Raw genomic sequence first — 71,101 nt, forward strand, 5'->3', positions numbered from 1 at the left:
TTATATGTGAAATCTAAAATATGGCACACAGAGTTCCCATCGTGGCTCAGCGGAAATGAATCTGACTAGTATCCATGAGGATGCAGGTTTGTTCCCTGGCCTTGCTCAGTGGGCTAAGGATCCTGCGTTGCCATGAGTTGTGGTGTAGGTTGAAGATGCAGCTCAGATTTGGCATGGCTGTGGCTGTGGCGTAGGCCAGTGGCTACAGCACTGATTAGACCCCTAACACGGGAACCTCCATATGCCGTGGGTGCAAATCTAAGAAGACAAAATAAATAAATAATAAATAAATAAAATATGGCACAGATAAACCTATCTACAGAATAGAAACAGACACACAGATATGGAGGGCAGACTTGGGGTTGCCAAGGGGTAGGGGGAGGGAGTGAAATGGACTGGGAGTTTGGGGTTAATAGATACAACCTATTCCATTTAGAATGGATAAGCAGTGAGGTCCTACTGTGCAGCACAGGGAAGTATATCCAGTCTCTTGGGATAGACCATGATGGGAGGTAATATAAGAAAGGGAATGTGTGTGTATATATATATATGTATGACCGGGTCACTTTGCAGTGCAGCAGAGATTGGCATGATATTGTAACTCAACTACACTTAAATTAAAAAAAGAAAGAAAGAAACAGGAGTTCCTGTCATGGCTCAGTGGAAATGAATCTGAGATCTGAGTAGGAACCATGAGGATGCAGATTTGATCCCTGGCCTTGCCCAATGGGTTAAGGATCCGGCATTGCCGTGAGCTGTTGTATAGGTCGGAGATGCGGCTTGGATCTGGCATTGTTGTGGCTGTGGTGTAGGCCGGCAGCTACAGCTCTGATTAAACCCCCAGCCTGGGAACCTCCATATGCCTCGGGTCTGGCCCTAAAAAGACAAAACAAACAAACAAACAAACAAACAAAAAGAAAAAAACCCAAAACCAAACAACAAGCTCTGCCCTTGGGGAGACTACAGTCTAGGGACAAAAAGACAAACAATTATGATAAAATCATGTAGGAGCCATTCCTTCCAAAAATAGTTTTTGAGTTCCTACCACCTGTCAGGCATTGCTCTGGGCACAGGGGAAGTGATGGTGAATAAAAACCAAGGAAAACCCCTGCCCTGTGGCACTTCTATCCTAGTGGAGCTGACATTCTGGCACCATGATCATGGGGGCAGGCAGTGGGGGACATGTGGCCTTGGGATCAGGGCAGCCTTACCAGAGGAAAATGATGCTTTACCTAATAACTAATAGCTAAGGGGGAGCTAGCCTGGTGACAGGTCAGAGAGGGGCCAGTGTTCCTCCAGGTGGGGGAGGGAGGGTGAGAGACCTACCTGGGGACCAAGAGAAAGTCCTCTGTTGGCAGCATCAAGAGAGGCTGTGGCTTGGAGTTCCTACTGCGGCTCAGTGGAAACGAATCTGACTAGCATCCATGAACCCTGGCCTCACTCAGCGGGTTAAGGATCTGGCGTTGCCGTGAGCTGTGGTGTAGGTCGCAGATGCAGCTAGGATCTGGCGTTGCTGTGCCTGTGGTGTAGGATGGCAGCTGTAGCTTCGATTGGACCCCTAGCCTGGGAACCTCCATATGCTGTGGGTGTGGCCCTAAAAAGACAAAAAAAAAAAGTCTGTGGCCAGAGCTGAGTCCTGCTGAGCAGGCAGTGGCCAGCCATGGAGAGCCCTGTAGGTCATGGGAAGAACTTGTCCCTCCTGGTGCCATTGCGATGACTGCCACATGGAGTGGCTGGGAAAGGGACAGGAGGGCAGGCAGGAGGCCAGAGAGAGAGCCATGGGGTCCAGGCAAGGCCTGTGTTGGGCTGGCCCTGTTGGAGCCGAAGATGAGGGGAAGAAGGGGTGAATTCAGGAGAGTAACGAGGGGGTGTTGGGACTCAGTGGGGTGTGGCTGGGGGGGGGGGCGAGGCAGCCTCAGTCCCTTCATCTGAAAAATGGGGCGAATGTCCTCCTCTACAGGCTGTTCTGGGGATCCATGGAGATGAGGAAAGCTCTTAGCAGTCTTACTGTCCCCTCGCCACCAGCTCCCACTCATTTGTTTTTTTTCTTCTCCCTTCCAAACTTATGAGTTTATTTATAATTGTTCGGTACTTCAGCAAGGGAAATCTACTGTCTGATCTTTGAAGCCTTTGCTCCCTTCCCCACCACATACACACACAGGCACATGAACATACAAAGACACACACACACACACACACACACACACAGAGTCCTGGTACTGGCTGCTGCGTTCTACTGGGACTAAACTTCCCACCTAGCCTGTCCCCTGCCTCCTGCCAACCCCAGATGGCGGCTCCAGGTGTGCCCACAGCTGGCATGGCTTCACATTGGCCCACAGTCGCCGCTGGGTCTGCTGTGCCTGGCCATTATTTTGGGTGTCGCTGCCAGGACGGCTGTTCTGTGGCTGCCTTTGGACTACGTGCTCCTGGGAACAAGACCGCATCCTGGGTGCCTGCCACAGGCCTGCCTGCGGGAGTTGCCTCTGGCTGGTGGTCTGGGCAGTGGGAGACTCCAGAGCAAATCCAGAAACAACTAGCATTTCCTCCAACCCCTTTGGGCGGTACGGCTTCCCCCCACTCCCCCGTGGCCCTGTGGGGCCCAGACAGTATTATTTGGTGATAAGATTTGTGTTTGTTTTTTCCAAGCCCCAAGGGCATGTGTCACCCGGACCCCTAGCCTGTATTCTATGCTCATTGGTAGCCTGGAGTCACCCCTCGGGCAGGGCTGTGGTGGGGAGAGGAGCAGTCTGGTCAGAGCAGTCTTCTTTGTGTGTCTTTTTAGGGCATATAGAAGTTCCCAGGCTAGGGGTGGAACTGGAGTTGCAGCTGCTGGCCTCCGCCACAGCCATGGCAATACCGCATCCCAGCCGCATCTGTAACCTACACTGCAGCTCACAGCAACTCTGGATCCTTAACCCACTGAGCGAGGCCAGGGATAGTCACGAGAGGACCTATGCCGTGGGCCTCAGCCCTCCACTCCCCACTCCCACGTGGACAGGACTAATCCTGGCTCCTGACTCAGGAGAAGATTCAAAAGGTGTGGTTTGGACCTGGGGTTGAATCTCCACGCAGCTCTTGCAAAGGCAGAACCTTCAATCTCCAAGCTGCCCAGGTGGGCCTGGCCAGGGCTCTGTCATTCTGGAGGGCACGGAAGACATACTGCTTACCCAGGCACGGCTTCCCTGTGTGTGCCACCTGCCCCATGCTTGGTTCGGCCACTGCCACTGTGGCCATCTTGGAACTTCCTCATTTTCGGACTAGGGGTGGGGCATTTTCATTTTGCACTGGGCCCTGCCAGTTATATAACTGGTCCTATTTTACTTTTGGTTGTCTTCATCTTCCTTTTAGTATTATTATTATTTTTTTTTTTTGGCCGCGCCCATGGCATGCGGAAGTTCCTGAACCAGGGACCAAACCTGACCTGAACCATGGCAGCAGTGACGATGCCAGATCCTTAACCCCTGGGCTACCAGGGAACTCCCTCTTTTCCTATCTTTTGAATTTTAAAGGAAGTCACTTTTCAAAATTAAAAAACTCAATACCACACAGGATCAAAACAAACACAGACATTTATTATTTGTTCTGCACATTTAGAAGGGCCCTTATGTCCACTGTGGTGCACAAGCTGCAGTACACACCCCACATGGCCAATCCATAGTCCGACTGACTCCCAGGTGAGTCTGGTGACATGTAGTGCCACCCCCAAGAAGGACAGAGACAGGTGTGCTCCTGGCCACCTGCTCCCATGCCTGGTCCATGCTGCTGCCCATGATGAGTTCTTACTTCACAGCTGGCTGGGGGGGAAGGCGTTCCCCAAACTCTCTTACTGACCCCCACCTCCCCATCCCCTACCTCCCGGGGTATCTTCAGAGTCAGACAACACTTGGAAGTCATAGGCCAACATCCCCAGCTCTGCTTGGAGCTCAGGGAAGGATACTCCCAAGCAGACAGGAGACTTTTTTTTTCCCAGGCCACCTTTGTGGCATATGGAAGGTCCCTGGCTGGAGGTCAGATCAGAGCTGCAGCTGCCGACCTACACCACAGCCACAGCAACATCAGATCCAAGCCGCATCTTCAAACTATGCCGCAGCATGTGGCAACACCGGATCCTTAACCACTGAGAGAGACTAGGGATTGAACCTGCACCCTCACGAACACTATGTCGTGTTCTTAACCTGCTGAGCCACAACAGGCACTCCCTAGAGAGGAGACTTCTGTGGTGGGCATGGATGTGACCGCTGGAGGTCCTGGTGGGTCAGCATATGCCTACTCCCTCTAGGCAGGACCCTGTCAGTGCTGTCTGCCAAGGAAGAAAAAGTAGATTATGGCTGTAGAGTCTGCAGGAACACAAATCCATGAGATTTCCAGGTCTCTCTTCTAAATTTGCCAGGGATGCAGATTTCTTGCCTGAATCATTGATGCTGCAGTTTTTACTAATCTCTCAGGAGGCTTAAGAAATTAGGATTTTCCTTGGAGTTCCCGTCGTGGCGCAGTGGAAACAAATCCGACTAGGAACCATGAAGTGGCCGGTGTGATCCCTGGCCTTGTGCAGTGGGTTAAGGATCCGGTGTTGCCATGAGCTGTGGTGTAGGTCGCCGACGCGGCTCGGATCCTGCGTTGCTGTGGCTGTGGCTGTGGCTGTGGCTGTGGCCGGCAACCGTAGCTCCGATGAGACCCCTAGCCTGGGAACCTACATATGCTGTGGGTGTGGCCCAATAAAGAAAAAAAAAGAAAGAAAGAAATTGGGATTTTCCCTGCTCCACAAATCTCCAAGGGCTGAAAATGTCCAGAGCCCAAGAACCAACTTTGAGCACCAGCACAGAAAACAGCCACTCTTCAAGTGTCCACCGAGCGTTGGTTGGCTGCTCGCTGGAACGGAAGGAGCCCTGCTGCCCTCTGGTGGCCAATCGGTAGAGACGCAAGGCGTCAACCAAGGGCGCGAGGCCCTTTTGCTAGTCTCCGGGACAGCCCCCTGGAATCCAGATAAATTAATGTCTTTTTACTGTGCCTGGAACACAGCAATCTTTTCCTGACCCTGGGGTCTTGGCCTTTTCTGCTAACTCTCCTCACGTGTTCTCTGTCCAGTTCAGGGGTCAGCCCCTTGCTCATTCTCTAGCCTTTGGACTAACGCCAACTCCCCAGGGAAGCCCTCCTGGACGCTTTGGTCTGAAACAACACCCAACCCCACCCTCTGTCACTCTCTATCACCTTATTTCACGTTGTTCAAGCACTTACCTGCTATATGAAAATAAATGTCTGTTTAAATTCAGTGTTTATTTCCTCTCTCCTTCACCAGAATGTCAGGTCCAGGAGAGCAAGGTCCCTGTTACATTTGCCACTGGACCTCAGTGCATCATACATAGTAGATACGCAAAAATACTTGTTGAAAGAATAGTAAATGTATCTCAACAAGAGCAACTGAGACTTAAGCAGAGCTTCCGGTCCTGAAAACCACACCGAGGCAGGCAGAACATGCGCCATCCCCATTTGACAGATGAATAAACTGAGGCTCTGAGAGAGTTACAGGAGTTGCCTGAGCACTGCAGGGAGAAACGCACCAGTCTCTGGAGGGTATTCCTGGGCTCCCTCTGTCCTGCACTCTGAAGTGGGGGGAGACGGGGTTGGGGGGTGGGGGGCCAGGCCTGAACAGCTGCGCCAGAGGTTGAAGTAGACCCTCACTCCCTGGCCTCGGCTACAAGAGAGGCTGAGCTACATCTTTGTCCAAAGCTGTGCTGTGGCTCTGATGGGAGTTGGTGGTGGATGGGGCGAGAACGGCCAGTCCATAGAGGAATATGACAGACAGCATCCTGTCTGCAGAGATGGGCATCCTAGAGGCAGGGGTGTGTTTGGGGAGGGTGGGTGGCAAGAAGGCTGGCGGCAGCAAGAGAATTGTGACTCCCCAGGACGTGGCGGTGACATTCTAAGTTTCTTCTGGACTCAAGGGCCCGGTCCTGTCCTCACTACGCTCAGCCTGAGGCAGGGCTGCCCTCCGGTTCTGGATCCAGGGCAGGTGCAAGGGGGTTCAGGGCCCTGGCCACAGAGCCTAGACTGCTGGGCTGAGCATGGGCAGGGGATGAGGCTGGTGGGGGCCTGGGACAACCAGGCCCTAGGCGTGCTCTGCCTCTGGGCATGCAGAGCCGGAGTCTGCAAGGTCAACAGCATCTGCTCTTGGACTGGTCTTCTGGTGAGAGCTTGATGGAGTCTGTGAAGTAACTCTCTAAGATGCTTCGATACTGTGGAAGGAAAAGAGGAGTCAGGAGTTCTTATTGTGGCGCAGTGGAAACGAATCCGGCTAGGAACCATGAGGTTGCAGGTTTGATCCCTGGCCTCACTCAGCGGGTTAAGGATCTGGCGTTGTCGTGAGCTGCGGTATAGGTCCCAGACTCGGCTTGAATCCTGCGTTGCTGCAGCTGTGGTGTAGTCTGATTCGACCCCTAGCCTGGGAACCTCCATATGCTGTGGGTTCAGCCCTAAAAAGACCAAAAAAAAAAAAAAAAAAAAAGAAAAAGAAAAAAACCCCACCAAAAAACTCACAGGAGCAAACTCTGAAATTAAGGCAGTGGGTTGTAAGAACGGCAAGCTGCAGCCCTCTCTCTGGGCAGCCGCTAGAGAGGTGGCTGCTGTCCCTTTTCGTCATGGACAACCCACAGGGCTGGGCCAGGTAGACCAGTGACAGCGGGCCTGTCCACATTTGTTCCTTTCTTTAATTCAGAATCACTGCAGTGATGACCTTCTCCCTGTTTCTGAGAAGGCCACCTCGATTTCACGTGGCACAATAAAGAAACAAGCTGAGCCCCTCTCCGTGGGACTCTCTCCTGGACCCTCTTTGGTTTCCAAACTCCACATCAGAACAGCATTAAAGCCCTGCTACTGCTTCCAGGCAGACTTTCCTGATCTTCCTCTCGTCCCTCCTCCTCCCCTGCCCCCACAGCTCGGGCTGTGTGCCCTTCCTCCAGGGCCACATCGCCAGTCCTTCCTCACCATACAATACCGGTACTGCAGCCACACATTTGTCCCACTTAGGAGAGCGAGGGGTCCCCAAACCCTGCACAGTGCCCAGCACCTGCTTCTTCTTTTTTTTTTTTAATTTTTTTTAGGGCCACACCTGTGACATATGGAGGTTCCCAGGCTAGGGGTCTAATCGGAGCTTAGCCTACGCCACAGCCATAGCAACACCAGATCTGAGCCACGCCTGCGACCTACACCACAGCTCACAGCAACTCCGGGTCCTTAACCCACTGAATGAGGCCAGGGATCAAACCCGAAGCCTCATGGTTCCTAGTCGGATTTGTTTCCGCTGTGCCACAACGGGAACTCCAACACCTGCTTCTTGAATGACCACACCAAGGGGTCTCCATTGATCCCCCCATTTTTTGTGTTGTCTTTTTAGGGCCGCAGCTATGCCAGATCCATGTCTGCAACCTATACCACAGCTCATGGCAATGATGGATCCTTAACCCATTGAGCGAGGCCAGGGATCAAACCTTTGTTCTCACGGACATGAGTTGGGTTCATTGCCACTGAGCTACAACTGGGAACTCCTGATCCACCTTTTTGACTGGAGGATGTCAGCAATGCCTGCAGGCTGGATTATTTCACCTGGACCAATATCTGCCAACATAAGGCTTCTCTTCCACCAGTGAGGCTTGAACTGAGGTCATGGCTTCTAAGACCCTTACTACGTGAGAATCTTTAGGCATGCGGTGCAGGACTGCATTTTTTAGAAACTCCGCAGATGATCATCAGCCAGATTGAGGGACCTCCAACAATATACTCTAAGGACGCATAAAGCCTCTGGTATCTTGTGGTTCCAGAACTGAAGTATTGCTGAGTCCATTCAGCAACTAATTAACTAAGACAAGGAGCAATTCTGGCCCACCCACATCCCACCCTGAGCCCAAGAGGTTCTTTCCTAGACACTCCTTTTTTGTTTTTTGGTTTTTTTTTTTTAGCCACAGCCGCACCCGTGGCATGTGGCATGTGGAAGTTCCGGGGCTAGGGATGGAACTGCACCACGGCAGCGACCCAAGCTGCTGCAGTGACAAGGTCGGATCCTTAATCTGCTGTGTCACAGGAGAACACCTGGAGTTCCTGAGTCCCCCTGGCCCTGGCAGGTACCACTCACCCTCGACAGAGCCCGACCGGCCAGCATCTCAAAGGCCTGTACCACATTGATGTCATTCTTGGCACTGACTTCAAAATAGGGAATGTCCTTCTCTTTACACCAGCCTTGGGCTACCTCCTGCGGCACCTGAATGCAAGGGGAAGAAATGGTCACGGTTCCTGTATCACCTTCACCACCATCACCACATCCCCAGCTTCCCCACCACCACATCCCCAGCTTCCCCACCACCACTCCCATTTATTGACAGCCTTCCCTGGGTCTGTAGGTTTACATGTGAGATATATATATATATATATATATTTGTCTTTTTGCCATTTCTTGGGCCGCTCCCGCGGCATATGGAGGTTCCCAGGCTAGGGGTCTGATCGGAGCTGTAGCCACCGGCCTACACCAGAGCCACAGCAGCGCGGGATCCGAACCGCATCTGCGACCTACACCACAGCTCATGGCCACGCCGGATCCTTAACCCACTGAGTGAGGCCAGGGATTGAACCCGCAACCTCATGGTTCCTAGTTGGATTTGTTAACCACTGAGCCATGATGGGAACTCCCATACATGTGATATTTTTTTACCACCAGTCCTTGAGGTTCTATTGCTGGCCCATTTTACAGATGAGGAGACTGAGGACTGCAGTGTAAGGGGCTGAGCAGGATTGGAACACAGGCTTGGCAGGATTAGAGCCCTCTGCACTATGCTGCCTTCTGAAGGCCTGGACTAGGAGCTTCCTCCTGCCCTGGCTTCTTCCTCAATCCCTTCAAAGGGAGGTGGACGGACAGACGCTGACCAGGGAGCCAGGACTTCCTTCCCCTGAGCTGGCTGACCAGGCCCATGCTCCTGGGCAGGAACTCAGGTCCTGCTAACCCTTCTTCTCTGGAACAGAATCCCAGAAACAGTTGAGAAGTTCCTACCATGGGCTAGGTATTATTACACATCTTCTCATAATAACTCATTTAATTCTCGAATAATCTTGTGAGATGGGTATTTTTATTTTATTTATTTATTATATATATATATATATATATTTTTTTTTTTTTTGCCACTGGAAGTGGCTTGTGGTCATTCCCAGACCGAGGTTGCAACCTGTGCCAAATCAGGGAGAGTGCCGAATTCTAACCACTAGACCACCAGGGAACTCCCAAGATGGGTCTTTTTAGCTTCACTTTATAGGTAAGAACATCGAGGCTCAGAGAGGTTCAGCAGCTTTCCTTGGATCACATAGCTAAGAGAGGCAACACTTGGATGCAGCCCCAGCTCAGTTCTCCCTTGGCATCTGCGCTGCCCTCTGCAGGTCACCGCACAGGAACTGTGCTTCTATTCTGTCTTTCCCACTGGACTGTAGGCTTCTGGAGCTCAGGGTCAGGACCTTTTTAGCTCTTAGCCTGGCACCACGAGCCACTCAGTACAGGCTGGATGAATACATGTCACCCAAATGCACATGCTATCACGGTTTGAGGATGTTGAATTGGAGAATACTCTAGCAGCCCTGGGCTACTTGTGATAATGAGTTCAACTGAATGTAGTCTAATCAATTATTTGGGGGGGAGGAAAGGACCATGTATTGAACATTTGCTGTGCCTGGTGCTTTATATTTCCCCTTATTTAAGGGAGTCAAGGATTTTCTCATGGGGAAAGGACCATTCTGCCCCTTTCCCTGAACACAGGGCAGCCAGGGGGAAGGACTATCCCTCATCAAATCATCTCCTGCAGGTCATGTCTATCTTACTGGCTTGTAAGAACCTTCACAGTCCCAGGTCCCTCTGGCCCTCGCTGTCCTGGCCTCAGGAGTGGTCGCTAGTGGCTCTCGTTCATTCACAAAGCCTCTGCTGTCCACCAGCATTGCTCTGGAATTGTGAGGCTTGCTTCCTAGGACAGGAGGGTAGAAACTGTGGTCAGCTAAGCAGCCTGCCCTTTGGGGAGCCTGGAGGACACCTCCAGCCCCCATGATCAGTGTCCCAGGAGCTGCTGCTCCTGAATAGAGCTGCAGGGGTGGGGGGTGGGGTTGTTCAGAGACCCCAGACCCTGGTCTTGACCTCTGATCTCTAAGGTCCTCCTGCCTTTTGGGGCAAGGGGTCCCTGAACTGGCCAGGATTGCACTCTTCTGTAAAGAGCATAGATGCCCCCAACCTGGTGAGAAGCCAAGCAGCCTCACAACTCAGGGAAAGTCCTGAAGTATTTGGATGAAGAATCGAGGATGGCCAGCTTGCTGATTATTATTGTCCTCATTGGTGACATGCAAATAAAGAATTCCCGGAAATGATGTGCTAATACCCTGATGGCGTCTAGGAATGCAAAGGGCTTTGTATCTTTCAAAGTCCTTTAAAAGACTTTAGAGTAAGGAGGGGACTTAAACTTCTTATCGCTCTTTCCTTCTTTATATCCCTCCTCCCCTTCCCTCAGGAGATGAGAATTTTCCTGGGTACATCACTTGGTGCTCTGGATTTGCAGTAAATATGGAAGTGAGTCGAAATAAAGAGAAGTGCCTCTATTTCTCCAGGAGGCAGGGGGATTCTTTATATTTTATGACATGAGAAGCAGAAGCTCAGTGCCCAAGGTCACCCAGAGACAGAGCTAGGAAGATAAGCCCACAGATGTACCCGGCTGGTCTCGGCTGTCCCGTCTCTCCCACTGACAGTGACTAGGTCTGCCTGGTGCCTGGTTATGACAGACAGTTTCTCTCATGTCCCCTTGTTCTTTCTCTGTTTTTATTTTATCTTATTTTTTAATTTTTTGGCTGTCCTGCGGCATATGGAGTTCCTGGGCCAGGGATCAGATCTGAGCCACAGCTGCAACTTAAGCCAAAGTGGCAGCAACGCCAGATCCTTAACCCAACTGTGCCAGGGATTGAACCTTCATCCCAGCACTCCCTAAACGCCACAAATCCCATTGCGCCACAGAGGGAACTCCTTTCTGGTATTTTTTTTTTTTTTTTTTTTTTTGGTCTTTTTCTAGGGCCACACACACAGTATATGGAGGAGGTTCCCAGGCTAGGGGTCTAGTCGGAGCTGCAGCTGCAGGCCTACACCAGAGTCACAGCAATGCCAAATCCAAGCCAAGTCTGTGACCTACATCACAGCTCACAACAATGCCGGATCCTTAACCCACTGAGCAAGGCCAGGGATCGAACCTGCAACCTCACAGTTCCTAGCTGGATTCGTTAACCACTGAGCCATGATGGGAACTCCTCCTTTCTATTTTTTATGGAATGATTAAATACACACTGCAGAATATCAGCTGAGATTGTGTTGCAAATTAACAATCTTTTTATATCCCCTCATCTCTCCCACTCAACCTCAGAAGGCTGCCCTGGGAAGAAAGTGACTCACACAGCGGATCTCCCTTTGCCCTTTCGATTCAGTTACAGCTGCGTGATGTTTAAAATCATCTTGTCTTGGAGTTCCTGTTGTGGCTCAGGGGTAACGAACCCAACTAGTATCGTGAGGACGCGGATTTGATCCCTTGCCTCGCTCAGTGGTTCCCTAGCCTGGGAACTTCCATATGCGGAAGATGGGGCCCTAAAAAAAAAAAAAAGAAACCATCTTGTCTTTCATTTATAAAATAAAGGTTATTTATAACTTAGGCGCCGACTGTGGAAGTAAACTCAGGATTCGTGTGATACTTCGGGACATGGGAAATGTGAAAATTTTGAAAGTGTTATTTCCATTAATTTTGCTTTTGGCTGATGATATACTATTAACATTTTGTTTTTCCTGTTACAGTTTTGCTTATTCATCAGAGGTCAAATGTTTGACAAAATTAGCCCATTTTGCATAGTTTTCTTTATGATGCTTTTCCATCTCAGTGCACTTAAAACAACCACTCATGTGTGTTAAAATTCACCTGTCGGATACATCTTAAACCACTATCAAAGAATATCTTCAGAAAATGTAATCCCAATGTTACAAATCAGCAGTAAGTCAGAAACTGCCCACCTGAGAATAAGGCAGAATTCACATCCTAGTGAATAAATTCCTCATAGCATAGAGGCTAGCAGAGCTGTCCTTCCTAACAAACTAATAAATTTTTTTTCACTTTTACCTTCTGTAGGAGGAGTAGGGGTCTTTAAAAAATATCTAAGTCAATAATTTCTTTAAAATTATCCTGGTGATTTATTTATTTATTTATTTATTATGGTAAATATACATAAACATAAAATTTACCATTTGAACTATATTTAAGCATACGCTGTAGTGACATTAATACATTCACGTGATTATGTAAACCACTGCCACTACTCATCTCCACAACTCTTTCACCATCCCGAAGCTAACATTTTTGTTTTTTTTTTTTCTCATTACTAGGGCCGCTCCTGCGGCATATGGAGGTTCCCAGGTTAGGGGTCGAATTGGAGCTGTAGCCGCCGGCCTATGCCACAGCCATAGCAACGCGTCTGTGACCTATACCACAGCTCAAGGCAACGCTGGATCCTTAACCCACTGAGCAAGGCCAGGGATCGAACCCACCACCTCATGGTTCCTAGTCGGATTCGTTAACCACTGCGCCTCGATAGGAACTCCGCTAACATATTTTTAATTATATTTGTTAATCAAAGTATAGTTGATTTACAATGCTGTGCCCATTTCTGCTGTACAGGAAAGTGACTCAGTCATACATATATATATTCTTTTTAAAATATTATCATGCTATTAGTCATATTATTATTATATTTACATTAATATTGTCCTCACGGCCTATACAGTAAGACCTCATGGTCTATCTACTCTAAATGAAATAGTGTGCATCTATTAACTGCAAACTCCCAGTCCATCCCACTCCCTCCCCTCTCCCCCTTGGCAACCACAAGTCTGTTCTCTATGTCCATGATCTGTTTCTTGTTCTATAGATAAGTTTATTTGTACCATATTTTAGAGTCCACATATAAGTGATACCATATGGTATTTGTCTCTGTCTCTCTCTGTCTCTCTCTTTTTTTTTTTTGGTCTAATTTAGGGCCACTCTCGCGGCATATGGAAGTTCCCAGGCTAGGGGTCGAATCGGAGCTACAGTTGCCAGCCTACACCGGAGCCACAGCAACGCCAGATCCTTAACCCACTGAGCGAGGCCAGGGATCAAATCCGAAACCTCATGGTTCCTAGTTGGGTTGGTTAACCACTGAGCCATGATGGGAACTCCGATATTTGTCTCTTTCTGATTTACCTCACTTACTATGATAATCTCTAGTTGCATCCAAACCTAACAAATATGTTTGAAATATTCATTTTCTTTTTGTTAACGAGGAAAAGCTTCCATATCTTTCCAGCCCACATCTTGGACATATTAAGAAGGAGGATAACAATCACTTCCATTTATTAAAGTTGTCATGTGCTTTATTTATAGGCATCATTCCCTATACCCCTCAAAAAAATCTACATGAAATCGGAGTTCCCGTCATGGTGCAGTGGAAACAAATCCGACTAGGAGCCATGAGGTTTCGGGTTCGATCCCTGGGCTCGCTCAGTGGGTTAAGGATCCGGTGTTGCCGTGAGCTGTGGTGTGGGTTGCAGACGCGGCTCAGATTCCGAGTTGCTGTGGCTGTGGTGCAGGCCGGCGGCTACAGCTCCGATTAGACCCCTAGCCTGGGAACCTCCACATGTGGCCCTCAAAAGGAAAACAAAACCCAGATGAAATCAATGTCTGGTCTCCATTTCACAGATGAAGAAGCTGGAACTGCCCAAAAGACAGTCGTGAATTTGAGCCCAAACCCAATTAGGGGTCTAATTGGAGCCCAGAGAAGGTGACCCTTCAGGCGGCTCTCTTATCCACTCGGCCCCGAGCAAAGGAGAACTGACTCCAGCCTGGCTCTCAGCCGGCCTGCTCCATCCCCACACCTGGCCTCCTCTGCTTCCTCTGCTTCCTGTGCATTGAGGGGGCGGCCCTTACCCAGCCTCACCTTTGGCCCTTCGATCCTGGGTCTCCTGACTGAAGTCCCTCTGCTCTCTCCACCCCCAGTTTGGCCTCCCCACTTCCCGGTGCTCCTTTCATGACTGCCAGCCCTTCCTCATCTCTGTTCCTCCTCTCTGCCTCCCTCCAGACCCTTTTCCCGGAGCCTACCTGTGAACAAACGCCCCTGTCGGCCTCCTCCAGGGCCCCCTATTTTTTTTTTTTTTTTTTTTTTTTGGTCTTTTTGCCATTTCTAGGGCCGCTTCCACGGCATATGGAGGTTCCCAGGTCAGGGGTCGAATCGGAGCTGTAGCCACCGGCCTGCCAGAGCCACAGCAACACGGGATCGGAACCGCGTCTGCAACCTAAACCACAGCTCAGGGCATCGCCAGATCCTTAACCCGCTGAGCAAGGCCAGGGATCGAACCCGCAACTTCATGGTTCCTAGTCGGATTCGTTAACCACTGAGCCACAACGGGAACTCCTAGGGCCCCCTCTTTCCTCCCTGTTTTGGCTGAACCCTGGCTTTTCCCAGAGTTCCCCCTGTCTCCCTCTCCAGTGGGGGCTATTTCCACACCCTGTTCACCACAGACCCCAGAGAGGGGTTGTTCCTGCCTGGGGCTTCACTACTTCTTTCACTTTTATCCTTCCTCTCTCTGCAGAACAAAGCTCATCCATCCCCCAGTGAGGCGGCTTGGATTGGATGCCCTCTACCCCTCCAGTCATCACCTACACCTCTCATCCAGCCAGGTACCTGCTGACTCATGCAACACTTGCCGTCTAGTGAGACTTTCTCTCCATGCAGCCCCCTCCTCTCAGAGTCTCACACTTCCTTCCCCTCCAACAGTGCTCATCTTCTCTCTATGCTGCCTCTCCCTCCCAGGCCAGACTCAGGGCCTCCATAAAATATTATGTCTGATCTCCCAGTCTGTGGTTCCATCTCTTTCTCCCTCATCCCTCTGTCCTGCTCCTCAACCTCTGACATGGCAGCCCCTGGCCCTTCCGTCTCTCCCTCCATGGGTCTCAGTGCCCTCCCAGCTCTATCCTTCAGCTGCTCTTGTCTTCCATCAGGTCCCTGGGTTTGATTGCATGTACTGCTGCTGAAGAAAAACACGACGAAGACTCCACCTCCAACTCCTGGTCCCCTCCTTGGGCTGAGCCCTTTGGTTCTGGTCTTTGCCCTGGACTAGCTCCCTTGCCCAGTTCTCTCCAGAGTAACTGGCGCAGCGTCGCCATGACTCATGAGCCACCTCCTTGGCTCCCTCCCCTCCCTCTCAATAGAAGATGGTGCTTCTTATTTCACTGAGGAAAAGTCAGACCCTCAGTCTTGAAGTCCTTCAATTTCCCACCCCCTGACCTGGAGACCTAGGCAGCAGGAGGCCAAAATGGAAGTTTTGGCAGCGACACTAGAATTTGATCGATGCCACATATTAAGCTGGCTGGGAGTCGGACTACCCCTGGGACCCTGCATATTTCCAAAAGTTCATGACCAAGAATCTACTAGATGACTCTAAAACCCCTGGAAAGGATTGAAAAAGAGGGTCTGAAAGGATTTGGGGAGAGAGTAGTGTGGGGGGCACACCTCCCACAAGAGAGGGCTTATGTAAGACCTCCCCTCTGGGTAGAAGACGGCTTCTAGGAGGCCTCTTGGAATGAACCCTGGAGTTTGGTGGCAACAGTGGATTGGTGTTTGACTGCATCTGAGGGACTTAAGGCAAAAGGCAACAGGGCAGGACTTCCCATCGTGGCTCAGTGGTTCATGAACCTAGCTAGCAAGCATGAGGACGCCGGTTCAATCCCTGGCCTTGCTCAGTGGGTTAAGGATCTGGCGTTGCCATGAGCTGTGATGTAGGTGGCAGATGTGGCTCAGATCCCACATTGCTGTGGCTCTGGCACAGGCCAGAGGCTACAGCTCAGATTTTACCCCTAGCCTGGGAACTCCATATGCCGTGGGTGTGGCCTCCCCCACCAAAAAAAAAAAAAAAAAGAAAGAAAAAAAGAAAAAGAAAAAAACGCAACAGGGCAGAGGGGGGACAGCCTGCACTGAGAATGAATGAGCCTTGCCCCTCCTTTGGAGCCAGAATCCATGGGTGTGCCTTGTACAGGAGAGGTGGGCTCCGCAGAGCGCCAGCCAGCCTGGAGCAGTTGTAAATCCCATCAGGAAGAGTGCCTGCGGGAGGAGGTGACTCAGTGGGAGGAGGATGGAACTTCAACTTCTAAATAAGGAGCTGAAGAGAAGGAGGAAGAAAATGCAAAATGCTTGTCATGGGAGGAACCGTTAAGTGTCCCCAGTGAAGGCTTCTTAGGACCGAAAGGAGTAACCCATGAAGAGACAGCATGAAGTGCCTGCTGGGCTCAGAGATCACAGACTATTTAAGTCAAATATGGATTTTCCTGCTCTTCTGACCTCTTCTCTCTCTTTTTGCTTCGTTCCTGACAGGGTCTGAAACCAGAATGATCCTGAGAAGGGGAGGAAGTGTGGACACATAAAGTTGGCAATGAGAGGGAAAAGGAAAAAAAAAATTTCCCCCACATAGACCACAGTATTCTCACCTGTTCTCACCTGCAGGTGGTCTCAGTGGGAAAAAGAAGGGGAAATCTTTTTTTTTTTTTTTTTTTGTCTTTTGCCTCTTTCTTGAGCCGCTCCTGTGGCACATGGAGGTTCCCAGGCTAGGGGTCGAATTGGAGCTGTAGCTGCTGGCCTACGAAGCCGCTGCATCTGGCCGCGTCTGTTACCTACACCACAGCTCATGGCAACACCGGATCCTTAACGCACTGAGCGAGGCCAGGGATCGAACCCGCAGCCTAATGGCTCCTAGTCGAATTCGTTAACCACTGCACCACGACCCACGACGGGAACTCCCAAGGGGAAACCCCTGGGCTCTGAATGAACTCAGGACTTTGATTCTTACTTGAGATCAGATATGTGTAATTAGAGGACTGACCCTGGATTTGTAACCTAAAGTGCTTATTAGATTTCTATTTCCAGCGTAGACTTTTCCTTTGAAGTTTCATTCTTTTTTTTTTTTTTTTTTAGGACCGCGTCCTTCTTCTTTTTTTTTTTTTTTGTCTTTTGTCTTTTTGTTGTTGTTGTTCTTGTTGCTATTTCTTGGGCCGCTCCAGAGGCATATGGAGGTTCCCAGGCTAGGGGTTAAATCGGAGCTGTAGCCACCGGCCTACGCCAGAGCCACAGCAACGCGGGATCCGAGGCGCATCTGCAACCTACACCACAGCTCACGGCAACGCCGGATCGTTAACCCACTGAGCAAGGGCAGGGACCGAACCCGCAACCTCATGGTTCCTAGTCGGATTCGTGAACCACTGCGCCACGACGGGAACTCCCAAGGGGAAACCCCTGGGCTCTGAATAAACTCAGGACTTTGATTCTTACTTGAGATCAGATATGTGTAATTAGAGGACTGACCCTGGATTTGTAACCTAAAGTGCTTATTAGATTTCTATTTCCAGCGTAGACTTTTCCTTTGAAGTTTCATTCTTATGTGGTCTAAAGCCTGCTGGTCATCCCCAATTAATTTTCTCCAGGCTTCTGAAATTCAACCTGTCAAACCAAAACTCTCGCTGATCAGGAAGTTCTTCTTTATGGAGGTGATAGCTTTGCTGAAAGCACCATCATCCATCCATCCATTGATCTAGCCATCCATCCTTCCAACTGCTACCCCAGTTCTCCTATCACTTTCCTCTATTTGAATGCTTATGAAAATGTGGTTCAAATGTGATGGCTTACTTCCCTATTTGTTTTCTCCATTTGAAACACTAAGACAACTTAGTGTTCAAACAGTTCTTTTTGGTGTCATTTTGGCTTCATTTGGCACAAGAGCATCTTTTACAAATTAAGTTAATTTCTGGAGTTTCTGTGTGGCGCAATGGTTAACGAATCTGACTAGGAACCATGAGGTTGCGGGTTCGGTCCCTGGTCTTGCTCAGTGGGTTAAGGATCTGGCGTGGCTGTGAGCTGTGGGGCGGGTCACAGATGCGGCTCGGATCCCGAGTTGCTATGGCTCTGCTGTAGGCCGGCGGCTACAGCTCCAATTTGACCCCTATCCTGGGAACCTCCATATGCTGCGGGAGCAGCTCAAGAAAAGGCAAAAAGACAAAAAAAAAAAAAAAAAAATTTAAGTTAATTTCTAGTCTTTTCTCACTAGTAAGTAAGGATGAACAGAGCTCTACTCAATGCCACTGCAATGAGAAACACCTACATAAATGTCATCACTGGAACCATGGAATCATATCATTGGTCAGGTGGTTAGCCAGCTGATGCTGAATATGCTTAGGCTAATAAAAAAATACATATTACTACCGTCCTAGAAAATGTGTAGATTCAAGAATTCATAATTGCAGATCCCCTATCTAACCCTGGGTAGAAATACTATTCTACAGGTTAATTCAAATCCCACCTTGCCTTCTTCTTCTTTTCTTGGCTGCAACATGCAATAGCTTGATGTAAGAACTCAGTTCCCAGACCAGGGATTGAACCCAGGCCACAGCACTGAAAGTGCTGAGTCCTAACCACTAGGCCGCTAGGGAACTCCCACCTGCCTTCCCCCCCCCCTTTTTTTTTTTTTTTTTTTTTGTCTTTTTGCTTTTTCTTGGGCCGCTCCCGCGGCATATGGAGTTTCCCAGGCTAGGGGTCTAATCGGAGCTGTAGCCGCCAGCCTACGCCAGAGCCACAGCAACACGGGATCCGAGGCGCGTCTGCAACCTACACCACAGCTCACGGCAACGCCGGATCGTTAACCCACTGAGCAAGGCCAGGGATCAAACCCACAACCTCATGGTTCCTAGTCGGATTCGTGAACCACTGCGCCACGACGGGAACTCCTCCCCCCCTTTTTTTTTTCCTTTATTCTTTTTGTCTTTTTAGAGCCTCACCCAAGGCATATGGAAGTTCCCAGGCTAGGGGTCAAATTGGATCTACAGCTGCCAGCCTATACCACAGTCACAGCAACACTGGATCCAAACCACATCTGTGACCTACACCACATCTCATGCTAACACCAGATCCCCAACCCACTGAGGGAGGCCAGGGATCAAACCTGCATCCTCACGGATACTAGTTAGATTTGATTCTGCTTCGCCATGACTGGAACTCCCCTACCTGCCTATTCCCGATGCCTTCATTCTTCAATTCCCTGTTTCTAAACAAAATTGCCTTCAATTCTCAGCTCACATCATGCAATTTCTTATCTTTGTTCATGGTGGTTTTTTTCAGCCAGGAACCTTCTTCCTCTAGGAAACTCTTTCGATATCCTGGGCTTGAATAGATGTCCCTCCATTATAGTCCTCAAATATCCAAAGTGTATTTCTCTGATTGCTTATGATTTACTGTATTATATCATAATTGTCTTTTAAATTATCCGCATCCTTTACCAGACTGAAATTCTAAAGGTAAAGACGGTGCATTCAGCTCTGTACACGTGGGACCTAACCCAGTGCTTGGCATATTGCCAGTGAATGAATGAATGAGTGAATGGTACCTGACGGTCTGCCAGATCGATCTTGTTCCCCAGCACCACCATGGGGTAGGACTGCTCCATCGGAATGGTTTTGGCCAGAACATCACCCCGCCAGGTTTCCAGGGCTTCAAAAGACTCCAGGTCAGTGACATCAAAAGCCAGGATGCAGCCATCAGAGCCTTTGTAGAATGTGGACACCATGGAGCGGAAGCGCTCCTGTCCGCCCGTGTCCCAGATCTGGAAAGGAAGAGCAGCGGCCCCATGGGGCTGTGATGAGTGGCTGGACAGATGCCTAACTGGGTCACATCGTGTCAAACCTTCCTTTCCTGGGAAGGGGGCAGGTAGCCCTGGCACAAGGGCACGGGGTCCTGTCACACACAGGCGTCTTGACCCTGTCGCTCATTGTACACTGCAGCATCTTGGTATCTGCACTAACATTTAGTGTCCCAAGGGTGCGTTCACATTTGAGCCCTCATTTTCCCCCTGGATCATCAGGACAGGCATTGTTATTCCATCTGACAGATATGGACCTTTGGAGTGACTTCCCCCAAGGCCACTTGACAAGTTTTCCAGGGAACCTGAACTTGGAGTGGGATGTCCCAGTCATGGATTAGTGCTCTTGCTTCTAGATCAGGAATCCACAAATTTTTCTATAAAGGGCCAAATAGTAAATATTGTAGGTTTGTTTGTTTGCTTTGCTTTGCTTTTTAGGGCCGCACCAGCAGCACATGGAGGTTCCCAGGCTAGGGGTTGAATGGGAGCTACAGCCGCTGGCTTACACCACAGCCACAGCAACGCGGGATCCGAGCCACGTCTGTGACCTACACCACAGCTCACGGCAACGCTGGATCCTTAACCCACTGAGTGAGGCCAGGGATCGAACCTGCATCCACGGGTTCGTTAACCACTGAGCCTCGAAGGGAACTCCAATATCGTAGGTTGGGCAGACGGTACTATCCGTTGCCACTACTCAATCCTGCTGTTTTTGTGTGAAAGCAGCCATAAGACTGTAAGTAAACAAAGGAGCATGGCTATGTTCCAATAAAACTTTATTTACAGAAACAGACAGTGGGTCAGATTGGACCCATGAGTTGAGGTTTGCCGATCTATGCTCTAGGCTATTCTAGCTCCTGGGACACATTGCTGTGTGAGTGGCTAGCCAGGATATGTGGGATGATTTTCAGGTATATGTTGAAGGGGGAGTGGAAGGGCTGCTCACCTGTAGCTTCAAAGTCGTGTCATCCAATATGATGATCTTAGAGAGGATGCTGGCCCCCAGTGTGGTCTGATAGTCTTCATAAAATGTCTTATGTACATACTGGTGGAGGAGGGAGGTCTTGCCTACACTGAGGGAAAAAAAAACCAGACACATGTGAACACATATGGCAAACACACACACACACACATCCATACCATTCTCAACATCTTCCTCCCATCTCTCCCTGGGATTTTGAAATTATAACATTTGCAGTTAGAGTAGCAAGGGACGAAGGAATGGCCTCTAGAAGTGGGGACCTGAGTGAGCAGAGAAGTTTGCGGAGGGCTGAGGCTTCACAGCAAAAGGGTCAGGTCCTCACTGTATGTGACAGGCGCTGGGAGGGCAGATAGAGGCCAGGTGGTCGCCTAATTCACACAGCTAATCACTGAGCAGTTACTGCAGAGCTGGGACCAGAAACCGGTAGCCAACTTCCAGGCTCTTGCTCCCATCTGATAGCTCCCTTCCTTGGGGTGGGTGCCTTCCCTGGTGTCACTCTGAATCAGAAAGGGACCCACGGGAGGGCTGCTTCCCAACCCCCAGACCCGGAGCCGATCTTGGCTTACCCCAGGGCTCCAATGATGATGAGCTTGAGGTCCACCTTCTTCCGAGGATTCATGGAGGGGCTTCGGAGCCTGTAGGAAAACAGAAGTCATCCACGTGATGGCCAGAGTTCCCTCTAGCCAGGGCCACTGAGGCTGGCCTCTGCTTTCTCCTCCTTGCGTGCAGATCCCTGCCCTGGGCCTGGGCTCAGGTGGGGTGGTTCTTCAAAAGAAGCAGATGACTCAGCAACCCTTACACACCTATTCCCTCGGGTCCCCTGGGGGTCTCCTCAAGGCCGGAAAAATGGTGGCCCCACAGGACACAGTGCTTCTCACCTTTTAACCCGCCCTGCTCTGGAGGCAGCCTGGAGCACCAAGAAGGCCAGATTGGACTGAACAGAGGCCTTGCAGTTAGTCAAAGCCTGGAGCCAGGGATGGAGGGCAGTGCGGGAAGAGGGGATGGGGGTGGGACAAGGGGTCCATTGTTAGGGCTGCTGAGAGGCTTTGGATGGAAGAGTGCCCCTCCCCCAGCCCGAGGTGTTGCTGCATTGACAGAATCAAAAGCCTCTTCTCTGATGCAGCTGCTGGGGGTGTAATGGGTGCATGTTTCTGGAAAGCTGCTTGGCAGCAAGTATTGAGAGCCTTAAAAATGTCCCTGCCTTCCACTTCTAGGAATTTGCCCTAAAAAAAAAAAATCTGAAATGTGGCAAAGACTTGTTCAAGAATGTTCTTCCCCAGGATTGTTTATAAACATCCAATAATACACAAGCGGCTAAATAATCGTGGCGCACAATGAACCATTAAGCAGTCATTAGAATGGAGTTTGTGAGCGAATTACAATAATGCGGGCACACGCTAAGGCCATAGGACTCAAATGAACAACAGAAGACACTAAACCATACATACCATACCCCCCTCCAAGTATTGAAATGAATTCCTCCTTACATGGAAAATGGTCTAGAAAAAAAATACTAAAAATATCGGTTAATTCTGGGTGGTAGGAAACTATATGATTTTAGTTTTGTTCTATGTGCTTTTTAGTATGTTCCAATTTTTTTTTTGCAACAAAACATGTCAAACATGTATTGTTCCTACAAGAGAAAAATAGTTATATGTGTTATATATATATATATATATATATTTATTATTATTATTATTATTTGCTTTTAGGGCCACACTCATGGCATATGGAGGGAGGTTCCCAGGCTAGGGGTCTCATCGGAGCTGCAGCTGCCGGCCTACACCACAGCCACAGCAACGCCAGATCTGAGCCACTTCTGTGACCTACACCACAGCTCACAGCAATGCCGGATCCTTAACCCACTGAGCAAGGCCAGGGATCGAATCCGAAACATCATGGTTCCTTGTCAGATTCGTTTCCACTGCACCACAATGGGAACGCCCTAGCATTATTATTTTAACAACATAACCGTCTCAGAGAATTGTGCTTAACTGGTTCTTTGCATCCACCCTCACATGTACACATATACTCACTATTCTCAACTCTTAGGTCTTCTAAGCTTGGATGCACTAGACATACTGAGTTAACCTTGATTGATTGATTGATATTTTGCTTTTTAGGGCCACATCCACAGCATGTGGAAGTTCCCAGGCTAGTTCTGAGCCGCATCTGTGACCTACACCACAGCTCACGGCAAGGCCGGCTCCTTAACCCACATCCTCATCGATACTAGTTGGATTCGTTTCCACAGGGACACAAAGGGAACTCCAGTTAACCTTGATCTAACTCTGCTTGACTGAGGTGTCAAAAGTTGGCTCGGCTGAGCTTCCCTAGTACTGGATGCCAACTAAAAATTGGCACTTGCCATCTGCCTCTGTAAGGGTTAGGTCCCTAGCCACTGCAGCCACTAGCCTTCAACACCCCCTGAAAGGGATTCAGGATAGAGATCAAGAACAAGGCACTCTGTGCTCTGGGAAACACTAGAAGAACAGGCCTGCAGGAGTTCCTGTTGTGGCACAGTGGTTAACGAATCCGACTAGGAACCATGAGGTTGCGGGTTCGATCCCTGGCCTTGCTCAGTGGGTTAAGGGTCCGGCATTGCTGTGAGCTGTGGTGTAGGCCGGCAGCTACAGCTCTGATTAGACCTCTAGCCTGGGAACCTCCATATGCCATGGGAGCGGTCCTAGAAAAGGCAAAAAAAAAAAAAAAAAAAAAAAAAAAAAGAACAGGCCTGCAGATAAAATAAGTAGATATTTTCAGAAGATTTTATGAGTCCAACTCTTGCATCTCCTGGTATCTAGAAAAGCACTAAAGTGATCAGTGGTGACTTTGGCTTCTTGTGACTAGCAGCAAGCCTCTGCCAAAATGTGTGCTTAATGGCATTTACTCCCCATTCACTAAAATCGTATATAATAACTGACTTCCCCCTTTATCTCTTTGGAGCCAATACCTCAGAACTAGCTGAGAAGCTGCTCACTGGCCATAGTCCTCATTTTGCTCCTAATAAAACTTAACATGCTGTGCTTTTTTTTTTTTCCCCCCGGACAAAGCTCCAAATTGGAGGCCCTGAGGTGTTGGTTCTAGTTGTCAACTTTGTTACTGTGTAACTTTGGGCCAGTTACTTCCTTTCTTAGAGTTTTGGCTTTCCAACTAGAGAATGAGCCATTTGGGCCCCAAAGACCCAAAGGCTCTTCTGGCCGAAAATGTTTTATTGGAGCAATTCCTGCTGCAGCGTGGTGGGTTAAGCATCTGACTGCAGTCACTGCAGAGGGGCAGGTTCCATCCCTGGCCCAGTGCAGTTCAGCAAAAGGATCGCCTCATCTGTGGCATGGGGTCGCAGCTGCAGCTCAGATTCAGTTCCTGGGCTGGGCACTTCCATCTGCCTTGGGTGTGGCCATAAAAAAGAAAAGAAAAGAAAAATCCTTTATCTGCTTTATCTACTGGTGTTGTAACTCACTGAGCCTGAGAGGCTTGCCTGGGGGGTAGTGCCTAGGTATTACCGAGTTAAAACAGAAACTCCCAGAGGCTTTGGACGGTTCGTCCCTCCCATCCCACGAGCCATGTCGTGACCCAAAAGTGATTTGAGGCTCTGCTTAGGGCTGCCTGGCCCAGGGGCCAGAGTTGGTGGCACTGGACCATCCACTATAACCCAGGAGGGCTAGATCAGCATGGTGGGCAGAAGGTCTTGATTGCCCATGCATTCCTTCAGCAAATGCCTACATGTCTACTGCATGCCAAGCTGTGCACTAGACATTGGGAGGAGCAAAAATATGAAGGAAATAGAAGCCCATTCCAGGGAGTCATCATGGGAGAAAGGACAAGGACAGGGGCTGAGTGATTATAATAGAGAGAAAATGTGAAGTGCCCAACAGAGGCACAGAGAAAGTGCTGAGGGGGTTCAGGGCTGGGGGAGAAGGCAGCAAGTCAACTGGGCTCTGAAGAATTGACAATGTGATTGGGGGGTGATATTTCAGAGGAGGGAATGAAATGATCAAAACTCTGGGAACGGGAGAGTGGAGAAGGTAGATGGTTTGCTTCAGGCAAGGGTGAGGTGAAGGGTGTGGAAAGAGAAAATCTAGAGAAGAAACAAAGGTGAGCCATGCATTGGCTGATTATTAGAGAAATGCCAATCAAAACTACAGTAAGGGATCTCCTCACTCAGGTCAGAATAGTCATCATTAAAAAGTCAACAAATAACAAATGTGGGAGAAGGTGTGGAAGAAAGAAACTTCCTACACTATTGATGAAATGTAAATTGGTACGGCCACCATGAAACACAGTATGAAGTTTCCTTGAAAAACTAAAAATAGGTTTTCCATATGATATAGCAATACCACACATACCCACACAATCCACACATTATCCAGACAAAACTACAATTCAAAAAGATACACATATCCCTATTTTTATAGCAGCACTACTTACAATAGCCAAGACATGGAAACAACCTAAATATCCACTGACAGATGAATGGATAAAAAAGATATGGGACACATATATGATGGAGTATTACTCAGCCATCAGAAAGAATGAAATAATGCCATTTGCAGCCACATTGTTGGAGCTAGAGATTATCGTATTAAATGAAGTAAGTCAGAAAGAGAAAAACAAATAGCATATGATAATACTTCTGTGTGGAATCTAAAATTTGACACAAATGAAAATATCTACAAAACACAAATCACAGATATGGACAACAGATTTGTAGCTGTCAAGGTGGAGGTGGGGTTGGGGAGGGAAGGACTGGGAGTTTGGGATTAGCAGATCCAAACTATTATATATAGAATGGATACACAACAAGGTCCTACTGTAGAGCACAGGGAACTATATTTGCTATCCTGTGATAAACCATAATGGGAAAGAATATGAAAAATAATGTATAGGTAGGAAGCTCCCGTCGTGGCTCAGCAGTTAATGAACCCAACTAGCATCCGTGAGGATGGGGGTTCGATCCCTGGCCTCGCTCAGTGGGTTAAGGATCCAGTGTTGCTGAGGCTGTGGCGCTGTGGACCTCTAGCCTGGGAAGCTCCATATGCCTCAATGGGGTCCAAAAAAAAAAAAAATGTATATGTATATGTATGTATAACTGAATCACTTTGCAACACAGGAGGAATTAACCCACTGGTGTAAATCTACTATACTTCAATAACACTTAAAAATAAATAAAAGTGGACTTAAAATAATCATACCATTTCTGGAAAAAAAAGAAGGCTTGTGAATATCAGACCAAGGATCCTGTCATTCATTCATTCATTCATCAAACAATTCCTACACTTCAGACCCACAGAGGATGAGAATACAAAGTATTAACCAGGGCTGATATTTTGCAATGGGTGTCACTGCCCACAAGGAAACCAGTCAAGGGACAAGTGACTCAGAAGCTCCTGAAAGGCACATGTCCTAAGCATTAATTAGAGCAATGGTGAGCCCTTTTCTAAAGGCTTTGGTACAACAAACTAACTTAGCATCATAAGCCAATACAGTGCCCTAGAGAGGAAGTCAGAACAAAAGGGAGAAAGGAGAAGTGGGAAAGGAACTAGCACTGGCCGAGCACCTGCAGGGGGTTGTTCTGGGTGCTCTGTAGAGCTTAGGGAATCAGAGGGCCCAATAGCCCTTTGGGAGGCCAAGAGAAGCTAAGTCACTCGTGAGCATCTAAGGCCACATGCAATGTACAGATGAGCCAACGTGTGCATCCAAGGCCAGAGAAGGCGGCTCTGTGCCATGTTGCTCCTTGACCTCCTGAGTTTGAACCCATAGAATCTGTGTGCACAGAAGCCCAAGAGAACCCTAGTAGAGCTGTAGGAGATGGAGGGAAAGGGACAGAAGCCCCAGTGGAAGTGGAGGGAATGGGCTGCTAAATAGGAGCTGTTGTGTGAGGACTGACCACAGGGCTCAAGATCGAGCATCCTGAGGTGGAAGGGAGTGGGGTCCCACGTAGCCATGTGGAGTTGTCAACACTCCCACTATAAGCTAATATTTACTTGCCTGGCATTGTGCAGAGGACTTCGCAAATAGGCAAATAAACATTATGCATATCATTGTGAGGTTAATGGATGAATATACTGTTATACTACATTTAACATACATCATATGTCATTATAATACATTTACTGGCACAAATTAAGGGCTTAAGCAATGTTAGCTTTTTTTTTTTTTTTTTTTTTTTTTGCTTTTTAGGGCCACACCCATGGCACATGGAGGTTCCCAGGCTAGGGGTTGAATCGGAGCTATAGCTGCCATCCACAGCCACAGCAATGCAGGATCCAAACCACGTCTGCAACCCACACCACAGCTCATGGCAATGCCAGAGCCTTCACCCACTGAGCGAGGCCAGGGATCGAACCAGCAACCTCAAGTTTCCTCGTCAGATTCATTCCCTCTGCGCCATGACAGGAACTCCCAATGTTAGCTCTTTTGTGACTATGACTAGCGCAGAAAAATAGCCTGTGGGATTGACACTATTCTTATCTCTATTTTGCCACTGAAGGAACAGGTGTTTAGAGAAATCAAGTATGTAGTTCCGCTCTCAGAGCACAGCCTGGGGGTGGTAGAGCTGGGTTTTGAACCCAGGCTTAACTCCAGAGACCACACTCTTTAGCTGCTAGGTCCTACTGCCGTCTGTGAAATTAAATGAGGATCACACACCCTGCACTTAGTACCGGTGCCAGAGAGGCTCTGGGGCTGGAAGGTTTGGGTTGGACAGGGCAGCAGAGCTGGTGTGCATATGAAAGGAAAGCTGCGGGGGAGGGTGGGGGAGGTGGATTGTGCGCGTGTGTAAGAGGCTCACTATCCACTGCGTGGAAAGCACTCTGCAGAGGATCGGAGACAGCACAGAGCATCAAAGCTGGTGAAGAATACAAATAAGTAACCACTAGAGATCTCGGAAATGATAAGTAGTAAGATTTGAGAGATTCTCGACCTCACTAAATTTTTTTTTTTTTTTGGCCTAAGAGTCTTTTTATTTAAAAAAAAAAAAAATATATATATATATATTTATATATATATATATATATTTGTCTTTTTTTTGCCATTTCTAGGGCCGCTTCTGAGGCATATGGAAGTTCTCAGGTTAGGGGTCTAATCGGAGCTGTAGCTGCCGGCCTACACCAGAGCCACAGCAACGCGGGATCCGAACCACGTCTGCAACCTACACCACAGCTCACGGCAACGCCGGATCCTTAACCCACGAGTGAGGCCAGGGATGGAACCTGCAACCTCATGGTTCCTGGTTGGATTCGTAACCACTGAGCCACGACGGGAACGCCTTAAAATATTTTTAAAATTCTTTTATTATACTGGATTTACAATGTTATGTCAATTTCTGCTATTATCCTCCATCATGTACTAATTTCTTTTTTTAATGGCTGCACCCACAGTGTATGGAAGTTCCCAGGCCAGGGACTGAATCCGAGCCTCAGCTGCTTGGACTCAATCTACGCCACAGCTGTGGCAACACAGGATCCTTAAACCCACTGCTGGGGGCTGGAGATCGAACTTGCACCTCCACAGCAACCTGAGCCGCTCTCATCAGATTCCTAACCCACTTTGTCACTTTGTCACTTTGTCACAGCAAGAATCCCTCAACTTTACTAACTTTTAAGGCCATATGAAGTTAAAAATTACCTTTTTTTTTTTTTGTCTTTTTTAACCCACCAGAGTGGCAAAAGTCAATAAAGTTGATGATAATAGTGTTGACAGGTAGTGGAAACATTCTTGTTTATTGCCTATAAATTGGCACCATCTTTTTCATCTCTCTTTTTTTTTTTAGGACCACACCTGAAGCATATGGAAGTTCCCAGGGGAATGGGAGGGGTTGAATCTGAGCTACAGCTGCTGGCCTACACCATAGCCAGAGCAACTTGGGATCCAAGCTGAGTCTGTGACCTACACCACAGCTCACAGCAACACCGGATCCTTAACCCACTGAGCAAGGCCAGGGATCGAACCTGCCACATTATGGTTCCCAGTCAGATTCGTTTACTACTGAGCCTCGACAGGAGTTCTGGCACCATTTTTTTTGGAGGACAATTTTACAGTATCAAAGTTTAATATGCATATACTCTAGATTGTAATTCTAGAACTTTATCCAACAGAAATACACATATATTCAAACATGCATTTTTACAAAGATGATTGCAGAACATTGTAACGTAAATGTCTATTAGTAAGAGATTCTCTGCATAAATTATGATCCATGTGTACTCTGGAAAACCAGGCAGTTTTAAAAAGAGTGAATAACAATGTGGAAAAATATAATAACTTAAGTAATATAAATCACCGAATATTTTGTACAGTATGATCTCAGTCATATAAAAACAAACAACACTATGTGTGTGACTACATGTTTAATATTATATTTAGGCTTATCCTATATACACAGAAAGCTATGGATAGATACACACTAAATGACTAATAGAAGGTGGAAAAGCCTAGATTAGAGGCTAGGCACTGTTTTTATTTTATATACGTCTTGTGTTCAAATTTGTTACACAAGTCTAAGTTGTTACTCTAATTAAGAATATCAAATAAAGACAGCATTTCTTTAAAAAGATCATGTGGATGGATGGCTGCCCAAAGTCATCGCAGTGTGACTTCCTGATAGGACAAGTCATTTTTGCATCTGGGACAGGAGAAGGAGGCCTCCTGAGACCACGGATGGAATGATCAGGAGTTTTGGAGTCAGAGTTCTCATCCCAGCTCCATATGTTCGTGACCTTGCTTAATCTTGATGAGTCTCTTTTCTCATGGAAAAAATGGTCTCCATTCATGGCTATGGCTGATTCTGCAGGGTGGTATTGCCCTGTTCTTATAGCAAATTGGAAAGACCCAGATAAATGGTTAACCGTGGAAGGGGAGGGACAGAGAACTGTTTTGTGTTGCCTGCCACTTTCTGTGGTGTAAATACTCCCACCATGGCTAATTTCAAGTTACCAGTGTGGAGCCTGCTCCAGTACATTATAGAAAAACCTCAAATTTCATTGTAATCTAACCTCCCACTCAGGGCTTGAGCCCTCTCCACCATGTTCATGGAAAGATGGTGTCAGAAGTGCCCCTATGGAACTTCTTCCCTCTACTGGTGTGGATTTCTCCTGGAGGCCACAGAAAGAATGCTCAGTTCCTTGGCTACATGCTAACCTTCTGAGGTTTATAGTCTTCTCTTTGAGGTTTTTTTTTTTTTTTTTTGTCTTTTCTAGGGCTGCACTTGCAGTATATGGAGGTTCCCAGGCTAGGGGTAGAATCAGAGCTGTAGCCGCTGGCCTACACCACAGCCACAGCAATGCCAGATCCAAGCCACATCTGCGACCTACACCACAGCTCACGGCAACGCCGAATCCTTTACCCACTGAGTGAGGCCAGGGATCGATCCTGCAACCTCATGGTTCCTAGTCAGATTCATTAACCACTGAGCCACGACAGGAACTCCTTCTCTTTGAGTTTTACTTGAGTCTTTTCTTCCCCAGATCCTTTGAACTCACCTCAGCTTTGACTCTGAGCTCCCCTCACCCAACACCAACCTGGTCCTTCCCCTGGATGCACCCTCAAAGTGGGCTGCCGCTGCAGAGCTCCCCACCACACTGCCAGGGTGCAGCTCTTTCCTGACACTGCTATTTACAGTAGTCTGTCTCTCTCTCCCCTTCTCCACCACCATGGAGACTTGACTCTGTTCCTCACCATGCCTTCTCACAAGACGTTCAGGATCAAGCCAATCCTGGCCAAGAAACAAAAGTAGAATTGGCCCATTCCCCCAATGGATTCGCATGAAAACTGGTAATAAAATCAGATATGACTCCAAGAGGAGACACTGGAGAAGAACCAAGCTGGATCTATAAGGAATCACACATGAGATGATAGCCACACAGCTGCTGTATCAAGGCCACTAGCATCTTACCACATCTAGCCAGAGACATCACCCCTATCTGGACCGCTGGACATATTCTACTGGGAAAATGATTTTTTTTTTCTTTTTCAGGGATGAACCTGTGGCATATGGAAGTTCCTAGGCTAGGGGTCCAATAGGAGCTACAGCTGCCAGCCTACACCACAGCCATGGCAATGCAGGATCCAAACCACATCTATGACCTACACGGAGCTCAACTGAATGGGGCCAGGGATTGGACCCACATCGTCATGGATACTAGTTGGGTTCGAAACCTCAAGAGGAACTCTGGGAAAGTGATCTTTTCTCTTTGTTTCTATGCTTCTGCAGTAGTAGGTTGGTGCAGTAATAAATATATGAGCTCTTTTGTTTGAAAAATAAAATAAAATAGCCTGGTCTTTGGTCCCAGGATAATTAGCTGCAAAAAGGTGACCAGGACTGTGTCAGTGGCAACAGGGTGTGGCCTGGGTGTAGGCACTGGCTGAGCTCATCAAAGCATGTGTAGATTTCAGACTGTGACTGAAATCCCTTTTCAGGTCCTCCGGGCTCTGCCCTTGGCTGGGCTTTGGCCAAGGATGTCTTTTTTAGCCTCCTCCCTCCCATGCAGCTGACTCAGATGCATTCTCCTAGAGGCCAGACTGAGTCATCACCCTCCACTGTTAAATAACAGTGAAAAGCAGGTGTGGAATGCAGGGCCCCCCTTCAGCCAGCCCAGGTCCCCATTGAGCAGAATCTGCCGGGGACTCATCTCTAGCACACGTGACTAACGCTTCATCCCCTCTTGCCAGGCCGTACTTCTAAGCCCTGGCCGTGCCCATCTGTCAAAGCTGTAGCTCAGTGCCTAGGGAGGAAGAAAGACTGAGTTGATGCTCCCTAAGTACCACCTTTTTTTTTTTTTTTTTTTTTTTTTTTTTTTTTTTAATGTTCTCACCTGTGGAAGTTCCTGGGCCAGGGATCAAATCTGAGCCGCCGCTGTGATCTATGCTGCAGCTTGTGGCAACACCTGTATTCTTTGACCCACTGTGCAGGGTCTGGGATCAAACCTGTACTTCTGCAGTGACCTGAGCTGCTTCAGTCGGATTCTTAACCCACTGTGCCCTAGCAGGAGCTCCCTCTAGAATTTGTTTTGAAGTCGGTCTTCTAAGAACTCTTGCACCTGCTTTGCTTTCACCTTCCCACTCCTTTCGCTACCTTGCTGCCCCCAGCCAGGACTGGACACAGTCTTCTGCCTCGTTTGTGTTGGGTGAGGTGTCATTTCTGCTGCCAAGGAGGAAAGGTAAAGGGCAGCGAGCAGAGGCAGAGGAGAATTCTGAAGCAGGCAGGGCTCCCCCTCCACCCTATCTTATCTCATGTCAATGCCTCCGCTCCCTGCTCCCATGCCTTGGAGAAGGACAAATGCATCCACCCTAAATCATAATGGGATTTACAGTCTTGGGAGTAAGTCTGTCTTTGAAAACAGGCTACCTGGGCAGTACAAGTCTTTATTGCCTCTCAGGGAGGCTTACAAGCCTGCTTCACCCACCTAAATCCCAGCAAGTTTAGACATGCTCCCACTGGGAACCCACAGCCCTGGTTTCAGGAGGCTCAGCATGCCTATTCTTTTAAGTTCTTTGTAGGTATTAGTCCTATCTTCCCAAATGGACTGTCAGTGCCCAGAGGGCAGGACAGTGCCTCAAACCTCAGTATCCCTTCAAAGAGCCTTTTTTTTTTTGGCAGCCACGCGGCATATAGAGTTCCCAGGCCAGGGATCAGATCCGAGCTATAGTTGTGACCTAGCTGCAGCTTTAATCCATGCACCAGGCCAGGGGTCAAACTTGTGTCCTGGTGCTGCAGAGATGCAGCTGAACCTGTTGCGCCACAGCGGGAACTCCTATGCTGAGAATATTGAGTCTTCAATAAGTAGTCATGCATTTGTCCATCCCCATTCATCCATCCATCCATCTACCTTTCTGTCCATCCATCTATCCATCCATCCCTCCTTCCATCTAGCTTATGGACTGCATTGCCTACCATGCATCAACACTAGGTAGGTCTGAAGATATAGAGAAATTACTATCTCCATGGGACTTGTGTGGTGGGGGTGCTAAGTCCAAAGAAATTATTTTAATTAATATAAATGCCTAGGAGTTCCCGTCGTGGTGCAGTGGTTAACGAATCCGACTAGGAACCTGCCCTTGCTCAGTGGGTTAACGATCCGGCGTTGCCGTGAGCTGTGGTGTAGGTTGCAGACGTGGCTCGGATCCCGCGTTGCTGTGGCTCTGGCGTAGGCCAGTGGCTACGGCTCTGATTGGACCCCTAGCCTGGGAACCTACATATGCCGTGGGAGCAGCCCAAGAAATAGCAAATAAATAAATAAATAAATGCCTAGGAATTATAGGACACTTTGTAGTTAACGAAATGCCATCATTTCGTTAACTGGATTCCAGAGTTAAGTGGATTCCAGAGTTAAGTGGATTCCAGAGTCAGAAACAACTAACAAGTTTGTGACAAGCTGAGACTAAAACCCAGATCAGTCCAACTTCTTTCCTTGGCTCTCCTAGCACCGCAGGGCTGTGATGAGAGGCATGTATGATTTAGAACAAGAGGGACACTTCCCTACTCAAGGGGTTTCTGCTTCCCAATGAGACCCTTTGGTTGACCTGATTCCATCCCAGGAGGTGCCCTGTCAAAGCGGCAAGGGGACGCTGGGTCCTAGCAGGACCAGCCCTGCTGAAGGGCTCCTATTTCTGGCCCGCCCTCCTCTGACTGTCCTGGCAGCTGCATCGTTTTGCTGGAGCCCCGAGCTGGCCCCCGACTCCGGGGCTGGGCAGGGAGTCTTTTCTGCCTTGGCTTGTGCCACGCTCTGGGAGTTTCTGGGGGTCTTAGGGCCAGATTCTAAGCCTCCCTTACCTCCACTCCTCCCCACAACCCCCCCAAACCCAAATACCTCTGGTGCTGCTGGAACAGACAGGAACCAAGAAAAGCTTCCAGGGCCCTTTCAGCTTCCAAAGGCAGGCGGGGGTTCTCTCTGTGTTGTGGGGGGCGGGGGGGGTCTCCTCTTAAAACGACGCTCTCAGCCGGGTCAGAGGCAAAAGGCTTTGGGAGTAAAAAAGGGAGTTTGGTGAGACCCAGCCACTTCCTTCTGAGTTTTCCTCTTCTCTCTCTCATGCACGAACTTGGGAAGGTTGCAAAAGAGGCTGGGCGGGGGTGACCTCAGCCATGTGGGTGGAGGGGGTGGGGTGGAATGGAAAAGCAAGACTTCGGAGCTAGCTGGATTTGGGGCACCGTGAGAATTTAGTTTACAAGGTTTCTGTCCCCCCGGGGGTAATAAGGGCTGGAAGGCAGGGGATGGGACCTTGCAGGTTAGAGGTTCTGCATCGTAACACGTGGGCTTGTGGGCACCTTAAAAAGCCTCTGGCTGGTTTTAGGAACTTCTGCCTCTGCTGCTGGAAGCCACCCAATAAAGGGGCCCTTTTGCTTGTTGAATTAACAGACTCCTATGTGTAACAGATTCCATCCTGCCATCAGCCTGGTAGGGAGAGTTTCTTGTCCTCATGCCCCCCCCCTTCTCTCTCACACACACACACACACACACAGAGGCACACACACACACCTCAGACTTGTGAGATGGAAGGCAAGTCCTGACATCTCCCTGAGCCTCTCAGATGAGAGTATGTGATCCAACCTGAAGTACTTAGGAGACTGCAGGGGTGAGTCTCAATGAAGAATGTCATTGGCGTGAGGCTGATTTGAGCTGCCTTGGGTGACTCTGGCTGGCAGATTAAAGGGGAGTAAAGGGAGCTTAGACACACCCAAAATGAAGTGGGTCACCAGATCGCAAGGGTTGCCTTTAAGGCTTATAATTCATTTGATGCCCCCAGCATCCCCACAGTCCTCCTGAGCTGGGGTTTTCCTCTTTGGCGGCCCAAGCTTTGTTTAAAAATCCTCACTATCAAAAAGTTCTTCCTTTGGTCCAGTCTGAGTCTCTGACGCTGCTTCATTGCTACTCTCTATGCCTGTCTGGTCACCTTGATGAGACATTCCTCAGGGGAAGATAGTACCCTAGAATCCATGCTTGGTCACATGCAGTGCCAGGAACAGGTCCTGGTAAGGAGTTTTTGGTGGAACAAAAGCTCCAGTTAGAGCTCATTTCGTTGTTTCAATTGGCAAATATGCCCGGAGGGAGGGTGCAATGATTTCCAGGGAGTGTAGTATTGGCCACCATACATTAAAGTTGGAAAAATTCCAAGGCAAATTCCATTTGGCTTGTTTCGGAAAGGGTGCATCCATCCACCTTCAGGACCACCACTGGTTTTATGACAGCCAATTTGTTCTTAAATTGCTGCCCTTTCCGATCCTCCTCTCTCCCTATTCTTTGACTTTTCTGAGACCAGGTTTTAAATGAACATTTAAAACATACACACACATGGGCTTCCTGTTGTGGCATAGTGGAAACAAATCCGACTAGGAAGCATGAGGTTGTGGGTTTGATCCCTGGCCTTGCCCAGTGGGTTAAGGATCCAGCATTGCCCTGAGCTGTGATGTAGGTCACAGCCTTGGCTTGGATCCTGTGTTGCTGTGGCTGTGGCGTAGGCCGGCAGCTGTAGCTCCAATTCGACCCCTAGCCTGGGAACCTCCATATGCCACGGGTACGGCCTTAAAAAGCAAAAAGAAAAAGAAAAAAAAAAAGAAACTCACACACGTATGTGTGTGCATACATGTGGGAGAGGGAAATATTGAGCGTGGGGGAGGTGGGTATCTGTAGACATACATTTGAGCTTCTTTCAGAGAACACGTAAAAGCTGCCAGGACCCACTGCCATGGGCCCCCAGTTCACAAGGAAGTGAATGGTCCTTGGCTACTCATTACAGCCTCTGAACCTGAGACCGAAACGTACTCTTTTAGGGGACGTTTGCAGAACTAACTTTAAACACCTTTGAAAGCCAGGTCACCAAACCCTTCAGGCTCTAGTTCCCACTTCCTCTGCTCATATGGATCAAAAGTCACCAACTTCCCTCCCCCTCTTCTGTCACGTGCTTCAGTGGAAAATGACGTCCTGTTCTTAGCCAGCAGGGGAAGCCCTGAGGCTGCGTTGGTTGAATTTCCTTCCTTCCTTACCTCTTGCCCACATTCATTCAATGATCTGAGTGCGTCAAGCCCTTTGGGCGGGGGCACAAAGTGGATACTTGCGTGTTATCCATGCAAATAAGACATGGTGCAAATATGGTATAAGTTCAGCTAGGGAGTTCCTGTCGTGGCTCAGTGGTTAATGAATCCGACTAGGAACCTTGAGGTCGCGGGTTCGATCCTTGGCCTTGCTCAGTGGGTTAAGGATCTGGTGTTACCGTGAGCTGTGGTGTAGGTTGCAGACGTGGCTCAGATCCCACATTGCTGTGGCTCTGGCATAGGCCGGCGGCTACAGCTCCGATTCGACCCCTAGCCTGGGAGCCTCCATATGCCACTGGAGCGGCTCAAGAAAAGGCAAAAAGACAAAGGAAAAAAAAGAAGCAGCAGCTCAGCTAAAGGGTTGCGGGGATTTAGAGGATGTAAAGTAGGAAAAGGTTTTGTGGAAAAGGAGGGTTTGAATTGGAGTTGAGGATGCATAGGATAAGAACATGGGCAGAGGTGTGATAAGGGCAGGGGGAGTGAGGTCTAGGGGTGGGGCTGGCCCTGAGTCCTGGGGAGAGGGGCAGCTAATCTGCTTGGCAGAAGAGAGAGCACAGCAGTTCCTGCGGTGGCTCAGTGGGTTAAGAACTCGACTAGTATCCATGAGGTTTCGGGTTCGATCCCTGGCCTCACTCAGTGGTTTATGGATGCAGCATTGCTGCAAGCTGCCGCCTGGGTCCCAGATGCGGTTCAGATCTGGTGCAGCCATGGCTGTGGCGTAGGCTGGCAGCTGTGGCTTTGATTTGACCCCTAGCCCAGGAACTTCCACACACCACAGGTGTTGGCCTAAAAAGAAAAGAGAAAGAAAAAAAAAAAAAAGTAAAAAAGAGAGAGAGCACAAAAAAGGCTCATTCAAGGCTGACCTGTGTGTATACCACAGGACTGAGATTCCTATCTGGTTTTTCATGGAACAGAGGAGAATGAATCTTGGGAGCAAAAGTGTGCAAGTGAGAAAATGGAGGTGGCAGAGTTTCCCTTTGTCGCTCAGCAATTAACAAAGCTGATGAGGATCCGTGAGGTTTTGGGTTTGATCCCTGGCCTCACTCAGTGGGTTAAGGATCCAGCATTGCCATGAGCTGTGGTGTAAGTCGTAGATGCAGCTCAGAGCCCCCATTGCTGTGGCTGTGGTGTAGGCTGGAAGCTGTAGCTCTAGTTTGACCCCTAGCCTGGGAACTGCCAGGTGCGGCCCTAAAATAGCAAAATAAATAAATACAAATAAATAAGAAAGGAAGGAAGAAAGGAAGAAAGATAAAGAAGGAAGGAAGGATGAAGGAAAGAAAGAAGGAAGGAAGGAAAGAAGGAAAGAAAGAAAGAAAGAAAGAAAGAAAGAAAAAGAAAGAAAGAAAGAAAGAAAGAAGAAAGAGGAAAGAAAGAAAGAAAAAGAAAGAAAGAAGAAAGAAAGCAAGAAAAGGAAAGAAAGAAAGAAAGAGAAAGAAAGAAAGAAAGAAAGAGAAAGAAAGAAAGAAAGAGAAAGAAAGAAAGAAAGAAAGAGAAAGAAAGAAAGAAAGAAAGAAAGAAAGAAAGAAAGAGAAAGAAAGAAAGAAAGAAAGAGAAAGAAAGAAAGAAAGAAAGAAAGAAAGAAAGAAAGAAAGAAAGAAAGAAAGAAAGAAAGAAAGAAATGACTCTGTTTGGTCCAGGGAGGGAGAGAGGGGAGCGGAGGGCAGGAGGTCAAACAGAGGCGAGGCCCCCAGAGCCCTGAAAGTGGAGAGCCTGGGCTTGAGGAGTCTGGTGAGTTGCCATTGGGAAGCTTGAGGCAGGGGCGGGATGTGATTAGAGCTGGGCTTCCGAAATGTGTCTGGAAGGAGGAGAGACCAGATCAGATCATCAGGATGCTTTTAAAATCTCTTGGTGAAAGGCAGTGGCCGGGGGTGGGGTGGTGGGGGGAGAAATAAGGAAAACGGATGGGAGAGATTTTGTGACAGAAGTGACAGGGCTGTGGTGAAGGTTAAATCACAGACTGACACTCTCATCCAGCAGATGTCATAGAGGCTTTATCATGTACCAGGCACCAGGGTGGGCACATTGCAGGGAGCAATCACTGTTGTGGGAATGTAAATTGGTAAAACCACTATGGAAAACAGAATGGAGTTACTTCAGAAAACTAAATATAGAACTACCATATGATTTAGCAATACTACTCCTGGGCATATATCTGGACAAAACATTCATTCAAAAAGATACATGCACCCCTGTGTTCATTGCAGCACTATTCACAATAGCCAAGACATGGAAACTTTAACCTAAATGTCCATCAATGGTTGAATGGATTAAGAAGATGTGGTACATATGTGCAATGGAATATTACTCAGCCATGAAAAGGACAAAATAATGCCATTGGCAGCAACATGGATGCAACCTAGAGAGTCTCGTACTAAGTGAGGTCAGTCAGAAAAAGACAAATACCATATGATATCACTTATATGTGGAATCTAAAATATGACACAAATAATCCTATCTACAAAACAGAAACAGATCATTGACATGGAGAGCAGACTTGTGGTCGCCAGGGAGGGTAGGGAGGGTGGGGAGGGAATGGGATGGGCGGGGAGTCTGGGGTTAATAGATGCAAACTACTACATTTAGAATGGATAAGTAATGGGGTCCTGCTGTATAGTATAGGGAACTATGTTTTCACTCTCTTGGGTTAGAATGTGATGAAAGATGGTATGAAAAAAAGAATATATATATTACGACTGGGTCACTTTTCTATACAGCAGAAATCAAAGGAATATTGTAAATCAACTATACTTTAACAAAAAAATTTTTTAAAGAATTAAAAAAATGAATAAACAAATTTTTAAAAAAAGACATAGCCTTCTCTAACTTCTGGCACTTAGAGGGCTCTTGGTAAACACTGGCTGAACCTGAAGGTGTGCCAGGGAGCAAAGAGGAGGGTGAGGTGGATGGAGGAAGAGTCTAGGCTTTCCAGACCGCGCCAGCGTGACTTGGGAGTGGAGGCGGGGTGATGCCGCTACCTTACATGAAAAACGTGCAAGTGGGGGGTACAAGGGAGAGATGCGTTATCTAAACTGGGGTTGAGGTGCCAGAAAGACATCTCCATGACACCTGTTAGGCTCCATGAAGCCAAACTCTGTCCGGTGCAGGATTCTGTCCCCAGAGCACAGCAACAGGGCCTGGCACCAGCTCTGCGCTTGGTCTGCCTCCCCTCTCCCACCCAGCCCCTGCCTCTTGTCTTGCTTCTGGCCAGAGCAGTTCTGGCGAGAGTTCCTGCTGTTCCTGGTCTCAAATCCATGAGCACTACAACTGCAGGTCAAGGAGCTTGCAAGCAGAGCGCCAACCGAGGAGGGAGGCGCTGGGCCTGCTCCTGGGCTGGTGGCATCGCAGAGGCTTCGGCTTCCCAGCAGCTTCCTGAAAAGACCAAGATTACAAATCAGATGTGCTGGAACCAAATCCCCACGGGAAAGGCTCTAACCAAGCAAGACAGGAGAAGAAAGATGTGAGCAGATAGAAGTCCAAATTCACCTCTGCCCCTCACCACCACCCTGCCAATGGTCCATTCTGAGCTGCCCTCCGTCCACAGCCTTGCTGGAAATGCCTGTGTTTGTTGCACATCTGTAGTCAGCTTGGAAACTCACCTCCTTGTATTTAGTCCCCTTCTCTTTCTTCCTTACCTCCCTTTTCCCCTCTATTGCTTCCTTTGAATCGAACTTCTCAATAAAATGTTAAATATAAGCTTCTGACTCAGGCATTCAAATTTTTTTTTTTTTTTTAGGGCCGCACCCGCGGCATATGGAGGTCCCCAGGCTAGGGGTCAAATTGGAGCTGTGGCTGCTGGCCTACACCACAGCCACAGCACACCAGATCTGAGCTGCAGCTGTGACCTACACCACAGTTCACGGCAATGCCGGATCCTTAACCCACTGAGTGAGGCCAGGGATTGAACCCTCATCCTAATGAATACTAGTCAGATTCATTTCCGCTGAGCCACGAGTGGAACTCCTGACCCAAGCATTTAAAAAAAAAAATTTTCCCCTAAGGAAGTAGGACCAAGATAGGGCTCCATAAATGTTTGTTGGGTCAATGAATGAGTTGTAGGACCAGAGCTCAGGCTAGATAGCTCAGGATGAGAAAGAAGAGATAGAGGAGCTAATTTGATAAGGTTCTAGATTTGCAGATTATCCGCTTAGAAATGTTGACCCAGGTGTTGTCTCTGTCGGTAACATCCAGTCAAGACACCTCATCTCCCATGTGTGAGAGAGGAAGGGGATGGAGATGAGAGAGAGAGAGAGAGAGAGAGAGAGAGAGAGGTGGGGGGGGGGGGGCCTCAGGCAGAATTTGAGACTCACATTTAAGAAGCAGGAGAAAGGAAAGAATCCCAGCCAGAGGTCTTGTAGGGCAGAGACGACCAGTGTTTGTTCGAGCCCTCTGACACTGCCAGGCCACAGCTCGCTGGCGTTTCCAGCCCCTGTAGCTAGGCAGGGCCATGGACCACATTTTAGCCGATGGACAAAACAGGTCAGAGCTCCTGCCTCCAGAGCGTTCAGGTTGAATGCATGCAGAGGAAGCATCCTGCCGCTCCCTGGGCTTCTTTCAAGCCTGGCCTGGGAAGGCTTCTTCCGGAGCTGCCCCACTCTATCCCTGTCCACAGAAGAGTAGGAATGACGTTGAGGTCCCAGGCGATGTGGGAACCACAAGGTGGAAGGAGCCCAGGGTTCTGAATCGTTGGCTCTTCAGCTAGACTCTCCATGAATGAGACTCTTCCGCTGTGCTAAGCCACTGAGACTTGGGGGTTTCTCTGCTATAGAAACTACTGTTATGTCATAACCTAGAAAGCGCTATTTTATTTTATTCATTTTATTTTTTGTCTTTTGTGTTTTTAGGGTTACACTCGTGGCATATTGAAGATCCCAGGCTAGGGGTCAAATCGGAGCTGTAGCTGCTGGCCTACACCACAGCCACGGGAGCTCGGAATCAGAACTTTGTCTTCAACTTACACCACAGCTCACAGCAACGTCGGATCCTTAACACACTGAACAAGGCCAGGGATCAAACCTGCATCGCCATGGATACTAGTCGGTTTGTCACCCCTGAGCCACGATGGGAACTCCAGCTTATCCATTTTAATTTTAGCAAGTAAACATTGTTAGAAGGACTGGCTAGAATCTATGTTCCCCCTTGCCTTTGAGATACCCGAACTGACAACTACTTGGGTGGGGGAGGAATGTTAATCAAAAGCAGTGGATTAGAAGCCGGGAGACATAGATTCTACTTTCTTTTTTCTTTTTTTTTTTTTTTTGTTGCTATTTCTTGGGCCGCTCCCTCGGCATATGGAGGTTCCCAGACTAGGGGGTTGAATCGGAGCTGTAGCCACCGGCCTACACCAGAGCCACAGCAACGCGGGATCCGAGCCGCGTCTGCAACCTACACCACAGCTCACGGCAACGCCGGATCGTTAACCCACTGAGCAAGGGCAGGGTCCGAACCCGCAACCTCATGGTTCCTAGTCGGATTCGTTAACCACTGCGCCACGACGGGAACTCCAGATTCTACTTTCATCTCTACTTTTTTTTTTTTTTTTTTTTTTTTTTGTCTTTTTGTCTTTTCCAGGGCTTCACCTGCGGCAGGTGGAGGTTCCCAGGCTACGGGTCTAATTGGAGCTGGAGCCGCCGGCCTACACCACAGCCACAGCTACGCCAGATCCGAGCCGCATCTGCGATCTGCACCACAGCTCACGGCAACGCTGGATCCTTAGCCCACTGATCGAGGCCAGGGATCGAACCCGCAACCTCATGGTTCCTAGTTGGACTTGATAACCACTGCGCCATGATGGGAATTCCTACTTTCATCTCTACTTTTGACAAATCATTTCATTGATTTATACTCCAATTTCCTCATCTACAAAAACTGCTCTGCCTAATTTACAGATTTGTTGGAAAAGACAAAAGAAAAGAACAATAAGTCGAAAGTCAAATATGAGAGCAATTCGGTAGCAAAGCATCTGTTGTGAGTTGAGTCGTGTTCCCCTAAAAGATAGGTTGGATGCAAACTAGTACATATAGAATGGATAAGCACTGAGGTCCTGCTGTACAGCACAGGGAACTATATCCAGTCTCTTGGGATAGGTCGTGATGAAAGATAAGAAAGGGAATGTATATATAGGTATGACTGGGTCACTTTGCTGTGCAGCAGAGATTGGTACAACATTGTAAATCAGCTATACTTTAATTTTTAAAATCCATTCAAGAGGTAGGTTCAAGTTTGAATCCCCACTACCTAGAATGACATATTCCAGCCTCCAGAACTGTGAGACAATAGATATCTGCCGTTTGAAGCCATTCAATTTGTGGTACTTGGTTATGGCAGCCCTAGGAAATGTCTTCTTTTTCTTTTCTTTTCTCTCTCTCTCTCTCTCTTTTTTTTTTTTTTTTTTTAGGGCTGCACCCATGGCACATGGAGGTTCCCAGGCTAGGGGTAGTATCACAGCTGCAGCCGCTGGCCTACACCACAACCACAGCAACTTGGGATTCTTAACCCACTGAGCAAGGCCAGGTATCAAACCTTCGTCCTCATGGATACTAGTCGGGTTTTTTTTTTTAACCACTGAGCCACAATGGGAAATCCAGCCCTAGGAAATGAATAGAGCATCTTTCCCATTTCCCAGGGGCCAAACTCCTGGCCCATCCCCAAGAGATCATGACCTAGACATGGGATATTGTCCTGGATTTCAGAGGTAATAACCACTGCAGTGAAGGCCCCGAAGGACCAAGGTCAATTGCGGAAAACCCAAAGCAGCTCTTAGGGTTAAGTAGCTTCCCACGGGCAGCAGGGGTTTAGTCCACACTGACTGAAAGCATCACTTCTGCCTTGAGGGACCCGAGTGCTCAGAGCAGAACTGGGTTAGGGCAGTCTCAGGATGAAGCACGCTTTCACTTCCTACAGGTGAGACGGAAGCATCGCTTTCATACTTCAGCCTCTGCCACTCAGGCTCCTGGACCCCCAGGCAGCAGGCTGGTGCCATCAACATATCAGGGTAGCTCACTCATATAGAAATCACCCTTAAGGAGAAATCCCGCAGGGACGCTCCCTGCCCCCACAGAGCCTGAGTTGCTAACCGCTCCACCATCCTGCTTTGAGAGCTCATTCAGATCACGTTGCTCTGACTTCCTTCTGAAAGCAATAATTTGCTTAAGAATGTATATATGGGAAAAGAAAAGAGTAAAAGCAAAACAAAATGTATGTGCATGTGTGTGCAGCCATAATCTACTTGAGCCCTAATATTAGAAAGAAGGGACGCTGACATTATGCTCATAAGTGGTCCCATCCAGGTGAGCTCATTGCCCATTCCAACAGCTCTGCAGGGAGGATATCTCAGAGACAGGAAGTCATCAGCCAAGGCCGGCAGGTTGAGGAGGGCGGAGCACAGATGAGGATCCAGGTCATTTACACTAAGCCTGGCATGTTTTCCACGACCCCGTTGTCAGTCGTGACAGCCAGGGCCTGCCCCAGTTGTCTTGAGGTCCTAAGAGTGCTTCCCTTAGCACCTGGCACCAAATAAATATTTATTGTATTGCATTGAATTAACCCCCCCCAATGAACCCAATATTCATTAAGAGAGTCTTTGATAAAGAAATGGCACCTGCTAATGTTAGAAGAAATGAATTAGGAGAATGTGCAGATGTGGAATCTACTGGTTAAGTGAGAAGAGCAGTTTAGAGATGAGTACGTGTGGCACAGTTCCTTTTTTTTTTTTTTTTTTTGTAGAAAGAAAAAGGATCCCTGAACAACAGCCATTTCTGTTTCATATATGCAAAAAAAAGTCTGCATAAAACAACTTCAAATTGATAGCAATGTTTATCTCTGAGGAGGAGGCACATGGGGAACTTTCATGTATTTTGGAATAAGAAAAATCCTGAAGATAGCTGCATTTTGAAAAAAGCAAAATAAAAGGATGAAAAAGAAAGACAAGTCATTTCCAGTGGCAATGGATGGTCTTTAGACCCAAGTTCCCCAGGTCAGCTCCACCGGGATGAGCCCTGGGTCCCAAAGGTGAAAAGGGTTCAGAGCCTCTCTCTCCCTCCCTCTTCCTCTCCAGCCACCCTCTTCCCCTCTCCTATGCAATATCTTCATTTACAACAAACACATGGACACACTGCAAGGAACCAGGACTGTGGGGAAATGGGCCTGGAACGTCTCTTTGTATTGAGGTCAAGTCAAAAGGTCACAGGAACTGGAGTTCCCGTCTTGGTGCGGCGGAAACGAATCCAACCAGGAACCATGAGGTTGCAGGTTCGATCCCTGGCCTTGCTCAATGGGTTAAGGATCCAGCGTTGCCGTGAGCTGTGGTGTAGTCACAGACACGGCTTGGATCTGGTGTTGCTGTGGCTGTGGTGTAGGCCTGCCGCTGTAGTTTGGATTGGACCCCTAGCTTGGGAACCTCCATATGCCGTGAGTGCAACCCTAAAAAAAAGCAAAAAAAAAAAAAAAAAAGAAATTCACAGAACTAACTTGAAGAGGTGCCCACTGGCTAAAGGTGGGGGTGACTTGAGCATTAAAGATGACGGTAAGTTGAAACACACACACTATTCTGAAAACTGGTAAAGGGGAAAAAGCAAGCAATTTTGCCTTGGCTGCATGAGCTGTATGTCATAGTGAACAATAATTAATGAAAGAGTTTTTTTTTTTCTTTTCTCTTTTTAAATGATTTTAATTTTTTTCCATTTTAGTTAGTTTACAGTGTTCTGTGAAAAGGTTGTTTTTTGTTTTTGTTTTCTTTTTTTTTTTTTTTGCCTTTCTTAGGGCCGCTCCCACAGCATATGGAGGTTCCCAGGCTAGGGGTCAAATCGGAGCTATAGCCGCCGGCCTACACCACAGATCACAGCAACACTGGATCCTTAACCCACTGAGCAAGGCCAGGGATCGAACCCGAAACTTATGGTTCCTAGTCAGATTCATTTCCACTGTGCCTCGATGGGAACTCTGAAAAGGCTGTTTTTTTACAGAAGAGTCCCAGCTAACAAATACTGGGGGGGAAATAGAACTAGAAAAATCCCTATTTTCAAAGTTCCCTTTGTGGCTCAGAAGTTAACGAACCCAACTGGGATCTGTAAGGATGAGGGTTTGATCCCTGGCCTCTCTCAGTGGGTTGGGGATCCAGTTGCTGTGAGCTGTGGTGTAGGTCGCAGGTGCAGCTTGGATCCCGAGTTGCTGTGACTGTGGCAGCTGCAACTCCGATTGGACCCCTAACCTGGGAACGTCCATATGCCTCTGGTGTGGCCCTTAAAAAAAAAGAAAGAAAAAGAAAAATCCCTATTTTTCTATGTCTGTGAGTCTGGGGGGGAGGGAAAGGGATGGACTGGGAGTCAGGGGTTTCTAGATGCAAACTATTCCATTTAGAAAGGATAAAAAACAGGGTCCTGCTGTATAGCCCAGGGAATTTTACAATCTCCTAGGATAGACCATAATGGAAAAGTGTATTAAAAAGAATTATATATGTGCATAACTAAGTCACTTTGATGTTCAGCAAAAATTGGCACAACATTGTAAGTCAACTGTACTGTATTTTTAAAAGATGGTTTTTTTTTTTTTCCTTTTTATGGTGGCACCTGTGGCATATGGACGTTCCCAGGCTAGGGGCTGAATCAAAACTGCCGCTGCAGGCCGCCGCCACAGCCACAGCAACAGCAGCTTTGAGCTGCATCCATGACCTGTGCCGCAGCTTGCAGCAATGTCAGGTCCTTAACCCAGTGAGCTACATGGGAACTCCTCAACCATAATTTTTTTAAAAATGCAAAGTCAAAAAAAAAAAAAAGGAAAAATGTCTGTTTTGCAGCTCCTAGAGATAGTGTGGGTCTAAGAAAGGGTCATCAATGGCTGCCAAAACTTTTGGCCAAGTGCTGAAGGGAACTGTGTCTTGGGTGGATGAGGCTGACAACTCCAGAATCCACCTATCAGTCCTAATGTTACAAATGGAGAGGCATCGGGCATCGTCTGCCTCTGGATGGGTTCAATGGGTAGTACCCAGCACCATATGAATATTCTTGTGGAATATTCCGTGAAATCAGGCCTCTAGATCTAACTACTCATTTTATAGGAAAGATGAGCTCAGACACCTCTGATTTCATCCAGTGAAATTCAGAATGTGATAAACTCTACATATAGAAAGAGACATAAGACCTTCCAAATAAATGCAATCTGTAAACTGTGAATCCTGACACAAATAAGTCAACTGTAAAGATGACCAAATATTTGAACACTGACTGCGGATCTGTGTTCTCTTCTAATATCTGAAAGTAGAATGTTCTGGTAAAACCTTTCCTCAGCTGAAGCAGGGTAAAGCAATTACCTTAGGACACATCTTGCCAATGGATTCACAGAGTAAAAGGAGATGAAGCTCAGATGCGGAGTTCCCTGGTGGCTCAGTGGGTTAAGGACCTGGTATTGTTGCTGCTGTGGTAAAGTTTTGTTTGCTGGCCTGGAAATTTTCAAATGCTGTGGGCACAGCCAAAAACAGCAAAAACAAAAAATGGCTCAGATTCTGAGATGCTGAGTGGTGTAGTTCCCAGGAAGGAGCCACTCTCATTCCTCACGTGTGCCCTGACTCTATAAAAGCTCACAGCAGAACAAAAGCTGAAACCTATTTTCACTTTTCGCCTTTTTCATAAATGCCAAAATCCTCTTTGGATTCTTTTTGGTTATGAAAAACAGGTACCAATGTCTGTATTTCATAAAAGCAGAGTGGTGCAAAGCAAACTTTTGAAAGGTAGGGCATACTTATATTAGAGGATTTATGGATAAACTCTAGCTATGATGATTGATGCTGTGATGCTAAGAATTTGCTTCAAAATAATCCAGGTGTGTGGGGCTGGAGAGAGGAGTGGCTGGTGGGGCAGCTGAAACAGGCCAGTTGCGGGTAGGTTGCGAAAGGTAAGCGGGGTGCACAGAGATTTACTCTACTGTACTCTCAGCTGGTGCACATGTTTGTAATAAAACATGAGCAAAAAGCAAGAAAAGTATGGGCATACAACTTCATTCTTCTTTCGTGATTTTGGTGGAAGTGCATGTACGTGTGTATGTATGAAGCGTGTGTATGCGTGCGTATGTACATGTGTTTGTGTGTGTGTGAATGTATGTATGTTCATGTGCTCTGCTTCATTGTAAGTTGAGTTGCTACGCTGAAACAACTGCATTCTTTAAAAAAATTTTTTTTATTAAAGTATAGTTGATTAACAATATTCCTTCAATTTCTGCTATACAGCCAAGGGACCCAACCATACCTCTAACCCAAGAGACTGGACACAGTTCCCTGTGTTGCACAGTAGGACTCCGTCACTTATCCTTTCTAAATGTAATAGTTTGCATCTACAAACCGCAAACTCCCCGTTCATCTCCTTCTCTCCCCTCTTGGCAAACACAAGTCTGCTTCCACACCCATGATCTGTCTCTGTTTTGGAACAACTGCATTCTATTGAAAATAACTTTTTGACAGCTATGAAGAATGCCCCAACCTAACAGGCCCAGCTGAATTTCCAAGGGGGTGCCAGGCAGGTGGGCATAGACACAAGACTGCTCCTCTGGGGACTGCTGAGACCAGCCCCACGCAGTTATTCCCATGGTCTAAGAGTAAAACTGTCTAAGGAAGACATTGCCTAGGATCCAGAAGGACCCAGCTGGAGGTTGGATGTTAGAACCTTGAAAAATGACTGATTCAGAACTTCATTCCATCCATGAATTCCTGGCTTTGGAACGAGGAATGTAAATGACTTGCAGGGAAAGAAGGAAGTAGTACTGTCTAGAGTCTGTACTGTGTGGTAGTAGTTTATACCAAATGCCCTGGACAGCTGCTTCACAACGTTGGCTGGTCTATTCTTCCTCCAACTTCATATACCTCTACCTGTGTACTCAACAAAGTGTTTGCACAATTTCATATAGGTGGGCCTGGGCTTCTATTTTTTTTTTTTTTTCAGTCTTTTTAGGGCCACACCTGAGGCAAATGGAGGTTCCCAGGCTAGGGGTCAAATCAGAGTTGCAGTCGCCGTCCTGCGCCATAGCAACACCAGATCCAAGCCACCTCTTCAACCTACATCACAGCTCATGGCAACGCCCGATCCTTAACCCACTGAGCGAGGCCAGGGATCCAACCTGCCTCCTCAAGGATGCTAGTCAGATTTGTGTCCACTCAGCCACAATGGGAACTCCCTAAGTTCTACAATTTTGATAATTGTTCCTCTGTTCCTCCACCCCTCACCACCATTTTATAATTGGGAAAGCTGAAACCTTGTTGCAGGCCTTAGAAGGTTTGGCATTAGAAGATCTTGGCTTAAATTCTGGTTTATTTTCTTTCTAGCAAAGCTCGACTCAATTTTTTAAAGAGAAAGTAGCTGCTCTGTAGGTGGCCACCCACTGTTCTCCTGTTGATGTTCCAGGAAGAATCATTTGAGTGGCTCCTTTTGGTTATAAGGCAAGTAGGCATCCCTTGTTCCATCTCCCCAACATTATTTTTTAGTTTGCTAAAGACTTGGGGTCTAACAGGCAGAGGTCATCTTTCCAACAACCATTTGAAATTTGAGGTTGCTGATGAGGGTTTGGGGAAATTCACAGAGGGCTTCAAGAGCCGTCTTAAGAGGAAGGGGCTACAAATGCAAAGTGATGAATAGCCTCCTTGATGGATTGAGGTGGCTCTGAAAACTGCTGGCATAAAAGGACAATGGCGCTTTAATGGGTACAGGGATGGGTGAGCAGGTGAGTAGGGACTCAGCGTGAAGTGGGGAGAACGAGGGTGCTTGGAGTGGGAAAGGGTGTACAGACTGATGAAATTAGTAAAGTCTAAAAGTCTAGCTTGTCCTTGGCATGGTGTTCACAGTGTCAGCTCCGGGGTTCCTTTTTTGGAGGAGTTTAGGGGACTCGACATGAAGATTTGTTGTTGTTGTTGTTGTTTTGTCTTTTGTCTTTTCAGGGCCGAACCCATGGCATATGGAGGTTCCCAGGCTAGGGGTCTAATCGGAGTTGCAGCTGCCAGCCTACGCCACAGCCACAGCAACACCAGATCCAAGCCATGTCTGCGACCTACACCACAGCTCATGGCAATGCCGGATCCTTAACCCATTGAGCAAGGCCAGGGATAGAACCCGCAACCTCATGGTTTCTAGTCGGATTTTTTCCCTCTGTGCCACTATGGGAGCTCCATGAAGCTTCGTTTTAAAGCGCTTATATTGTCTGTTAATATTTGATGGCTTTGGAAAAAGTTTAATGGAGATCAAGGTATGGGTAGGTCAAGCCCTTGGTTTATAGGTTAATGCCTTCCTGGTGCTGGCACCCCGAGGCTGCAGGTGACTCTTGGGCAAAGTCGGTGCATTAAAGTGTGTTGCCAAAGAACTGCAATATGGAAAATGCAGGATCATAGATTTCTGAAACACCTGGAATTCCCTTTCTGCCTCGCTCTCCAAACCTAGCAATATACCACATTTTCTTGTTTGAGGAGAAGGTTATGTTAAATCTTAAAAGAGATATAACTTTATTCTGTATTCCCACCCCCACCCCCATGCAGCTCCTATCTTTTTTTTTTTTTTTTTTTTTTGTCTTTTTAGGGCCACACCCCCAGCATATGGAGATTCCCAGGCTGGGGTGGAATTGGAGCTGTAGTCGCTGGCCTCCACCAGAGCCACAGCAACGCCAGATCCGAGCTGAATCTGCGACCTACACCACAGCTCATGGCAGCACCAGATCTCTGACCCACTGAGCGAGGCCAGGGATCAAACCTGTGTCTTCATGGTTACTAGTTAGATTTGTCTGCGCTGAACCATGACGGGAACTCTGCAGCTCCTCTATTGAATGATTCAACTCTCCAAGTTTCAATATCCTCATCTATAAAACAGGATAATAATATCTCCGTCGGACTTGGTGGTTGAGGGGATTAAACCTTGTCTTGTCAGGGGAGAAGCTCTACCTGACAAGCTCAGAAAACCTCATTAAGTCGCTTGGGCAACGTTTGCTGCTTGGAAATTAGCGCAGGAATTTTTATTTATTTATTTATTTATTGTCTTTTTTTTCTTTGCCTTTTCTTGGGCCGCTCCCGCGGCATATGGAGGTTCCCAGGCTAGGGGTTACATCCAAGCTGTAGCCACCGGCCTGCGCCAGAGCCATAGCAACTCGGGATCCAAACCGCGTCTGCAACCTACACCACAGCTCACGGCAACACCAGATCCTTAACTTACTGGGCGAGGCCAGGGATCGAATCCGCAACCTCATGGTTCCTAGTCGGATCCGTTAACCACTGAGCCACCATGGGAACTCCAGCACAGGAATTTAGAACAGGAAAGTAGAGGCAGCTGCATCCGCCCTCAGCCGCTATGCCCCCTCCCAGAGTGTATCTCTCAGAGCAGGATAAAATGGGAGGGGGGCTTGGGGGCAGCCTGAGAGCAGGAGACTGTTTGAAAAGGGGAAGTGGCATGCGTGGGGCGAGGGGACGGCCCAGTGACTTGCAGAATAAGGACATAGTGCTTACCAGCAGGGTGTAGGCAGTTAGTTGGAAGACAGAGGGGACTCCATTGATGGTGAAGGTGACATCCCAGCAAGTCGTTGACGTTGACCCACGCCACAGTATGCCAAATCACCACACAGAGGATCCAGTCAGGGGCCTCCCGGTGCCCCAGAGGGCCTCGCACTCTGCTCCTAGCCCCTCCGCCTGCAGGCAGGCACCCACTTCTGCATCCATGGGCTCTGCCCCAGGGGCCTTGTGCGGTTGCGCCATGTCCTCAGAGGGGCCTGTGATGAGAAAGGTCTTGGTGTCCACAAGGGCCTGGCAGCCCCCAGAGCCAGACATCATGGTGCTTCCCACCTGGGTTCTGAGGACAAAGGAAGCATCGGCACCCCCACCTCTCCTGTCTCCCCTCCCCCCTCGATGCTCTCCTGGGCCTCCAGCAGCTCTCGCTCTCTGCTGGGCTCTCTGACATGTTGAAGCACATTAGGAATTTCCATTTTGGTCTCTCTCACCAAATGAGTGTTTCTCAATTTTTTTTTTTTGTCTGAGACCCACAGCAGGAAATACATTTACGTCCTGACCAAGCACACACACACACACACACACACACACACACACACGCAATAAAAACTTCATGACACTTTAATACGCTAATACACCAATATAATTAAGTACAATTAATATGTGAAATGTATTCCAATATTTTCTATATGATCCCATTTTGTTAAAAAAGTAGGTCATGATTCCCTAAAATGATGCCATGACCCATAAATGGGTAAATCCCTGCAGTCTGAAAAAACCCTCAGTGGACTGTAAACATTGGAGCCTCTTTGACTTTTGTATCCCTGTGCCTAGCACATGGCTGTTCCCTTGCAGGAACTTATTCTCAGCTGAATAGAAACATGAATTATATTCCTTTAAATTCCTGCATTGTCTAGTGCAGTGTGAGGTGTGTGGCAGGAATCTAGTTCCACTTCTCCCATTGCTCCATGCCTCTATGTGCCTGCATGCGTGTGTGCGTGTGTGTGCGGATATGGGTGTGTGTATAGACTCAGTCAATGCCACCCCTTCCACAACACCCGTGAGGAGTTCTGCAGATAAAGGTAGTTGTGCCCTTTCTGCGGGGCCGCTTAAGTGACATGTCTTGTGGATCGCAGACCACCTTCTGCTTTATATGGTAGTGGTTTGTGTGCAGGTCTCATCTCCTGCAATATTTTGTGAAGGTAGAATCTGAGCCCAGTTCACTTTTGCATCTCGTGTCACTCAGCCCTGTCTTAGGTATAATTAATGTTGAACAAACCATGAGTAGTTGGCTGACGGTTAGTATTTTCTCTCTGTTGAATTGAAGCTGTATCCCATCACGTGTACAAGAGAGGAAGCTGGGAGTTGGTACCACGTGCCTGCTGCCCTGGTCACTGTCCCCTCTCTTGCACCTCTGCTCAGCACCCCCATACCTCTAGCCTCAGGCAGCCAGCTCCTGGCCCCTCTCCAAGGATGAGCAGTTTCATTCAGTTCAGCTCAGTTAGTTCAACTTGAGTTGAGCCTGTTACGCATTCTTCCTTCACACAATAACTACCCCACGGAGGAAACTTATGTGTCCACTGCACTCTGCCAGTAGCCTTGCTTGCGGGCTGAGACCTGATTTAGATTCTCAGAGAGATGGGAGTGGTCATAGCCTCTAAAAATCAGCTCTCTCCCTGCACCACATCCTGTGTCATTATGTGGAAAGACAGACAGATTGGCAAGGAAGGGCCACTAAAAACCTTAGGGGTGAGCCTCACCCCGACTCCTGCTTCTTGATCTGATTCCTCACACCAAGTACCTACATAGGTAGAAATGTCAGCCTGTGTTTTGAGACCAGGGCTTCTGATTCCTGCAAGCTGATTAGTCTGGGCCTTTTGGGGCAAAAGAGTAGAAACAACTCTATTTGATGATTTATGAATATCCTCTTGTTTCTTGGATAGAAGGGGTAGGAAGATGAGAAATGGGGACCATGGTCAGGACTATTCTGGGCTATGCACTGACCATGAGACTTGAGCACCCCCCTGCCCCGAGACCCCTCTGCCCCAAGAATCTTCCCCACAACTGCGGTGGTGTCTTAAGTTTCCACTATTCACTCTTTTGCGTTAGGTGAAGAAGCTAATTGAACTCAACATGACTTACTGGAGCTTGAATATTTATTAATATTGTGCTGATTCCTTGAAATATGTTCTGGCATCTAGCAGGATCCTGGGGAAATGGGACCTGAAACTGATTTGTTTTGGGAAGAAAAATGATCCGAGAAATCCAAATCTTGGGGCCCTGTCTGGCAGGACAGTAAAGCGGAAGAGGGTGGATATTTGTGAGAATCTAAGGAAGATGTTTTTAGAGGCGTGAAGAGGGGGGAGAACTGATATTTGGTGACGGCCTTTTTGGCTTTTTTTTTTTTTTTTTTTTTTTTGTCTTTTTGCCATTTCTAGGGCCACTCCCCCAGCATATGGATGTTCCCAGGCTAGGGGTCGAATCAGAGCTGTAGCCACCGGCCTACACCAGAGCCATAGCAATGTGGGATCTGAGCCGCCTCTGCGACCTACACCACAGCTCACGGCAACACTGGATCCTTAATCCACTGAGCAAGGCCAGGGATCAAACACACAACCCCGTGGTTCCTAGTCGGATTCATTAACCACTGAGCCACGACCAGAACTCCCCTGTTGATGGCCTTTATGCAAGGTGTTGTGCTAGGAATGTTCTCTGACTCATGTTGTTTAATTCTCACATCGACCCCGTGTCCATTTGAGGAAGCTGAGGTTCGCAGAGATGAAGTAATGTTAGTGCTGGGATTTAAATTCAAAATCCAGGTCAGTCTGACTGCAAAGTCCTAGCTGTCTTCCATCACAATTCTCGTTTTTCCAGACTGAGGGGGATCAGGAAGCTCTGAAAGGAGGAAGCAGGGGTGTCCAGACACCTGCCCTCTCACAGTTCTGCCAGGATTGATCCTCACTGCAGTGGTGCTGGAGAGGAAGCTGACTGATAGAAGAAATTCAAGGCTCTCCACGTGGAAGAGAACAAGAGAAATGGGCATCTCCTGAAGCCGGGTAAGCCCAGGCCCTGTCTCTCTGGAAAGGAGTCAGAGCAGTAAAAAATCTCCCCGACCCTCTCAGGACCCCAGGCAAGAGTGCCTGGAAGCAGAGGAGCCTCACAACCTTTTCCAACTAAAACATGACATTTAAAAAAAATTGTACAAATGGGTAAAGCCCTCATAACATAAAACTGACCCTCTTAACCATTTTTTTTTTTCCTTTTTATGGTCACACCTGCAGCACATAGAAGTTCCCAGGCCAGGGATTAAATCTGAGCTGCAGCTGTGACCTACACCACAGTGCAGCAATGCCAGATTCCACTCCTCTGGGCCAAGAATCGAACTTGTGCCTCTGCAGTGACGCTAGCCACTGCAGTCAGATTCTTAACCCACTGTGCCACAGAGGGAAATCCTGACGCTCTTAACTATTTTTTCTTTTTTTTCTTTTTTTTTGTCTTTTTAGGGCCGCACCCGCAGCATATGTAAGTTCCCAGGCTAGGGGTTGAATAGGAGCTGTAGCTGCTGGCCTACACCACAGCCATAGCAATGCCAGATCCAAGCCGTGTCTACGACCTATACCACAGCTCAGGGCAATGCCAGATCCTTAACCCACTGAGCAAGGCCAGGGATTGAACCTGCAATCTCATGGTTCTTAGTCGGATTTGTTTCCACTGTGCCATGACGGAACTTCCTTTTTAAAGTTTTGCTTTGTTTTGTTTTGTTTTCTTTCCTCTCTCCTTTCTTTGGTCCATGGGGCAGTGGTAAGTGAACCTCCCTACCTGTCAGACCTGCCACCCATCCCAGTCTCAGGACCCAGTGACTGGCCGGGCCCAGGGGGAACAAAGCCTGGGCTGCAGAGCACTCCTTCCATACCCCTGCCTGCCTCTGCCTCCTGCAAGAGGGTGTGGAACTGGGGTGCAGTTGGGAGTCTGTGCACCCTCTAAGAGTAAGAGGGTCACAAGGCTCAGTTATCCCCAAGTCTTTGTCACCCTGACACCAAGAAATCCTGTATTAATTAATTGAAGAAGCACCAGGCCCCTGGGACCTGGGACCCCCCCCCCCCAACTGAGTTGTCAGAAGCCAACAGTCTGGCTAAATACTCCAGAGGGACAGAAGCTCAGATGTCCCATGCAGGCCAGGATTCTAACTAAAATATCAATCTGTTTGTTTCTTCTGTATTTCCTAGTCTCTCTCTCCTCCCGGGGAGCCCCAGAGGGCTGTTCGCCCTTCTCCAGTCCCCTTTGAAGCAGAAACCCGCAATCCCCAAAGTTGCTGAAATGGGACGCTTTGGCTGAAGAGTGTGGAGGCAGTTTTTTGATGCCAAGCACTTGATGAATCTGGGACTGGGGGTGGGGGTTGGGTGTGGGGGCTAGGGGTGGGGGAGGTTCAGAGGAGGGTGCAAAGGCAGCCCTGAGGTCCAGGGAGGTGGTGGAGGTGGAGGGGAGCCTCTGGAGCAGGATCTGTATTAGTTTGCTAGGGCTGCCATGATGAAGCATCACAGTCTGGGAAACTTACACAGCAGAAATTTATTTCCCCATGATACGTTCAAGTTCAAGATCAAGTTACCTGCAGGGTTGCTTTGTCCTGAGGCCCCTATCTACAGGCCACTTCCTCTTCCCCGTGTCCTCACATTATCTTCCTTCTGTGCGTGTTTGGACAAATGTCCTCTTCTTACAAAGACGCCAGTCTTGCTGGGCCCAGCCTAAGGACCTCATTTAACTGTAATTACCTCTTTAAAAGCCCCGTCTCCAAATACAGTCACATTCTGAGGTACTGGAGGTACTAGGAATTGGGGTACGGGGTGGGGAGAGGAGATGCAGTTCAGCCCATCATAGCGCTCAAGGCCAGCAGGATGCTGTCTGACAGGTGGGACTAGGTCACTAAGGGTAGGTGGGGCCAGCAGGTGAGCCCCCATCACTGGCTCCCCTCTGTGGTCATGCAATCTCCTAAGCAGGGTGGGGGTTATTATCTTGAGTGGGAAGGGAGGGGGCAGGAAGGAACGCCTTCCCCAACCCTGACCTTGGCTGAGCAGGTGGGACACTCTGAGCCAGGGCAGCAGAGGCCACCACAGCTGTCACATATGTCACCACTTCCTAGCTCTTGAGTGGGAGCTAGGGGACCTGGGTTTATGTCCACTCGTCCCTGATCAGCTGGCAGTCTAGCAGGTGAGCTCTTAACTGCCCTGCTGCTGCGGGGCTCTGCTTTCTGTTTCCGAAGCCCAAGAGGGAGATGGGCTTGGAGCTGGCAGATAAGTTGTGCCCTGCCTTGAGCTCCAAAAATTTTTAAAAAACATCAAAAGGACATTCCAGACCCTCAGCCCCTGCCCATATGGGAACAAAGCCTCCTTGGCATTTACCTACTTTCCAGGAATCCTTTTTGACCTCTCCTTGGGCAGAAAATGTGAGTTGGAAGTGGCTGGAGATGGAGAGAACAGGCATCAAGCCCTCTTACCGTTTGCCCCGAATTGCCCAACCAAATACCATACTACATGGTTAAGTTTTAAGGAGGATTAAATACATAAAATAAGGTATGTGGAAGTACTTGAAAATCCACATGGGCCATCAGGCTTGGAGATCTTCGCTGTAGAAACCCTGCCTCGGGAGTTCCTGTCATGGCACAGTGAAATAATCCAACTAATAACCATGAGGTGGCAGGTTCGTTGCTGTGAAGTGTGGTGTAGGTCTCAGATGGGGCTCGGATCCCGCATTGCTGTGGCTGTGGCATAGGCCGGCGGCTATAGCTCCAATTAGACCCCTAACCTGGGAACCTCCATATGCCACGGAAAAAAAAAAAAAGAAAAAAAGAAACCCTGCCTGGAGAGATTTCTTCCAGATGCCCCATGCAAGCTCACTTCCATAGCAGGTGGGAACAGAGAGGTTAAGTGACCAGCCCAGGAGCACACAGCTCACTCAGTGGCCAGAATTAAGACCCAGGCTGGACTCCTGCCTTCCAATCCAGCAATCTTTGTACTACAGAATTATCATCACTATTAATTACTGTAATCCTTCTCTCCCCTCCCATCATCCAGGCCAGTTCCTACATTCCCCTGGCCTCTGTTTGTTGTGAGCAGAGGCTTTGGCTGACTCAGACCTGAGCAAAAGCTTGCTGGTCTGAGCAGCCATGGGCCACCCGGCCACCGACTGGATGGAAGACCTCCTGGATGGTCTGCTCGGAGCTCCAGGGTCTGGCAGGAGGTGGAAAGTTTGACAGAGATTCGAGGCGGGAGCATGAGTACATTTGTCAGAACAAATGAGTGTATCACCTCTGAAACAGCAGGAGCCACCCCTGCCCCGGCTGTAGGTTCGTGGATCCTCCCACACTGGAGACAAATGTTGCTCTGGATGGTTTGGACACTTTTCCCAGGAAGCAAATGTCCTTGGGCATGTGCATGATGGTGTGTGTGTTGGGGTGGGGGGGCCGTGTATGTGTGTTTTTAAGAAAAGGGAACAGGGAGTTCCCGATGTGGCTCAGTGGGTTAAGAACCAACATAGTGTTGGTGAGAATGAGGGTTTGATCCCTGGCCCCGCTCAGTGGATTAAGGATCCAGCATTGCCGTGAGTGACTACATAGGTCAGAGATGTGGCTCAGATTCCACAGGACTGTGGCTGTGACATAAACTGGGAGCTGTAGCTCCAATTCAATCCCTAGCCTGGGAACGTCCGTATGCCATAGGTGCGGCCATAAAAAAAAAAGAAAAGAAAAGAAAAAAGAAAAGGGAGGAGGGGGAGTATTTGGGGTGAAACAGTACCACGTGGGCAAAATCAGGCCATAATATAAGTAATGATCCAGCCTCTCCAGTCTCTCGGCACCAGGAGAGGGTCTTTGGAGAAGGAGAACAAGAGAGAGAAGGAGAGAGAGAGCCTCAGGCCTCGGGGATGTGAATTGGAGGTTAGTTGGAGGCAGAAGTTTTTTCTGTTTCCAGATCATTCGAAACCTGTTGGTGGTGACACTATCCAACCCATTTCTTTCTGGACTTCGGCTTCCAGAAGATGAATACTTAGAGGGTGATTGCTCCATGCTCTGTGGAAATCAGCTTTATAGGGCTTGATGGCCTCGGAGTCTGTGGGTCCTTGTAAGACACAGGCAACCCTTCCCCTCACCGATCAAGCAGCAACCCGGGATGCTCTCGGCCCTGGCTCGGGCAATGTCATCAGCTCGGCATGAACATGACCCACTGGAAAACATCCCAACCTCATTCTGCTTAAAGTTGACTGAAGCTAGATCCATGATGCTAAGTGTGTCCAGCAGGAAAAGGGCCGAGATGGGGTGCCTGGATTGAGACTTGGCTCTGCCACTCACTTGCGATATGATCTAGGATAGATCGCTTTTCTCTGAATCCAGTTTCCTTGTCTATAGAATGAAGAGGGTGGGTTGGGTAAGAATAACAAGGAACATTTTAGAGGCATAGGCTGGGTGCCAGACCCTGCCCTAAGGATTGGCTTATTCAATACTCACACCAGTCCTGTCAGGTAAGCATGATATTGAGCCCATTTTACAGATGAGATAACTAAGGCACAGAAGGCTTAAGTCACTTAAGACATAACCAGGATTCACACCTATGTTTGCTCAATTTAAGGTTGATGGTCTGTATTGAATGATCTCTAGGGTCTAATATTCAAGAATTTCTTTCTGAAAGAGAAGAGCAGAGAGAGGATGGGAGGGAGGAAGAGAGGAGGAGAGAGGGAAAGACAATAATTTCCTGCGTGGGGGAAAACGTGAGGTTTTTTATTGTAAGAAGAGAGCAGGGCACGTGCAGGGTGGAGTATGGTGGTAAGGAGGCTGTGTGATGAGAAATCTTGTCATTGCTTATTTTTTGCAAATATTTTCTGTTCTGCCTTCAAGGAGCCTCTCAGCGAGGATCAGTATTATATTGCTGATAGGTGCAAAAATTCCCCCATACACCCCTCTGATTGTTACTGCCCCTGTCCCCACAGACACTGAATTATGAAAACCAAAAGTTTAAGGCAGTCAAACCATTTGTTTATTGCTATAAAGAGCGTCTGGCACTAAATGCCTACTCCCCTCCTGTGGCTTGATCTGCTTTGGTTTGGCAAAGCCTCTTGCTATCAGGCAATCAGAAATAAGAAGGAGCCAGGGTTTCCAGCATCTTGCCATGTGGAGAATTCAATTAGTCTGAGCCATTTCCAAAACCACTGTCAACTTTATTCTGGGAAAATGCCTTTCAGACCAGAAAATTGTTAGGGGTATAGTCAGCAAAGGACACAGGCGCTGGGGAAGCGTCTCACCTGAATACCGCACACATGTGTGTGTGAGTGTGCATGTGCATGTGTGCACAGGCCCCTGTACTTGTAATCAGGAAGAGCAGATCATGCTTTGGGTTTGCCAGAGAGCAGGACACACGCCAGCACCGCCAGCTTCTGTGCGTGTTTCTGAGCCCGGACTTTGAAAGCAGACAAAGCAGGGTTTTATTTCAGTGCTGCCACTCAGGTGATAGTACAACATCTGGGTTGTTCAGGAGCTTCAGATTCCTCTACCGTAGAAAAGGAAGAATGGCTTCTTTGTCCGATGATGTGAGGATCCCAGGAGACCACCCTTGGGATGGGTGCTTTCTATGTTGTGTCATCCAGCCCAGTGATTGATGATGAATATGGACTCAGTACTGGTACCCTGGCTAAGCCATACAGCCCAGGACAGGGACCCGGCATTAAGGGAGCACCCACTTTATGCCACACTGCTCTAAGTGCTTTAAATGTCTTCCCTCGTGTAATTCTCTCAATACCCCCAGGAGCTAAGTTGTCTCAGAGAGGTAAAGGAATCTGTCCAAGGCCACACAGCTGGTAATGATGGAACCAGGCTTGAGCCCAGGAGGTATCACGAGGGAGTCTATGTATGACCTTACACAACTCTAGGCTGCTGTCTGGAGCTTATATGTACACTACTGTACATACCAATGGACTGAAATTCATTGCCAGGATCATCCACTCTTAGGTGTATTTTATTTTTTATTTTTATTTTTATTTTTTTGTATTTTTGCCTTTTCTAGGGCTGCTTCCCATGGCACATGGAGGTTCCCAGGCTAGGGGTCTAATCAGAGCTGTAGCTACCAGCCTACACCAGAGCCACAGCAATGCGGGATCCAAGCTGCTTCTGTGACCTACACCACAGCTCACGGCAATGCCGGATCCTTAACCCACTGAGCAAGGCCAGGGATTGAGCCCGCAAGCTCATGGTTCCTAGTCGGATTTGTTAACCACTGCACCATGACGAGAACTCCCCTTAGGTGTATTTTAATTGTTCAAGAATATTGTCAAAGTTTCCATCTGTGCTTTTAGTGTGATCAGGGCATCAACCATTTGAAGTCTAGAAATGAAAACACTCCTTGACCCTTAGTTTCCTTATCTGTAAAATGGGAAAAGGGGGTTGTTAGGAAGAGTAAATAAAAGCATATGTGAAAATGCATGATACACAGTAAATAACTGATAAATACCTGCTTAAATTTTTATTATAAGGGAAGAGAAATTATCCTTAAGTAAATGTGACATGAATTTTATCCCTTCTTTCATCTTCTTTCTGGATTTTCATTCTCAGATTCCTAGTGATGGGCCTTATCTTGGGATATTCCTCTTTCAAATCCTTTTATTTCCTCTACCAGGACTGCTGGCTTCTTTTTTGTAGTTGTTGTTAACTCAGTGAATTTTACTACACTGATAGGTGTACAATGATCATCACAACCCAATTTTATAGCATTTCCATCCCAAACCCCCACCCCATCCCCCCATCCCCCAACCTGTCTCCTTTGGAAACCATTAAGTTTTTCTTTTTCTTTTTTTTTTTTTGCTTCCTTTCTTTTCTTTTCCTTTTTTGTTTTTATTTTTATTTTTTTGTTTTTAGGGCCGCACTTGTGGCATGTGAAGGTTCCCAGGCTAGGGGTCGATTGGGAGCTGTGGCTGCTGGCCTACAACACAGCCACAGCAATACAGGATCCAAGTCTCATCTGTGACCTTCACCACAGCTCACAGCGATGCCAGATCCTTAACCCACTGGGCAAGTCCAGGGATCGAATCTGCATCCCCATGGATGCTAGTCAGATTTGTTAACCCCTGAACCACAATGGGAACTCCCCATAAGTTTTCCAAAGTCTGTGAGTCAGTATCTGTTGCACAAAGAAGTTCATTGTGTCCTTTTTTTAGATTTCATATGTAAGTGATAGCATATGATGTTGGTGTCTCACGATCTATCTTCACTTAGCATGATAATTTCTAGGTCCATCCATGTTGCTGCAAATGCCATTCTTTCTTTTAATGGCTGAGTAATATTCCACTGTGTATATGTACCACATCTTCTTGATCGACTCCTCTGTTGATGGGCATTTAGGTTGTTTCCATGGCTTGGCTATTGTATAGAGTGCTGCAATGAACACTGGAGTACATGTATCTTTTCGAGTCATGGTTTTCTCCGGATAGATGCCCAGGAGTGGGATTGCTGGGTCAAATGGTAATTCTATTTTTAGTTTTCTGGGGAATCTCCATACTGTTTTCCATAGTGGTTGCACCAATTTACATTCCCACCAACAGTGTAGGAGGGTTCCCTTTTCTCCACACCCTCTCCATCATTCATTGTTTGAAGACTTTTTGATGATGGCCATTCTGGCGGGGGTAAGGTGATACCTCAGAGTAGTTTTGATTTGCATTTCTCTAATGATGAGTGATGTGGAGCATCTTTTGGTGGGTCTGCATCTCACTTTAAAATGCTTCCCCGCCAAATCACCAAGTTGCATTTCTCTCTAGAACTTTCTTGCAAAAATGTTTTTCCTCAAATTAACTAATTAGATTTTTTTTTTTTTTTTTTTTTGCTTTTTAGGGCTGCCCTTGCAGCATATGGAGGTCCCCAGGCTAAGGGTCCAATAGGAGCTACAGCTGCTGGCCTACACCACAGCCACAGCAAAGGATTCAACCCTCATCCTCATGGATCCTAGCCGGGTTCGTGAACCGCTGATCTTCATGAACCACTGAGCCACGAAGGGAGCTCCATACAAATCTGATCTTTTTCTATGAGTTTATTTGCTTGTTTTTGAACTCTAATTGACCCTCAGTAATATGTTAGTTCCGATTACACAAAATAGTGATTTGTTATTTCTAGACATTTTAAAATGATCACACAGTAAGTGCAGTTACCCTCTGTCATCTACAAAGATACTACATAATTATTGACTGAACATTTCATGCCTGTGACTCATTAATTTTGCAACTGGAGTTTGTGCCTCTTATCCTCCCTCGCCTATTTCTCCCCTCCCTTCACCTGATCCACTCTGGCAACAACCTGTTTATTCTCTGTCTCTGAGTCTGTTTCTGTTTTGTTATGTTTGTTCATGTATTTTTTTGAATTCCACATATAATTGAAAAAAAGTATTTGTTTTTTTTCTGTTTGACTTATTTCACTTGGCATAATACCATATAGGTCCATCCTTGTTGATGGCAAGATTTCATTCTTTTTTATGACTGAGTAATATTCCATTTAGTATACATACTACATCTTCTTTATCCCTTCATCTATTGATGGGCCCTTAGGCTGCTTCATATCTTGACTATTGTAAATAATGCTGCAATGAACCTAGGGGTGCATATATCTTTCCCAATTAGTGTTTTTGCTTTATTTGGATAGATAAATAAATTCCTGGAGTGGAATTGCTGGATTGTATGGTGGTTCTATTTTTAACTGTTTGAGGAATCGCCACACTGTTTCCCACAATGGCTGCCCCAATTTACTTTCCCACCAACAGTAAACAAGGGTTCCCTTTTGTATACATCCTCATCAACACTTGTCATTTGTTGACTTTTTGATGATAGCCATTCTGACAGGTGTGCAATGATATATTATTATAGTTTTGATTTGCATTTCCCTGAGGACTAGTGATGTTGAGCCAGTAGAGATCCTTTTAAGCATTCCTGTGATTAGATTCAACCCACCCAGGTAATCCAGGATCTTCTCCCCATCGCAAGGTCCTTAATTTAACCCTATGTGCAAAACTCTTTAGCCATGTAAGGTAACAGTCACAGATTTTAGGAATTTGAATGTAGACATCTCTAGGGGCCATTATTCTACCTACCACAATTACTTATTCAACATATTTTTATTTTTTTGTCTTTTGTCTTTTTGAGGGCCACAACCACCACATACGGAGGTTCCCAGGCTAGGGGTCCAATCAGAGCCGTAGCTGCCGCCCTACATCACAGCCACAGCCACTCAGGATCTGAGCCACGTCTACAACCTACACCACGGCTCATGGCAATGCCGGATCCTTAACCCACTGGACAAGGCCAGGGATTGAACCCTCAACCTCATGGTTCCTAGTCGGATTCTGAGCCATGACGGGAACCCCTCAATGTATTTTAAAATGCAAAAAAGAAACCACTCTTAAACTTTTGGTTTGAGCTATTGGCGGGGATGGTGGTGTCCTGGTATAGGATCAGGAGAGCAGAAACAAGTTGGAGGAGGTGGAGAATCGGTGTCTTCTTTGGGGCATATTAATTTTGAGATGCTGGACGATTTTCCAGGGGCTACATCAGGTTGAACTTGAATTTACAGATCTGGTGCTCTCAAAAGACTTTTGGGGCTGGAGATAGAGATTTGGGAGATGTATAGAAGGGGATTAAAGCCACGAGACTTGTTGAAAGCTCCAGGAGAAGGCCTGGATGGAGAAGAGTAGACGCCCACAGGTGGGTGAAGGAGGAGGAAAGAGCAGACAGGGCTCAGAAGGAGCACAGTGATGATGCAGGAAAAACAGGAAAACCGCGTCACCTTCCTCAGTAGGCCTCCCCGGAAAGCCTCCTCCCTACTCCTCAGTTTATCTCCATCCCACTGCCTTGTCCATTTTGCTTGCAGAGATGAGCACAACCTATCATTCTCTCTCATTGTTTCATGATTGTCTGTCTTTCCCCACTACCCTTTGATTGCCAGGAGAGCAGAGCTCTGGTCATCAGGATCACTGCTGATCCCCAGCCCCTAGCCTAGTGCCTGGCTCAAAATAGGCACTTGACAAATATTTGTTGAACGAATGAGTGAATAAAAACAAACTAAATCCATTATCTTTGCCCCCAATCCATAAACAAAGAAGACAGCTCTAAAATTAAAAATTATATCCTTCACTGCCTATTCCCCATAGGTAGTGCTGCACAGGAGTACAACTTTAATTAATTTTAATCAATCAGTCAATGAATTAATTTCAATCCATTAATTAATTTTAATCCCTGTGCTATACAGTAGGACCATCTTATATATAGGATGTTTATATATAGGATGTTTATCCATCCTATACATAAGATATAAGAGTTTACCTCTGCTAACCCCAAACTCCCAGTTCTTCCCTTCCCCCCGCCACTTGGCAACTGCAAATCTGTTCTCTGTATCTGTGAATCTGTTTTCGTTTTTGTAGATATATTGATTGTGTCATATTTTAGATTCTACAAAGTGATATCCTATGGTATTTGTCTTTCTCTTCCTGACTTACTTCACTTAGTATGATAATCTCTAAGTCCATCCATGTAGCTGCAAATGGCATTATTTCATTCTTTTTTCTGGCCAAGTAATATTCCATTGTATAAATGTACCTCATCTTCTGTATCCGCTCATCTGTCAATGGACATTTAGGTTGTTTCCAATAGGCTTGGCTATTGGTGAATAGTGCTGCTATGAACCTACAGATGCATGTATTTTTTTGAATTATAGTTTTGTCTGGGGATATGCTCAGGAGTAGGGTTCCTGAATCATATGGCAACCCTTTTTTTAGATTTTTTTGAGAAAGCTCCATACTGTTTTCCATAGTGACTGCACCAATGTATATTCTACAAGGTATGATTTTAAAAGCACCAGGAAGGTATCTCTGTTCCACCTGGGGTCAGCTTGCTTGAAATTCCACCATTGTCTACTTTTTCCCTAGAGTAAGGCATTACCTTCTTAGAATAACGCCTAGCACCTAGTAAGCCCTCAATAAATTTTAGCTGTTCTTTCTTTCTAGGTGGTCTTTTAGAAATGCAAACATTCACAAATTTCTCAGTGGAAAGAGGATGAGAACAGGGGTGGAGTTGCTGAAAGGGAGAAAGAGCTTCCAAAAAAATGCTCAGGAATCTAAAGCACATCTCAGTTTGTGGTTTTGCTGAGGCCTGCAGTGGCACAGCATGATGATTGCTCTGCAAGCAGCACCAGCCACTGGCGCTTCATTTTGAGGGGTGGTGTGCCTCTCCCTCTGAGCCCAGCCAGCAGTGGAGGAAATGAAGAGGCTCTCAAGGGAGGGGCAAGGGAAAGAGGCCAGGGTAGGGTGGAGGAGAGCAGTGAGAGCAGCTGCCTCTTCAACATGGAAGGCTCCTCCCGCTGCTGCTGTTCGCCCAGGAGACAGGTAAAGGGTTCTGTGGATGATTGAACTTCGCTTTCAGTTTCTTTCCTACTTGCCTGGAATCTGGGCTCAATAGGATGAAATGGGCACTAGGTAGCCTAAAGGGATTGGAGAACAAGGCCCCTCCCTTCCCTTTAACCACTCCTAAGTTTCTCGTATATCCTAAACCCCCAAACCAGATGCATAATCTGACAGCTGTTCATGTGGGCAATGGGAAGGAATAGTGTCCATAAGCTTAGGATATGTCTGCGGTTCATAGGAAAAGGATTGAACTGCCGGTTAAGTACCTGGGGATATAAGTAGCTTGGGAACCCACAGGCACGTGTATACTCCTGGGTAAAAACTTCCCCCATTTGTCCTGGATCCTAAACTAGACAGTGAGCCCCCTGAGGGCAGAAACCGTGCTCTAGTCTAGACCTCTTAACCGCCCAATGGTTGGCATATGGGAATTTGCCTACATTTGCTTGGTCGAATATGGCGAGCACTGGAAATGTGGCTGAATTGACATGTGGCTATTGGCGTAATGTGCATGGTGATTTGAAGACTTAGGAAAAAAAACATAGGATAGCTTATTCATAATTTTTATATTAGTACAAGTTGAAATGATCATATAGTAAAAATTGTTTGTATTAAAGTATTGTTGATTTACATAGTTCTGTCAATTTCTGCTGTACAGCCAAGTGACCCAGTCATACACACACACACACACACACACACACACACACACACACACACACATATTCCCTTTCTCATATTATCTTCCATCATGGTCTATCCCAAGAGATCGGATAGAGTTCCCTGTGCTATACAGAAGGACTTCATTGCTTATCCATTCGAAATGTAATCGCTTGCATCTATTAAACCCAAACTCCCATATTTTGGATATACGGGATTAAATATATTATGAAGATGAATGTCATCTGTTTCTTTTTACTTTCTTTAATGTGGCTAGGAGAACATGTGGAATTACCTAGGTGGCTTGCTTTGTAGTTCTATTGGACATCTCTGGTCTATACTGCCTTCCTTGTCCTACTCTTTCCTCTTCCCTTCAACCTTCTAATCAAACCAGAGATGCCCTTCATCCTGGGCATCTAAAGTCCCCAGAATCAGTTATTGGCCAGAGTAGGATCTCCTGTGTATTTTACATGTGTGAAATCACTGAGTACACGTTGGCAATGCTTTGCTCATGCATGTAATTTGTAACCACACCATTTGTTTGGGAATAAAGGAATTCAGGTGATAGCAAGGAGAAGGGGAACCAACGCTTCTTAGGCGCCAGGGTTAATATTATCTCAAATATTATCTCCCAATATTTATCCCAAATAAAGCTTCCCAAATATTATCTCCTTTAGATGTATTTTCATGATATTCCCAAATATTATCTTTCCAAATATTATCTCCTTTTGATGTATTTTCATGACATTTCTGTGGGGGTGGGCATTATTTAGTTCAATAAAGTAACTGAGGCTCAGAGAGCTCTGGTAACTTGCCCAAGATCACCCACCTGGTAGGAGGTGCACGGTTAGAACTTGAAACCTGGTGTGTCTGGCTCAAAGGGAAATTTTCCTTTGCCTCAGTAGCAGGAGGCTTCATTTTGCATCATTTGAAATGAATCTACAGGGGTTTCTGTGGTCCTGTTATGCCTGCACGTGAAAGGGGCTCCCTAAAGCAATCCCACAGATTTCTCTGTGGTGCAGGGAAGGAGCCCAAGGCTGGATCTCAGAACACCGGGGTGCGTCCTGGTCCTGGCGTGGTCCCTAATTTACTAAGTGGTTCAGGATGGGTAGCTTTCGTCTTTGTAAAACAAAGAGGAACTTTACAGCCATGATCCCTAATCTGCAGGCTGGGGAAACCAAATGCGGCTGCGTTTGTCACTTAATCACTAACGGGTTACTCCTGGAATTAGACGATGTTTTTCTAAATAAGATTTTTTTTTTTTTTTGGCAACCCTCTGAGAACTTCTTATTTCATGTCCACATTTCCGTGGAAGAGGCGAAAACTACATTCTGAACAAGGGAATCCACATTGTGTGGGTGGGCAGGAAACCTCAAGTTCACTTCCAAGGATCAGGGGTCTCTGCTGCCCGCCCACGAGGCAGGCCGTTTCCCAGAGCGGCTTCATGCTGATGCATGTCGTGGGAATGTTGATCTGGTATCGCTGCTCCAACCACTAGAAAGCCTCCTCATTATCTGTTTAGCAGATCGGAGAGGAATGCCAAGCTCTTCAAAACCTGTTTATTAATCCTCCCTGAAAAGCGGTTCATGAGAGCAGCATCAAAGCTGGGACGCCCTGAGGAGCTCTTTTTGGGCCTCTGACAGCCTCTCTCCTTGTCAGAGCTGAACGTGAAGAACAAGTAAATTCCAGCCTGGGGGCTCCTCCAGCTGCAGCTCTAAGCTCCTTAAGCCCCTCCCCCCACCCGCCCCCCCCCAAATCAAGCCTTTCTCAAACCTCTTTATCCAGTACCCTCTGATTGCTGCTAAGAAGGCCTGGGACGACGGCTCATTTTCCAAATGAGTTGCTATTTCTTGTTCCCGCTCTCTGGAGGGTCAATGGAAGTCCTGCAGTAGTTAGTTCTCCTGAATGGATTTCAGGGTGAATAGTGATTTTTATCTATCCAATGGGCAGCATTGTAAATTAATTCACTGCTAGTCTTTGAGGCCTAGATATTAAAAATAAAAGGGGAGGGCAGAGGATAAATTCTTTATCTAAACCCTTTTGAAACTTGGCTCTGGAGTTCCAAGGTGGGGTGGGGAAAAGGGACAGAAAGAATTGTTAGTAAAGGATTTCAAAACCTATTTATTTCTCCTGTTTTAAATTAGTTTTTTTACGTTTTTACATAATTTTTCCATTTTCCAAAGTAACATTTTCCAAGGTTACTTTCCATTTACAGCTATTATGAAATGTTGGCCCTATTCCCCGTGTGGTACCGTTCATTCTTGAGCCTGTTTTACACCCAATAGCTTGTACCTCCCACTCCCTCACCCCTATATTGCATCCCCCCGCCCCGACTGGTAACCACTAGTTTGTTCTCTACATCTGTGAGTCTGTTTCTTTTTTGTTATAGTCACTAGTTTGTTTCATTTTTTTAGATTCCACATATAAGCGATACCATACAGTATTTGTCTTTGACTTATTTCACTGAGCATAATGCCCACCAACTCCATCCATGTTGTGGCAAATGGCCAAATTTCATTCTTTTTCATGGCTGAGTAGTATTCATTGTGCGTGTGCATGTGCACGTGTGTGTGTGTGTGTGTGTGTGTGTGTCACATGCATATATACTTATACCATTGTACTGTAGGTATACCACATCTTCTTTACCCACTCATTGGTCAGTGGACACTTGGGTTGCATCCCTATCTTGGCAATTGTAAATAACGCTACTGTGAACATTGGGGTGTGTGTATCTTTTCAAATTAGTAAAACCTATTTCTTTCTATCTCTCTCTCTTTTTTTTTTTTTTTTTTTTTTTTTGTCTTTTTAGGGCAGCCCCTGCGGCATATGGAAGTTTCCAGGGTAGGGGTCAAATCGGAGTTACAGCTGCCTGCCTACACCACAGCCACAGTAACATTGGATCCAAGCCAAACCTGTGACCTATAGCTAGCTCAGGGCAATACTGGATACTTAACCCACTGAGCCAAGCTAGGATTTGAACCCTTATCCCATGGATACTAGTCAGGTTCATTAACCGCTGAGCCACAATGGGAAGTAGGAGTATTTAAAGAAATACTTAAGCGTGATTATAAGTAGCAAGTGCTTATTGATTGTTCAATGATTCCATGACGACTAACTAATCAGGGACTCTTGCCTTACACTACATAGCAATAAATTAAAGGAGGGAAACATTTCATATGAACAACAACAAGGCCCTGATAAGTTATTTCTTAGAAACAAACAACAAATTAGCCTTTTAAAAGATCTTTCGGCATGTTGACAGTGGAGATGATCAAAGAATTCTGTTACCTTCAAATTAAGTCTTTCTGTGAGAATCCTTAAGAAAAGACTACCATGGATAGGCAACCTACACTTATAAGGCCGCCACTTTGATGGGAAAAACAGCATAAAGATTTCCTTCATTTTGCTGAAGATTGTTATTAAAAAGACCAAGATCGGAATTCCCATCGTGGCTCAGTGGTTAACGAATCCGACTAGGAACCATGAGGTTTTGGGTTCAATCCATGGCCTTGCTCAGTGGGTTAACAATCTGGTGTTGCAGATGCGGCTCGGATCCTGCGTTGCTGTGGCTCTGGCGTAGGCCAGGGGCTACAGCTCCAATTTGACCCCTAGCCTGGAAACCTCCATGTGCCATGGGAGCGGCCCAAGAAATGGCAAAAAGACAAAAAAAAAAAAAAAAAAAAAAAAAAAAAAGACCAAGATCTTCAGAAACAGGCTACATCTGCAAAACAAAGGCGAAAATGACAAGGCTTAACATGAGCAAGGCTACAAGGACATGTCATTATCCCGGGGAAGAGTTTGGCTCTTCCAGAAACTGCTAAGAAAAATTTATGGGCACTTGTACCTGGGTTGAGAGCCTTTCAAGGCAGGGAGCACACAGAAGGCACTCAATAAATTCTGAATGAACAGAATGAGGTGTGGAGTCAGCTCTTTGCTGACTTGCCATTCTCAGGCCTTTTCGTCAGCTCCTAAAGCAGCTGGAAGGTCTCTGTGTTGCCAAAAACAGAGAAGAAAGGAGTGGGGCACGCGCATGTCCATCCAGTGGCCCTCAGAACGATGGCGGGCAAGCCAAACAGCCCTTTCTGCGGGCCCAGAGACACCTCTGGGTGCGTCTTGACATCCTGACAGAGGCGGCTTGGCGGTGCGCTCTGGGGCGCCCATGGGGAATGAAGAGGAGGGAGGCAGTAGAAAAGGGTGATGGAGCAGGACAGCGCCTGTGCGGGTGATGCTGTCAGTGCTGCAGAGCCTTCGGGGGGCGGGGGGTGGGGGTGGGGGACCTGGTCGGATTGCTGATGCCTGTTCCCAGCAGCACACCCAGTGACCAGCAAGTCCTTCCTCCAAGCTACACAGAGAGAAAAAGACTCAGGAAAACTGGCCTAAATGTCTGGCAGGGATGCATGGTGGAGGCCAGGAGAACCCGAGGCTGGAACCTGAATTCTAACTCCAGCAGCAGATTCCTCCTAGGTACCTACCGTGCTGTCCCCCGGCCCCTCCTGCTTTAGAACATACATTTAACAGCTACCCTGCACAAGGCTTTGAATTTCCAAAGGAGCTAAATATAAAGTGACTGCAATGAGTCTCAGGCACTGAGTGCACTAGATTAGGGTGACATTGACTGAAATGTGTTTTAAAATAGATCCCAGGAAAGTGGAGATGCTCCAACCTTTGCTCATCCCACATCAAAATAGATTCGTGGCAGAAAAACACGTTCATTACAAATCTGCTTCTCTGACCTACATTAAAAGTAGCAGACATTCCTAGAAAGAGGTCAGAAATTAAAGCTTTGTTAGATGCAAGGAGCAATGCTCTGTAAATAGACTGGGGAAACTAGGGATTGTGAAAATAAGTTTTACTGTCAGGAGAATTTTTCTCCAGCTGCTGGATTCACAGGCAGCTTCAATGATGCCCAGGCTGCCTTTTGGCAATTCCATCCACCTCTGGATACTTCTTTTAAAAACCTATCTTTGGAGTTCCCTGGAGGCTCTGCAGGTTAAGGATCTGGCGTTTTCACTGCTGTAGCTCGGGTTACTGATGTGGCCCGAGTTCGATCCCTGGCCTGGGAACTTCTTCATGCCTCAGGCACGATCATAAGTAAAAAAATAAAAATTTAAAATGCAAGGTTTCTAAGATAATTGTTTTTAATTATCTTCATTTTTCAAATCTTCTGTTATCTCAGTACTGGAGGTCTTCGCATTCTCAACTCACCCACTCCCTCTCCCTCTCCTAATTCCAATTCTCTCTTTGCTTTGAGAGCCACTCTCCCTTCTCGTTATCAACCTTGAAAGGGACTGACACCTTGGGGAGTGGGGGGCAGCTCTCTCCTCTTCTATCTCTTCTCTCATCTCTTCTCCTCTTTCAATACGCTGTACGCTCACTGCAGAAAAATTAGAAAACGCAGAGGAGTAAGAAAGGAGAATATGAAGTCATGAGGAATCGCGCCATCCAGAGGTTCAGGGCTCCTGCTGGCTCTTGCAGCATCTTTGTAGGAGGAAGGAAGACGCGTCCCTTTCTCAAGTCAAGTCTTTTCAAGTTAGTAAGTTGTGTACGTCTCAGTAACAACAAAGCAGACATAACCTGATTCTTCATAAATGACATACTCAAAATTACCGAATACAAAATAGTAGACAAGGTTTTTGGTCCCAATCCTTATGAACGCAAAACCTCTGCGGTGTAACAATTTGTCCTAGGAGAGCTTCAGTCGTGAAAGAGTGTTCGTGAAAACAAAACCGTCTGTGGTAATGCTTGCTTGTTCCAGTATCTTATTTTCTATAGCAAGGGTCGCTAGATTTGGTAGTCCTTCTTGTGACATTGTGAAGTCATG

General features: G+C 47.3%; 3 protein-coding genes across 6 annotated transcripts in view; 2 read left to right on the forward strand and 1 right to left on the reverse strand.

Annotated features, from left to right (window-relative positions):
* Positions 1 to 3,551: 3,551 nt before the first annotated feature.
* On the reverse strand, positions 3,552 to 33,755 carry RAB7B (RAB7B, member RAS oncogene family). 3 transcript variants are annotated; one of them, XR_014816803.1, is made up of 6 exons: positions 33,539 to 33,755; positions 21,299 to 21,367; positions 20,697 to 20,823; positions 19,499 to 19,714; positions 7,269 to 8,251; positions 3,552 to 6,327 (listed from the first exon to the last, which is right to left on the reverse strand). XR_014816803.1 is itself a non-coding variant. In XM_003357412.5 (6 exons), exons 2-6 carry the CDS (start codon positions 21,349 to 21,351, stop codon positions 6,153 to 6,155), a joined length of 603 nt encoding a protein of 200 aa, XP_003357460.1. In that variant the 5' UTR covers positions 21,352 to 21,367; positions 33,539 to 33,755; the 3' UTR covers positions 3,552 to 6,152. The 3 variants fall into 3 exon arrangements, 2 of the variants coding, with proteins under 2 accessions (XP_003357460.1, XP_005667597.1); XM_003357412.5 differs by having other exon boundaries at positions 3,552 to 6,233; positions 8,126 to 8,251; XM_005667540.4 differs by lacking the exon at positions 33,539 to 33,755 and adding an exon at positions 21,611 to 21,733 and having other exon boundaries at positions 3,552 to 6,233; positions 8,126 to 8,251.
* Positions 30,409 to 30,565, forward strand: LOC146399968 (large ribosomal subunit protein eL39-like). The gene is given in 2 exon segments (XM_084978402.1): positions 30,409 to 30,468; positions 30,470 to 30,565. Coding segments are annotated over 2 exon segments (156 nt in total).
* A 30,790-nt stretch (positions 33,756 to 64,545) lies between the features above and the next one.
* Positions 64,546 to 71,101, forward strand: part of LOC100627879 (uncharacterized) — a 23,980-nt gene continuing 17,424 nt past the window's right edge. For both annotated transcript variants that reach the window (XM_021063286.2, XM_084978403.1), the window contains exon 1: positions 64,546 to 64,608. The gene's annotated coding sequence lies outside the window, so the exon portion shown is untranslated. The remainder of the gene's footprint in view (positions 64,609 to 71,101) is intronic.

This window comes from Sus scrofa, chromosome 9 (assembly GCF_054392235.1).
Source record: "Sus scrofa isolate SSC_HxYL_T2T_F1_AM1 chromosome 9, Sscrofa_HxYL_maternal_Yorkshire_Landrace_v2.0, whole genome shotgun sequence".
NCBI lineage: Eukaryota > Metazoa > Chordata > Mammalia > Artiodactyla > Suidae > Sus > Sus scrofa.

Coding starts and splice junctions, on each gene's coding strand:
- RAB7B (XM_003357412.5), bottom strand. CDS start 21,351: ATGAATCCTCGGAAGAAGGTGGACCTCAAGCTCATCATCATTGGAGCC. Junction 19,715..20,696: donor ACACGACTTTGAAGCTACAG/GTGAGCAGCCCT, acceptor CTTCCTTTCCAG/ATCTGGGACACGGGCGGACA. Junction 6,234..8,125: donor CCGGTCGGGCTCTGTCGAGG/GTGAGTGGTACC, acceptor TTCCTTCCACAG/TATCGAAGCATCTTAGAGAG.